At 40.4% G+C, this 70,487-nt stretch overlaps 6 protein-coding genes across 11 annotated transcripts in view; 4 read left to right on the top strand and 2 right to left on the bottom strand.

Moving 5' to 3' along the window:
• Positions 1-18,648: 18,648 nt before the first annotated feature.
• desi1b (desumoylating isopeptidase 1b) lies at positions 18,649-23,394 on the bottom strand. Its single transcript, XM_017725351.2, has 6 exons — positions 22,780-23,394; positions 22,520-22,541; positions 22,327-22,396; positions 22,038-22,147; positions 21,806-21,928; positions 18,649-20,978 (listed from the first exon to the last, which is right to left on the bottom strand). Exons 1-6 carry the CDS (start codon positions 22,868-22,870, stop codon positions 20,885-20,887), a joined length of 510 nt encoding a protein of 169 aa, XP_017580840.1. The 5' UTR covers positions 22,871-23,394; the 3' UTR covers positions 18,649-20,884.
• A 170-nt stretch (positions 23,395-23,564) lies between these two features.
• On the top strand, positions 23,565-29,219 carry xrcc6 (X-ray repair complementing defective repair in Chinese hamster cells 6). Its single transcript, XM_017725353.2, has 12 exons — positions 23,565-23,854; positions 23,986-24,098; positions 24,657-24,798; positions 24,878-25,129; positions 25,226-25,412; positions 26,971-27,157; positions 27,265-27,433; positions 27,581-27,739; positions 27,823-27,952; positions 28,178-28,278; positions 28,383-28,499; positions 28,608-29,219. The coding sequence occupies exons 1-12, from the start codon at positions 23,782-23,784 to the stop codon at positions 28,805-28,807; spliced, it is 1,830 nt and encodes a 609-aa protein (XP_017580842.1). The 5' UTR covers positions 23,565-23,781; the 3' UTR covers positions 28,808-29,219.
• A 75-nt stretch (positions 29,220-29,294) lies between these two features.
• LOC108413514 (GTPase IMAP family member 4-like) lies at positions 29,295-39,422 on the top strand. 3 transcript variants are annotated; one of them, XM_037544445.1, is made up of 8 exons: positions 29,295-29,759; positions 34,204-34,281; positions 36,271-36,309; positions 36,570-36,620; positions 36,714-36,764; positions 36,854-36,913; positions 36,999-37,061; positions 38,373-39,422. In XM_037544445.1, the coding sequence occupies exons 1-8, from the start codon at positions 29,684-29,686 to the stop codon at positions 39,122-39,124; spliced, it is 1,170 nt and encodes a 389-aa protein (XP_037400342.1). In that variant the 5' UTR covers positions 29,295-29,683; the 3' UTR covers positions 39,125-39,422. The 3 variants fall into 3 exon arrangements, with proteins under 3 accessions (XP_037400342.1, XP_037400343.1, XP_037400344.1); XM_037544446.1 differs by lacking the exon at positions 36,271-36,309; XM_037544447.1 differs by lacking the exon at positions 36,999-37,061.
• Positions 39,423-41,927: 2,505 nt separating this feature from the next.
• josd1 (Josephin domain containing 1) lies at positions 41,928-50,571 on the top strand. 2 transcript variants are annotated; one of them, XM_017686063.2, is made up of 5 exons: positions 41,928-42,010; positions 42,527-43,228; positions 44,455-44,583; positions 44,682-44,876; positions 49,016-50,571. In XM_017686063.2, the coding sequence occupies exons 2-5, from the start codon at positions 42,942-42,944 to the stop codon at positions 49,116-49,118; spliced, it is 714 nt and encodes a 237-aa protein (XP_017541552.1). In that variant the 5' UTR covers positions 41,928-42,010; positions 42,527-42,941; the 3' UTR covers positions 49,119-50,571. The 2 variants fall into 2 exon arrangements, with proteins under 2 accessions (XP_017541552.1, XP_017541550.1); XM_017686061.2 differs by having other exon boundaries at positions 41,935-42,073.
• Positions 50,572-55,792: 5,221 nt separating this feature from the next.
• cbx7b (chromobox homolog 7b) lies at positions 55,793-62,229 on the top strand. 2 transcript variants are annotated; one of them, XM_017686049.2, is made up of 6 exons: positions 55,793-56,123; positions 58,086-58,129; positions 59,090-59,155; positions 59,246-59,312; positions 59,429-59,723; positions 61,265-62,229. In XM_017686049.2, exons 1-6 carry the CDS (start codon positions 56,055-56,057, stop codon positions 61,483-61,485), a joined length of 762 nt encoding a protein of 253 aa, XP_017541538.1. In that variant the 5' UTR covers positions 55,793-56,054; the 3' UTR covers positions 61,486-62,229. The 2 variants fall into 2 exon arrangements, with proteins under 2 accessions (XP_017541538.1, XP_017541539.1); XM_017686050.2 differs by having other exon boundaries at positions 55,795-56,123; positions 61,286-62,229.
• Positions 62,230-68,207: 5,978 nt separating this feature from the next.
• Positions 68,208-70,487, bottom strand: part of ep300a (E1A binding protein p300 a) — a 23,335-nt gene continuing 21,055 nt past the window's right edge. For both annotated transcript variants that reach the window (XM_017686054.2, XM_017686055.2), the window contains exon 31: positions 68,208-70,487. This exon is cut by the window's right edge and continues 1,105 nt beyond it. In XM_017686054.2, the coding sequence (XP_017541543.1) occupies positions 68,875-70,487 (1,613 nt within the window). In that variant the 3' untranslated portion in view covers positions 68,208-68,874.

The following is a 70,487-nucleotide window of genomic DNA, read 5'->3' as shown; positions in this document are numbered from 1 at the left end:
GCTATGCAAACCAAACTCCAGCTTTGTTTGTACAGGGCCTGAATGGCTCATAGCAAAGAGCCATGTACCCCGTACTCCCGAAGCACCTCCCACAGAATACCCCGGGGAACACAGTCGAATGCCTTCTCCAGATCCACAAAGCACATGTGGACTGGTTGGGCAAACTACCATGAACCCTCCAGAATCCTGGAGAGGGTGAAGAGTTGGTCCAGTGTTCCACGACCAGGGCGGAACCCGCACTGTTCCTCCTGGATCCGAGGTTCGACTATAAGCCGGACTCTCTTCTCCAGTACCCCTGCATAGACCTTGCCAGGGAGGCTGAGGAGTGTGATTCCCCTGTAGTTGGAACACACCCTCCGGTCCCCTTTTTTAAAAAGAGGCACCACCACCCCAGTCTGCCAATCCAGTGGCACCGCCCCCGATGTCCACGCAATGTTGAAAAGGCATGTCAGCCAAGACAGCCCCACAACATCCAGAGCCTTGAGGAACTCAGGGCGGATCTCATCCACCCCTGGAGCCTTGCCACCAAGGAGCTTCTTAACTACCTTAGCGACTTCGGCCTCAGTAATGGACAAGCCTATTCCCATGTCCCCAGACTCCTCACTGGAGAACGTGTCGGTGGGATTGAGAAGGTCCTCAAAGTATTCCTTCCACCGCCCAATGACGTCTTCAGTCGAAGTCAGCAGCACACCATCTCCACTATATACAGTGCTAGTGGCACACTGCTTTCCCCTTCTGAGTCGCCTGACAGTTTGGCAGAATCTTTTCGGAGCCGACTTAAAGTCACTTTCCAAGGCCTCACCAAACTCCTCCCATACACGGGTTTTTGCCTTGGCGACAACTGAAGCCGCAGATCGCTTGGCCTGTCGATACCTGCCAGCTGCCTCTGGTGTCCCACAGGCCAACCATGCCTGGTAGGACTCCTTCTTCAGTTTGACGGCATCTCTCACCTGGGGTGTCCACCACCGGGTTCGAGGATTACCGCCCCGACAGGCACCAACTACCTTACGGCCACAGCTACAGTCAGCCGCTTCAGCAATGGAGGAACGGAACATGGCCCATTCTGAGTCAATGTCCCCCACCTCCCCCGATATCTGGTCACAGTTCTGATGGAGGTGTGAGTTGAAGATCAATCTGACAGGTTCTTCTGCTAGACGTTCCCAGCAAACCCTCACTATACGTTTGGGTTTGCCTGGTCTGACCGGCATCTTCCACCACCACCTGATCCAACTCACCACCAGGTGGTGATCAGTTGACAGCTCAGCTCCTCTCTTTACCCGAATGTCCAAAACACATGGCCGCAAGTCCGATGACACGACTACAAAGTCACTCATTGAACTGTGGCCTAGGGTGTCCTGGTGCCATGTGCACTTATGGACATCCTTGTGTTCAAACATGGTGTTCGTGATGGACAAACTGTGGTTTGCGCAGAAGTCCAAAAACTGAACACCACTCGGGTTCAGATCAGAGAGTCCATTCCTCCCAATCACACCCCTCCAGGTCTCACTGTCACTGTCACTGTCGCAGCCTAACACTGGATAAACCTAAATTGTTTGAACAAATGAAGCTTATTAAGGGAGTCACCCTGTTTTTCAAGAAAACTCAAAAGTCTTAATGTGTCATGTTGCCTTGATACTTTGAACAGTTTCTTTTTTCATAGTGATACTTCACCTTCCTGGAAATGAGAAATGTTAGATGCAGCTCTGATATGAGCCCATTGTAGCTTGAAATATCGCTGTTGAGGGATGGAAAGATGGAGCGGTACTAACAGACAGAGAGCAGCTCACTTTTAGATTTACTGATAAGGAAGGAAGATCAGAGTGACTGAGAGAGGTTAATATAGAATGAAAGAAATAATGGAATGGCACATTACACTGAGGTGAGGGACATTTGTTGGCTGTTGAAGTAGCAGGGGAGGGAATAGGACAGTTTAGCTCTATTTTGATAGCATGGAGAGCTAAAGTCGTATGCAAAACTTTGGGTACCCCTGGACAAAATACATATTTTGTTGATTTTTGAAGTGAAAAGAAATAAATACAGCCTGCACAGCAAACTACACTGCTCAAAAAAATAAAGGGAACACTCAAATAACACATCCTAGATCTGAATGAATGAAATATTCTCATTGAATACTTTGTTCTGTACAAAGTTGAATGTGCTGACAACAAAATCACACAAAAATCATCAATGGAAATCAAATTTATTAACCAATGGAGGCCTGGATTTGGAGTGACACACAAAATTAAAGTGGAAAAACACACTACAGGCTGATCCAACTTTGATGTATTGTCCTTAAAACAAGTCAAAATGAGGCTCAGTATTGTGTGTGGCCTCCACATGCCTGTATGACCTCCCTACAACGCCTGGGCATGCTCCTGATGAGGTGGCGGATGGTCTCCTGAGGGATCTCCTCCCAGACCTGGACTAAAGCATCCGCCAACTCCTGGACAATCTGTGGTGCAACGTGGCGTTGGTGGATGGAGCGAGACATGATGTCCCAGATGTGCTCAATCAGATTCAGGTCTGGGGAACGGGCGGGCCAGTCCATAGCTTCAATGCCTTCATCTTGCAGGAACTGCTGACACACTCCAGCCACATGAGGTCTAGCATTGTCCTGCATTAGGAGGAACCCAGGACCAACCGCACCAGCATATGGTCTCACAAGGGGTCTGAGGATCTCATCTCGGTACCTAATGGCAGTCAGGCTACCTCTGGTGAGCGCATGGAGGGCTGTGCAGCCCTCCAAAGAAATGCCACCCCACACCATTACTGACCCACTGCCAAACCGGTCATGCTGAAGGATGTTGCAGGCAGCAGATCACTCTCCACTGCGTCTCCAAACTCTGTCACGTCTGTCACATGTGCTCAGTGTGAACCTGTTTTCATCTGTGAAGAGCACAGGGCGCCAGTGGCGAATTTGCCAATCCTGGTGGTCTCTGGCAAATGCCAAGCATCCTGCATGGTGTTGGGCTGTGTGCACAACCCCCATCTGTGGACGTCAGTCCCTCATACCATCCTCATGGAGTCGGTTTCTAACCGTTTGTGCAGACACATGCACATTTGTGGCCTGCTGGAGATCATTTTGCAGGGCTCTGGCAGTGCTCCTCCTGTTCCTCCTTGCACAAAGGCGGAGGTAGCAGTCCTGCTACTGGGTTGCTGCCCTCCTACAGCCTCCTCCACGTCTCCTGGTGTACTGGTCTGTCTCCTGGTAGTGCCTCCAGGCTCTGGACACTACGCTGACAGACACAGCAAACTTTCTTGCCACAGCTCGCATTGATGTGCCATCCTGGATGAGCTGCACTACCTGAGCAACTTGTGTGGGTTGTAGAGTCCATCTCATGCTACCACGAGTGTGAAAGCACCACCAACATTCAAAAGTGACCAAAACATCAGCCAGAAAGCAGAAAGGTACTGAGAAGTGGTCTGTGGTCCCCACCTGCAGAACCACTCCTTTATTGAGTGTGTCTTGCTAATTGCCAATAATTTCCACCTGTTGTCTGTTCCATTTGCACAACAGCTGTGAAATTGATTGTCAATCAGTGTTGCTTCCTAAGTGGACAGTTTGATTTCACAGAAGTTTGATTTACTTGGAGTTATATTGTGTTGTTTAAGTGTTCCCTTTATTTTTTTGAGCAGTGTATTATAAAAAAATGACATTTTTCTGCAAATATCAGTGCACAGTTATTGTCATGTCTCTCCCCTCTGAGGAGACACAACTGGACTTTCCCTGGCTCTGCCCACTCGCCTTCTCTCTCACACACCTGTAGCTCATTTCTAGGACATTAAGACTTGTTTCAGTGGTTGCAAAGTCTCTGTGTTTCCTTCCTGAGTGCCAAACTTTGTGTCGGTTTTTAACCTCTGCTACGCGAGAATTGAAGTGCCTTTGTTTTTGCCTGCTCGTGTTCTGACCCCTGCCTGCTGTGATTATGAGTGTTCAACTGTCCCTAATAAAGCTACTTTGCATTTGCAACCTTCCTCTGTCTTGATGTTATAGTTACTTACCATTTGGCATTAACCCCTTAAATATTCAGGGCCTACCAGCAGACCCAAAGTTTTACTACACACTTCTGTAGCCTAAGCTCAGCCAGTTCACAATGAAATCCCTACAGTTACTGAATAAAATAAGTCTTAGTGTGTAATAAGACTGGGTTTTTAGGAGGTTATAAAATAGAAAAACAATAAAAGAGCATAACTTTGGACACCCTTCTAAGTCAGTACACAGCAGAGATGTTCAAAAGTCACTCTGTGTGAGTCCAAGTTAGAGTCAAGTATTGAGTCTTTAGTAGAGAATTTCAATCTTGTTATTAGTCAAACCTGTCAGGCTTGGCAGCGTTTAATAATGAGGCTTTCATTACAGAAAACCTTATTCTGAAGGACAGAATTGAAACAATACATTTAGCAAATGCAGTGCTTAAAATAAAGTGTCAAACAATTTGAAACAGTTGGTTAGTCTGTAGTTTGTAAGTAACTTTCAAACTGGAATTAATTTTGCTGGAGTTGTGAATGTATTGTATGTGAGGGAGTTAGAGGCCAGATCAATGGGCTAGATCAAACTTTGCTCTATGAACAAGAAAGGACGAGTAATTCTTTATCGAATGCAGTTACCATAAACAATGGTGTACTTTATAGTTTATTTGAGAACTGTTTTCTTATAGCTCTGCTTAGATGTGGCTAACCTGCTAAGTGCAAGACATGCTGCTCGATCTGTTAGTTGTGTCCAGGCATTCTGTTTTGCAATGACTATAAACAAATATTACATGTTTATTTTTTTCTTATGCTAGGTTTATCTGAGCAACTGATTAACAAAGTTGGTCATGTTGATCTGTAAAGGAGCTTCATGTAGTCTAGACCTGGCCTTATGTTTCTTCATGAGTCATCTACAAAATTACAACTAGTTCCTTAAATCCCAAGCTTATTTCATTTTAAGGCTTACTACTCATTAATTATGTGGAAAACAATTCAAATGATTTATTCTACGGTTACAAAAGTGTGTAATAAATTTTTGGACCCACAGGCATCTTCTGGTCATTTAAGGGGTTTAACACACATATTCTGTGACTCAAACATTGTGGTTAATCAGTCTAATTCACCACATAGTCATGGAAATTTCCATTTTCCTTGTAGATTAGATATCTTCATATAGAAACATCTAACATGTTTATAATTGTTGGCAAGCTTAGTAAAGGTTACAAAAAAGGTCTTTGTTATTTTTCAGTTTGATATTCCACTGAAAACATAAGAGAAGTGTATCCTTTCAGTGAAGTCAAAGTATTCAAAGAAAAAAAAGCAAAAACATTTTTGTCCTCAAAAATAATGAGTCACAATTATTGGTGCCCTGCAACATTCTTCTGAACAAGGTCTAATTGACATATACTGCCATTCAGATTTAACATTAAGTCTTTAAGAACTCTTAAGTGGTCGTCCATGCCTTCATATTTCACTGGGGCCTAAATATGAAGTGACACGCAGACCAAACATCCTTAGTCATCCAGTAACATGGGGAAGGTCAGAGAATAACAAATGAAATCAGACAAAGGTTGTTGCATTTAAAAACAAACAAATAAAGAAAGAAACAAAACAGCATCATTTGAAAATACTCATCTGCACTGTTAGTCTTCACCATTGGGGCAATAATTAAGAAGAATTGATATTATACCTATGTCCAGCGGGGAGGGTTGCTCAAGAGGAAAAACCTTCACCAATAACAGCTGGATAACTGCATCCCTCACTGTGGAAAACAAAGACTGACTTCTCCCTGTGAAAAATAAAGGCTGACTTAAGTCTGTGCATTGGTTCAACATTAATTAAATATACTTTGAGCACTTGACAAAAATTAGTAAACTGAAAGGAAAGTATAATGTTGACGTAACATCCTGTATTCATTTGGACCTGAGGTACACATTTCAATAAACTAAAGTCAGTGCGCTTTTCTCAGTGCAGGACTTCCAGGGTTATAGCCCCAGATATTCTTTAACTAGCCCTGAACCTTATTATATTAGCATATAAGACTTTTCAGCTGGGCTTGTCTGAACGTCACTCTCATTAACACAGCTCTAGATTATGACGACACTAGAGAAAAAGAGAGAAAGAAGCAGAGGGAGCATGCAGTAGAGACAAAGAGAGAAAGCAAGAGAGCGTGCAAGAGAAAAATGTGGAAGCACATGAAATGTCACCTTTTGGTGCCATCCCACACAAATTAAAACAAGCCATGGAAATGAGATAAGTAAGCCTTGACCACAGCTTAATAATAACATGATCTCATTCCCACGGCTTACTAAGTCATGGACATGACTAAATTATTTCCTTCCCATGCCTTACTTTGCTTTATTTTTACTTATAGTAGATGTCATCAGCAGGGCTGCATAAATTTCTGTTGAAAAAATGGCCAATTTCCTACCTAAAACATCTCTCATTACAAGACAAGCACAGCACAAGCTTTCAATTCATTCATAACTGGCTAATTTGTACTGTTAATTTGTACTGTTAATGACTGGATGCTTGTTTTTGTGGTTCTAATAAATTACAATTAAGATTACAGATACCCTTCTCAGGATTATCGCTCACCAGCTAATTTTAAGCTTAGTAGGACCTAACCCTGATGGTAACGGTGTTGCTGTTTTACTGTTGTAAAAGATTTACTTTCTACATGTTTCAGTAGTATGATCTTTATTTCCTTCTTTGGTGACTCTTCTTGTTTCACACGACTGTCTTAAATGTTAAACTTTCAAGTGCATGCACATGATGATTAATCACAGTGTGAGTATCTAAACATTTAGTAGAATTTTTAGAGATAACAAAGAAAGTTGTTAACTACATTTGTAAAACTGTGTTAGCTTTTGTGAAGCTGAGACATCTTCAAAAGATAGATATCAGGTTCCCCGCTATTTTTTGTTGTCCAGCTACAAGTCAGAACACATGGCATAACATTGGCATTTTACCACAGAGAACAACAAAATACTTCTATCTATAAGCTTTTTCTCCTCATCTTTTTTTTCTTGGTTTTTTCTTGTGTACATCCTTTTCTGAAATATGATTAGTCAATTGCTTCTCCCCCTCACTCGAACATCTTACACAACATAATGGTACAGTAACAACCCAAAAGTTTTTAGAGGTCCCCTGGTGGCTACAGGGCCCTATGCAGCTGCTTATGTCACTTATTAGGTAGAGCTGGCACTACCTAAAACCTCCTTATCCATGATAGTCACAGTAAAGCAAAGCCTCTCATAGCTTATTTTATTATGTATGCTGTTTTATTTTTTTGCATGTATGAAATTATTCTATTAAGATGCGAGCGCTGTACAGCTTCATAGGTTTCAAATTATGTGTATGAAGCTGTAAAGAATTAAGAGATTTTAGATGTTTGCGCAATAATAAACAGTAGTAGATGATTTTGTAATGGAAGAAAAGGGAAAAAATCTTGCAGCTCCCAAACTTACAGCATTTCCATTTACATTGTAGAAGTTATCATTGAATAAAAGAACAGCAATCATTAATATTACAAGTGATTTTAAGCTTTTGAACATCAGTACATTTGACAGTGATAGTAATAACTCCGAACTTCTTTGGGTTAAGGCCTAACATGGGTTCATACTGTGCATTTAAAAATGATGCAGCTGCATTTAGGGGAGCTGCTTTACTTCTGAAAAGTAGTTAAAAGGTCAAACTGAATGTTAATCAATGGTGTTGGAGTTGTTTTGATGGGGGAAGATCCTCTCTTTGAAATGCAGCAGTAAGCAAATTACAGGGTCAAACCCACCAAACCCACAGTGAATTCTACGTTTGTGTGTGCATAGTTCATACTGAAACCACCACAGGGAGAGGAAGGAGTGATCTTGCTGCTGACAGAAATAAGCTATACATTATTATATAAATGCAAAGGGACAGTAGCTATTCTTATTAGCAAAGACTGACCATTAAAGCATCTTCCTACTGCTGTTGGCATTAAGAGAGAGCATATATCCAGCAGCATCCCAGAGTGAAGTAAATATCCATCCATCCATCCATCCATCCATCCATCATCTTCCGCTTCTCCGGGGTTCGGGTCGCGGGGAAGTAAATATCTACAGCCATTATTAATCATTAGTATTCAAAAGTCCTCCATCTGACCACTTTACCATGTGGACAGGGTGCACTGAAAACAAATTACAGAAATGCAGCTGAACCACGTGCTTTTATTTATTTCTGGCCAAAAACAGACAGCCTGGTCTCTTCCTCCTCCATTTTATTTGCCTCATTGTATAGAATGCACCACTGAGCCCTTTTACAATAAGGATTCTAAGGTCTGTCCCTCATAACACAGAAAAATATGTTGAACTCAAGCAGAGACAGACACATTTAAATAACAAATCAGCAGCAATACACTGACTCAAAGTTGAACACTTTATATTAACCACATTTAGTGTGTCCACTCACTGTCCACTCTATTAGACACACTTACCTTGTTAGTGCACCTTATAGACGTAAAGACAGAGACAGCATCTCATCTGGTACTGCACACTTTGTATTGGTCATCCTGTAGTCCTTCATCAGTGGTCACAGGCTGCTGTTGACTGGATATTTTTGGTTGGTGGACTATTCCCTGTCTAGCAGGCACACAGAGGTGTTTATAAACTCCAGTAGCACTGGATCCACTCAAACATCAGAGCAATACACACTAACACACCACCACCACGTCAGTGTCAAAACATGACTTTACATCACTTTCATCACTTTACATCAAGTGTTTCAGGTACTGAGGAGCCGAAAGAACGTCAGTGGAACTTTTTTGTACATCCAACAACTATCAGCATAGCAAATTAATTTTGTCCATCTATTTCATTCTTCTTTTGGATTGGTCTGGTCTTAAATAAAACGCTAAAACTCCAAAGTGAGAGATATCAACAGTAAAGTAGTCCATGGGCTGAACCAACACAACAGAATGAAATTAAAAATAGCTAACCTTTATTTTGTATATGACTGCAGCTGTATTTGTGCTTTTGTTTCTTTGTTTGGTGAGCGTGGGTATCTTTAAAGACACTATTATTTCATTCTAATTTTAATTTAACTAAAATCAGCACCAACTTTCACCCTTTTTGTTACCCACCCCACTCCACCCCCATCACCCCTTTACTGTGGGAAGTGCTAATTCATTGTAGCATTGATGCAACCAGTCAGTCGTAACACATAACCTGGATTAATCTCTTCCGGGTCTTTCCCTCAGCATGCTGCTGTGTTGTAAAGCATATGAATGTGAGCCACTCTTAACCCCAGTAAAGACCTCAGAAAATAACTCAGAGAGATGACAGGAAGCAAAGAGAAGAGCATACAATGCCTCGAGAAAGTATTCACCCCTCAATTAATTATTTCTGTTTTTGCTGTGTTACATACATCAAAAGCCCTCCGATTGGATATTTAAAATACACACACAGACACACACACACAATTCACACCTTTACACAAAGATGGCTGTTCCAAGATAAAAAAGACCACACAACTGTAGTTTTTAGCAATAAATCATGTACAACTGGTACAATAAAAAGCTGTGTTTTTACAAAATAAAACAGTTGACTTGCCTGCTCAAAAATTCACGTTGGTTATCATACACAAAGTATCATGCAAATATCCACATTATTGAAGAAAAGTATTACCAGTGCTAAAATGAGGGGATCCCCTAAAACAGTTCAAACAAAAACATTTTGTGATGAGATTAAAGTTTAGTTACCAGATCTAAAGGCATAGCATTATATTTGACACAAACTAGGCAACACCATTCCCAGTAAAGCACAGTGGTAGCAGCATCATGCTCTGGAGTACTCTTCAGCTGTTCAAAAGCTTGTTGCCATTAAGCGAATTTATGAGGAGTACGTGTTCTAGTCAGTCAGAAATCTGTGTTCAGAGCAAATCATTTATTTGAAATAAATAGTTAAAAATTATTGTACACACATTTGGCATCAAACCTTGTATGTTTTCACCAAGGAGTGAGGTGGCATATTAGTCAACAATACCAGTCTGCCAGTAGAACAACACTGCCAAACTGTGAATATCAGACCAAGGCCTTTAGCTTTGGTTATAAATGTCAAAAGTTTGATGTTCATAGCCCAAAATGACATTCATAGTCATTCATTCATTCAAAAATGAAGAAAAAAACACCTTCAAAATAATGTTAATTTCTGGTAGTGTGTTAAAAATAATAAAAACAGTTTTAAAAGATATTCCATGTTTTATTTAAAGCATGTAAGATTTATAACTTGAGATTCATGAGATTAATTTTTAATAAAAAATGTTTTCATGTTGCTGCTGGAACACAGAGACTGCATTTTAGAGCAGGAAGTGAGACTGCATCCCTGTTTTTAAATAAGTCCAAAAATCAGTAGGTAACATTAAGAAGTGTCCTGGATGACTGGAATACACATTTTCAGCAGTTTTATGTTTTAGTGGAAATATTATGATTTTATGAGTGTACAGGTGTGTTTGCTAGTATGTACTGACTAGTGTTTTTGAGTCATGGGGTCAAAGCAGTCCAAGCCAGTAAAAATTTCAAAATATGTTTTGAACTCTGACTTTGAACCAACGTATCACATGTATCGTCCTTCATTTTCCAAAATTTGGATTATCAAACTTCTGACAAGACGAAATATTTAGCCAGAATCAGCAACCAGTAATTCTTCTTCTTGCTGTGTCTTCCAACAGGTGCTACAGTGCCACCAAATTCAAGCTGCTGCTTCAACGTAATCTGGATATGAAGGGCTCATTCTAAGCTAAAGAAAACTCAAGGATTCGTAGTTAGAGGTGATTTTACTGAAATGAAAACATGTTGTTTTAATACCATTTCATTTAATTCCATTTCTGCTAATACATCCCGCTCCCTTTGCACCTTTGCACCTTTAAACAAAGCTATATATAATTAGCAGCACCACCAAAACAATAAAGACTCTCTTGTCTTGGTCTGAAAGCGAGTTGAGTGATATCATTGGAGGGGATGTATTATATTTCATTATACTGCTCATTTTCATCCGTCAGTGCCTCTATTCCTACACTCTCCTTCTGTTTTCCACAACATGAATCAATAATTTTAGCCTTGTGTTTAATGACAAGAGGTAATATTTTGCTTCTTTTTGGTGTGGATCAAATTGGGAATTAAACTTTTCAATCCGCTGGCTTTGCTCATGGCTTTGTCTTAAGGGAGGGGGTGGGTGGAGCAGGGGGATATGCATCGCTGAATTGGCTAACAGTGTTTTTCGATTCCATTTTTCAGCTTTAATTTTCTTTTTCACACAAGATGGGTTTATTCAGCACTAGAGAGGATGATCCAGCTCCTATTTTTGTTTTTTTCTTAGGACATCAAACCCTCCAGTGCATCAGAGAGAAAGGCTGGCTGGTGGACAAGAAGAGATTAGGACAGAAGGGCACACGGGATAAAGGGAACCTATCGTTCAGTGAGGAGGAGAGAAGCAGAGAAAAATGAAGGGCACTGAAAAGCCACTTAAGTTTAATGAAAATATTACAAGCGGTAAAAAGAACAGAGACGAGAGAATGTGTGTAGGCTCAAAATGGCTTAGATCTATGCTGCAATGAGAAGAAAACAAAGTTAGGATGAAGAGAATGAAGAAAGAGAGTAAATATTTTGTGGGTAAATAATCTGAGTAGAATCCTTTGATAACCAGAAATACTCTGGAGAGCTGCATGTGTGCTATAAACAGGGAAATCTGACCGATGCCTCAAAGAGCTGTCAAACCTGACCTTTACTAACAGAAAAGAGGTGCAAATGACCACTCACTGAGCTCACTTTATTATTGCTGTGAATGATTTTGAATGCGCATCATTCCACCGAGAAAACTTGTCACTCTGCACAGAATTTTATTACTGTTTCATAAAAACTTTTTTCTCACTTTATTTATTCTACATTCAAGATATGGCCCATCTGGTCCAGCCCTAGAATAGCACACCTTTTTCCCCCTAAGCATTTCCACAAACAGAACGCCTTAAGGGAAAACATGCAGGCTTAGTTTGCCTCAGATGTGAGAAGAGGACTGTTTTAGTCTGGTTGAAAGAAGTTTTAAATATTTTTATTTTTGTAATAATTCCATAGATTTTTCAAAATATTTGCATTATTGAAACATTAAGATGTAAACAAAGTCATTCAGAGTGTTTTGGTGCAAAATGCTCGAGAGAAACTTACAGAGTCAGAATTGTAGGAACCAAACATATGAAGAATTGAATGCCTCTAAACGCTGCATCACAGGACACTATTATATAAAATGGTTATGAAATAGCTATGAATCTGCCTGATGCCTGAGACATTGCTTTACAATCGTTTTGCAATAAGGGTTTGGTCTAAGAAAATTTCGGATACATGCAAGTCGTTGTAAGGCAAAATAGTCTTTCTGTTCCTGACAGAGATATTTTTTCCACATTTTTCCCACATATTCATGAGCCATCTTAAATATTAAACATCATAGTCTGAGATCTACCCATAGATTTTTACTCTACTATTACTATTCAGGCCTGTGGACTGTGAAGGCCATTTTAAGTTCTGAATCTTTTGTTTCTTCAAGTAATTGAAGGCTGATTCTGATGATGTTTGTGCAATAACACTGCGTAATGGGCCAGTGCATCACTATTCCCATGCCAGCCAAATATTTCTGTAGGTCCTTGGCAGTGATGTGGGTGTTTTGCTTTGCATACCTCACATATGAGCAGTTTGTAGATCCAGTTCCAAAAACTTGTCTTGACTTCATCATTTCTCCTTCAACTTCATTCTTAAATATATTGAGTGAGAATTACAAGAGGAAGTGTATCTTTTATAGTCTTCTTCTTTTTTGTAAGAGTTAATTATCTTTATTTCCAGGTCCTCAGTCAGCTGCTTAGATTAGACCAAGGCTGTGGAGTTTAAGCACAACACAGTCACAGAATTATTCAAAAGCTCTAGAATTGTCTACATCTGACTTATGAGTCACATAAGCCTAATGAGTTGAATGAGTCAAATAAGCTCTGTGACATCACAAAAAAATAACACTAGTGGGTTGACTGACTGGGTTCACTGGTTATTTTGGACAGTAAATAAAATGCCTGCATTCGCTTTGCAGTTATTGGGACTGCTGGTTCCTGTCACCAAAAGAAGAGCAAACTGAGTCTGTGAGTTTCTTTACAATGCACAATTTCATATCAGACAATTCTGAATTACTTTTTACATTGTTAAATTATGCAGAATTTCTGAAAAAATAGTGGAATTAACATTTAATTAATTTCATTAAGCATTACTTGACATTTGTTTGGCTTTGAACTTTGCATGCTTTTAACATTGTGAAACAACATATTAGTCTCATTAGTCAACATCATCGTCCACAACTAGCAGAATCAATAAGGAAAATGTAAAATAGCTAATTTGTCATTTTTAGATGCACACAGATTACATCACATACTGGTATTTCTCTCTTTGTATCTTTTCTTCTGTGACTGAAGCTTCATGTTTTATCATGTGTATTATCTGCATTATTTTTTCCTTCTTTGACCTGGTTAATGTCAACATTTGTCTCATACATTTTACGCAATTGCAAGGTAAAACCTAAATCCTTCCAGCAACTGTTCCCTTCTCAAGTCCCTCCATCTAAAAATACTAAATCTGTGTTTTTTCCCCTGTTGTTTTGATGTCCTGGGAATAATCAGAATAACAAGCATGGAGTACATGCTGCAGCTCGCTATACCACTTCAAATGTGAGCTGTCTTGTGAAAGCATCTTCTAAAACACGCTAGCGATGCCTGTGAGAGAGCTGAGGGAAGACTGCGAGTTGACTCACTTCAGATGGAGGCAACATGGCTCACAACCGCACCTGCAGATGCACAGAGACAGAGAGAGGAGCTCGACTATCAGCAGTGAAGGAGCAGAACAAAGGGTTGCTATTTTGAAAAGTTGATATGCGAAAGGAGCTGTTGATTTGCGATGCATTTTTAAAGACCCTTCAGCAGTTTCGTTAAGCTGTGGAGAGTTTAGAGAGCTTCCAATTACTAGCATGGAGGAAGTGCACATGGGGACTAAAGAGGAGAACTGAAGCTAGAGTTTGGAGCTGAGGGAGCTGACAGTAAAAATGGGCATTCTACACAGAAAAGGGCTTAGGAGGAGAGAGAGATTACAGTTTGAATCCATATCTGAGAGAAGAACAGAAAGGCCAGTGAGAGAGGATTTAAAACTGAACTCTTTTTCAGCACACTGAGTTACCAGTAATAGTGGCTGGTGAGCATGAACCAAGTCTGGCCTGGTTTCTCCCTCCATTCCATCCATCCATTTTCTAAGCCGCTTCTCCGTCAGGGTCGTGGGGGGGGGTGCTGGAGCCTATCCCAGCAGTCTTTGGGCGGAAGGCAGGATACACCCTGGACAGGTTGCCAGTCCATCGCAGGGCAGACAGACAGACATAGACAGTCACTCACACACTCACACCTAGGGGCAATTTAGCATGTCCAATTGGCCTGACTGCATGTCTTTGGACTGTGGGAGGAAACCAGAGAACCCAGAGGAAACCCACGCAGACACAGGGAGAACATGCAAACTCCACTCAGAGAGGACCCGGTCGCCCAGCCGGGGAATCGCACCCAAGCCCTCCTTGCTGTGAGGCAACAGCGCTACCCGCCACGCTACCGTGCCGCCATTGGTTTCTCCCTCTGATACAAATCAGACATACACCACATGGTCAAAACTGTGTGGGCACCTAACCACCAAACATAGACCTTGTTGGACATCTCATTCCAAAACTATGGACGTTAATATTGAGTTGCTCCCTCTTTGCGCCTATAACAGCCTCTACTGTTCCAGGAAGTCTTTCTACACAATTTACAGTGTGTTTTTAGGAATTTGTTTTCATTTAGTCAAAAGACCATTTGGGAGGTCAGGCATTGATATTGGACGAAAAGATCTTGCTTTGTACATAGGAGTCATGCTGGAACAGAAAAGGGCCTCCCCCAAACTGTCTAAAATGTTGTAGAATTGTCTAAAATATGTAGTGTAGGATTAATATTACCCTTCACCGGAATTAAGTGGCTTAGCCCAAATCTGGAGAACAGTCACAGATCATTATCCCTCCTCCACCATCCTTCACTGTTGCCACTGTGCGTTCTGGTAGGCAGCATCTTCCTGGCATCTGCCAAACTCAGATTCATCCATCACACAGATAGTGAAGCATGTTTCATCACTCTAGAGAACATTTCTACTGCTCGTGGCTGATTGATTTGATACAAAGGGTGTGGCTAAAAACACCTGAACTCAATAATCAGAAGAGGTGTCCACATACTTCTGGCCATATAGTGTATCAACAGTGTTAGAATAGCCCTGCCCACAAACACAGCCCTACACTATTGTGTATGAAGGTCATTTATTGAGAAATTGACTAAATGTTTAGGATTGTTAATTCGGTCACACTATACATTATATACCCCCCCCCCCCCCCATGGCATAACATAACCATAAATATCATAGTTATATAGCGAATGTCATATATAGTGTATGTTACCAGTAACAGTGAGAAACCTTCACCTTCATCCACATTCTCTATGCATCTAACCTGGGGGGAAACTAAGCGTGCTTCCTGATTCAATACGAGGTTATGAGTTCATTAGCATGGCCTGTGGACTGAGAAGGAAAGGTATTCACTGCAGGTCAGCAGCTGGACCCACACATTGAAAGTGAGAAGAGCGTTCATGCGGCTGTATCCTGGTAAAGAAGGCTGTAGCCTCTGTTCATTAGAGGAGAAGAGAGAATTACACTTAAACAGGAATCATGGCCCTGACTCAAGTGTACTTGCTTTAAGCTCAAAGACAAACTAAAGTGCACCCAACGTAACAGTTGAGCAGTGGTGTTCTATGAAGAATAAAGAGGGCTGAGCTCACTGATGAACATGAAATTAAATCCTAAAGAACTATAAGATTTCCCCAAAGCTGTCTGCCTACTCTCTACTCTGTTCTTTCACAGGGTGAAAATGGTTTGAAAGCATATAAAAACAAAAGAATAATGTGATAACAAGCCCTTAATCAACTCACATTTACTCAGTTTTTGCTCACTCATAATTCTTAACAAATGTATTTAACTGAGCGAAACTAAGTCAGCTTTGTTGTTTTTGATGAAATACATTGATTTTTCAGATTTGCTTGATTGGTGTTTGTTGGTCAGTTTGATTAAAATTAAGTACCTCTCCCATTGGCTCCTTGCGTCATCTATTTGCATACCCTCTTCATGTTGTCTTTCCTCACTTTACCCCACATCTCTGTTATATTGCTTGGTTAGCCACTTAGCCTCATTTGTACTAGTAATGTATTGTTCACAAATTAGTTGTCTCTTTTAGTTGTATGTTTCACAGCCAACTCACATTGAAGAGTTAATTTCATTTTTTGTTGTTATTGTTGATTTGTAAGGCCAGATAAAACAAATGGGTAGATTTTATGATGCTGTAGCTGACCCCCTTTCTGGATCTTCTTGAAACATATGGCCACTCATTATCTCCAAACTGTTGCTTGTTATTAGTTTGGCTCTGGTTTTGTTCTTGGTGGTTTTGGCATAATTATTAGCCATGTTTCCAAGTGTGCTTTGTTAGTTTATCTGATTTTTGACTGATGGATTTGCCAGCACTTTGCTTATTTAGATTAATGTTATATTGAGATTGAAAAGATGGATAATACTGTTAACTTGGCTAAATTTGGTGAACAAAAAACTGACAATGCTATTGAATGAAAAGCCATTTTGGAGAAGGAAGTCAGCTCTTATTGGTGAGCTGGGTTGATCTGATACACTAAAAAGAGCAGGAATGCCTATCACTACCGTGCATTTTGCTTTAACTTTACAAAGTTAAAAAAAATTAAATGGACAGAAAAAGTTAAATGAAAGAGTAATATGTGAGAACGATCAGTCCTGTGGAGTAGATGTTCATCAGATCACTTTTGTTTGATTTACTTGAATTCATTAAGTATATGGTGCTCAGTCAAGTATCTTAGAAGCTACAGTTGTGTGGAACCACTGGACAACATTTTTGGGTTATTTCGTATGTGATAGCTGGAGTGTGATTAAATGTCAGGAACCAAACCTGTGCACTAACTGTAATTGTTTAACCAAGATATCAATATTATCTTATTAAAATATAAAAATCATACTACATTTTAATTTATTTCTATTTACTGTAATTTTATATAATGCACACCATCAGAACTACAAAGTGCACCAATATAGTAAGTGGAGCTGATAAAATAGACAATAAGTGTAGAAACAAGGAGGTGGTCGTAATGTTATGCCTGATCGATATGTGTGTGCAGTTCTGCAGTTACAGACTGTAGTCCATCTGTTTCTCTGCGTACTTTGTTAGCCCCCTTTTACCCTGTTCTTCAGTGGTCAGGACCCCCATGGACCCTCACAGAGCAGGTACTATTTGGATGATGGATCATTCTCACCACTGCAGTAACACTGATGTGGTGGTGGTGGTGTGTTAGTGTGTGTTGTGCTGGTATGAGCGGTATATGTGTGTGTGTGTGTGTGTGTGTGTGTGTGTGTGTGTGTGTGTGTGTGTATGTATGTATGTGTGTGTATATATATATATATATATATATACACACACACACACACACACACACACACACACACACACACACACACAAACTGGCAGTTTGGTGTTAGTTTATAAATATGCAAACATGTATATGTAAAACACATTATGTTCACATCCATGTACTCACATAGTCTCTGATCCTAACAGAAGGTGAAAGCATAGTCCTGCCAGCTTAGCTGTACACAGTTTAATTCCCTTCAAGTAGCCAGGAGTCATAGTGTTCCTCCTCACTGAGCAATTTCTTCGTCTACATTGCTATTACTATAAGAATGTGCACAAATGCGGTGCTCCCCATCCCCACTGCTCCATACAGAAGAGAACAGCTTTCAGATGGCCATCATCATCTTACGCAATTCAAACCTAACCTCTGAGAAACTATACTTTGAAAGGCATACTTGCATAACCAGTTATCAGCTGACAAATGGTGCTGGTTTTGCAAGTTACAAATGAACAGACTGATTTATTAAATTTGCCTTAGATAATGTTTCAATGTCACATACAGTTTGATTCAAAACTAAAGTCTTGTTTCTTTCAGCACACATCATTTTTATGTTTAGTTTTTTTTTTTTTTTTTTATTGGCTACAACATAATTTTTCATTTTTATTGGCTACAGCATAAGCCTTCAAAACCAACCACCAAAACATCTACCTCATTAGTCCTGGGGCAGCTGCAGGACTAATAGCAGCTTTAAGTTTCTACAATATCATCTTTAAAGATCCCAAAGCAAAATAGCTTGCACAGACTGTAGCCTTGCACGTTTGCCACATGGCACAATTTAAAGTCCTTTTTACCTCTGAGTGAAAGTACTAGAGGTCATCGTGCTGTCCACTCAAACCCCTTAGTAATGTATGTGGTTAATTAGCAGCACAAACCACATAAATCACATGAATACAGCACTTTCTGCATGAAGACATAAGAACAGCTGCCTTAAAGAAAATCTCAATGTGTATGTTTACAATACTTGATGTTTAAATGACTTACAGAATTACAACATATAATCTTACATGGTTAACAAGGCAGCTTGAGGTGCTTAAGGAAAGAATACGTGCAGTGGTGATGTGCCAATGTTTCAACAGGCTTTTACACAGGTAAAGAGCAACATATGTTTATTATAACATATTAAGTTATAAGTGCAACACAAAAGTGAAAAAGTGAATCAGTAAGAACACATTTAGAATCAAAATAGTTTTAAATATTTTGTCAGGTCCAGTTTAAAATTCCATCAGCTGCAAGATTCACATCCAAAACCTGTGTGGCTTCTGCCACTCAGTGGCCGTTTACATCATTACACAGGTTTAACAAACCATCAGAGCTTTTTACAAGGTATTAAATTTCTCCACCTTCACCCTCTCTTATTTTTAAAAATTATCTATAAATATAATCAAATAAACAGACAAAGTGACCTTAAGCCAAAAATACAAATTCCTGTTAATCAGTAAATACAGTTATACACAAAAAAGAGGTATATATTCAGCCAAAGATTCAGCAGTGTAAATGACTAAAACCTTCAAAATTATGAGGAACGAATTCAATAACGTCATTAATAAACATAAATAGATGTATGAGTAAGAATATGGAAACAAAAATCAAGCTACAAAAAGGTTCTGTGTTTAAAAGAACTGTTACCATGAAATACACCACTGCTCAAACGTTCAGAGTCAACCTTTTCCATAACATAAAACCTGTCATCATATATCGCTGCTCTCAGAACAAAACCTCGTATGTACAAAACAGTAACTTTATGGGAGAAGGAAAGAACTTACTTTACTCTTAATGCAAGTCAATGGAACCAGACTTTTTGTCCAAGTAATTTTGGGCCATTTTCTTTGGTCCAATGATTATGAAATGTACACACAATGTAAAGGGCAACAGGTCTTTCCAAATTAGGTCAAAAACTGAAAAACGACAAACATGAAGATACAAGGTCTTGTTCCAATAGCAGTGATATACCAAATCATACTAATATGTTGCTTTGCTTGCTGTAATGTAATTAAAATCCAGAATGGCTTGTGTTGCAATGCTTAAGGAGGATTATATGACATGAAACTATTAAATTAATAAATATACATAAACACATATAGTACTGTGCAAAAGACACCTAAGCACATTGTTTAAAACCTTTTACCTTGACAATTCTATACCATACGAACACTGTATGTCATTACAAGAGAATAAGTCCAAATGCACAAATAAGTTAAATGTAGCAAGAATATCTTGTTGGTATGAGTGTGAGCTAATTTGAAGAAAAGTATATGGTTCTAGAATTCTCCTGGCTGCCCTCTGATTAGCTAAACCAGGTATTAGGTGGTAACTACAAATAATACTGGGCTTTCTTGAGGAGTTGTTTGGAGTTGCACACACTGACATATGTAAAACCAAACAAATAAACTCTTACAGCCAAAAACGCCTTATAATATTGAGTTCTTAGGTGCATAAAATGTTTGCACAGTAGTGTATAATTATACACATTGTATATCTCTGTTAATAACATCATGTCATTTCCAAAATATATTGAAGAATAAAATACCTTTTGGTGTTTTATATTTCTCATTTGTAACTACATCACTGTAAGCAAATTACTATAGAATAATCTGCAATTCCAATTGTTTGAATATTTGTGTTCTTTATTGCTGACATTTTTTTTTTATTGCTACCCTCAAGTACTAAATAAATCCACCTGCAATTCAAGCTCACCCTCCTTCTTCTGAAACATTTAAAGAGAGCTGGTATTTGTCTATATTTTAATATTTAATATCCACCTGACTACTAAAGCAGAGTATTTGGACAGTAGACTCTCAAGATTAAAAATAGGTTACAAAAGCATGAGCCCTTTCAAAATTTACATGGCAAATGCAGGTGAGCCCAACACAGATGTCATATGGCAATGAAGAACAGGAGGAAATATGAATGGGGAGAGAAGTGCACTTATAACACTTGATATTCTGTGCTTTCCCAATTACCCAGGATGATATTCATTCTCATTTCCCCATCTTTCGATATTTGGTATCAGTATGAATACAGTAGCAATGTGCATGTGTCACATCCTGCAAACTTTCAGAACTACTCTAGTTTTAAACATAAATACTGCAATGAGTCCAGCAAATTCTGGACATCAGCTCTATATATGCTTTTTAACAGAATATTCAAACTAACAAAACAATTACAAGGAAAAAATTAAGAGAATCATAGAGAGGCAGTCAATCATATAAACGTATATGGTTGGATGAGTGGAAGGACAGAAATATTTCATGTTTCAGCATGGTGTCATAAACCATGTTTGTACTCAATAAAATCAAAGAGTTACAGAGATATTCTCCTGCAAAGTCTACCTCTGTCCATAGTACCCATTCATTGCATTGTTTCCAGGTGGATATATATTGATGGAATCAATAAGAGGACGCAGTGCTTGTCCAAATGGCCTGTGGAGAGCAGATTGTTTCAAAACATCATATTTCAGGCTGGTATAACTTCTTTCAGGGTTAAATGCTATACAAACAGGACACTCACTGGCCACTTTATTAGGTACACTGACCTTGTATCTACACTTGTTGTGCATTTTGTCCAGTCCACCTACAATATAGGTGCACATTCAAGTTCTATAATTACACGTCTCTACCGTATCAGTGTGGCTGTTGGGGCAAAGTGGTCCACCACTCAAATAATAGTTGCTCAGTGGTGGTCCTGTGGGGATCCTGATTACTAATGAACAGGGTAAAGGTGGGGCCTCCAAAATGCTGTGAAAGAGATGGACTACAATCTGTAATCGTAGAACTACAAAATACTGCACCTAATAAAGTGGCCAGTTAGTGTTCCAGTAATAAACGAATTCCAACTACCTAAACAATACGTTCACAGTAGGGCTGAGCAAACTGACAATATTTATCATTATCATGATAAATTATGCCACATTAGACTTTTCTGAGCATATAATGGATATACCAACCAACTGCATGTTGTGTTAAAAAGATAGTATAATTAGTCTTGTTTTATTGAAATTAGTGCAACAGAGTGTAAAAAATCTTTTGTACTCGACAGTATTTTTAAACACGACACCACCTCTTTTTTGCTGTTCTAACTTTTCAGAAGTCAGAAAAAAATAAATGCTGAGACATATTGTGTATCATGATTTTTTTTTTAAGTGTCATGGTATTATATTTTGCCAAACTGTCCTCTAGGTCACAGTGCTAATGCACTTAATTCATAAGATGACATAAATTTTATTGTATAATCAGTGTGAGAGACTTACGTGGAAAGCACCTCAGATGGCAGGTCAGTAATGTATGAAGGAATTTTTCTTCCTGTTAAAAACTGGGCCACCTCGTTGCTGAAGCTGTTACAATTGTGTTCAAAAAGCTGATAACTGTCTGCTCTGTGGAGAGATGAAGAAGGCAAAAGTGACATCAAATGCATTTCACAAATGACATCCAATATACTGAAATCTGTTTTTGAAAATATCTGCAAATGGCGAATTAATTAACCTATATGTGGACTCTCCTAGAGATGAGAGGTACTCTGTGAAAAGGTCTAGATTCACTTCTGTATTTCCTAAATCCACTATGGCGTTGGGCTCTCCCAGCAATGTACCACCCTGAAGCAATGAGAAACACAAACAACACATGACTCAGCTTTTTGAATGCAGTGCTTTTTACTTTCACCTTCCTTACATCTGCCACTATATTTCTTTAGTCTCTTACACAAAGATATATTAAATGACACAATAACATCTTGCTAAAATAATAATGCTGAAGAGTTTATAAAAAGTCTTACTGGTGGGCAGCTTGCTATGCCTTGTACCCCATAGAAGAACTCAGATCCATGCACCACTATTGCTGTGTGCCTAGAGTTATAAAAAAAAAAGACCCTTGCTCACACACTTTTTACACTTTTAACTACTTTTATTTTTCAATAAGTGGATGTGAGCAGATCGAAATGACTGGGAAAATGACTTTTAAGAGCTTACCATATTCCTTCCAGTTGTTTTCCTGTCAGTCAGCAAGGAAGTATGGATACATTTGATAAATGGTTTTAATATGTTCTTCACATGCAAGAAACATTTGATTAGCAAGACCAAAAACTGACACTGACACTGTCAACTGATAACTGAGTACATCTGAGTTATATACAAGAAACTAGTCAGGTTGTCAGTCTGTTTAGTTAGCCAGCTATTTTGCTAGCAAGCTGTCACTAAAAGTTTCCTGGACGGTAAGTTAACTTACTTACCCAACATCATGGGACTCAGCTGCCGGGCCAGTCCTTTTGACAAGTCATAAATGTACAGCTTCACACTGTATGTTGAGGCCTGATTGTCCATCACTGACTACGACTATTATCAGAACTCAGAGGATAAACTAGCGAGCTACCAAGTTAGCTACCTCCAAGCTGAATGACGAGTCAGCTAGCGTTAACAAACTGTAGCTCTGATGACTAAAGTCTTGAGGTTCGCCGGCTGAAAGAGCTCTGCTTCCAGATAAACCACTCGGTTAAAAGCAGACAGCGATAATCTCCACAGCTGAATACGAACCGTGATCTAATGGCCACCGTGTTTGTTGCTGCTGTGTCACAGTGACGCCGGAGATTAAAGACTGAGACAAAAACCGGACAGACCGAGCAAAGACACAGCAGGGACTTACTGATAACCGACAAACCGGCAGTAAAGTCTATGCCTTCATCCGCCACAACGGCAGACGGCGATATAAGACACAACATGTAGTTATATGCATTTGATTTAATTTCATTCGTATTATTACGGAGAAGGCGCTACAGTTAATTTTAGTAAGCTGTTAACTCTCACAGTCTAACTCAGTGTGTACATAAACACTTCCACAGGTTTGTTTTTATTCCCCTTAGTTACAGTTTCCGTCGTCCATGCCCAGGCATGTCCATGAACACTGGTTGGTAACGCCCTCCTGCATCCTGACTGGTTCTTGTGCCAGCAGCTCGTTCTCGTCATTGGTGTAAGACTTTCATTGGTTCGCGTTGATTGGATGCGAGCGCTGTCAAACAATCTGTGGCGGTTTGGCTCATGAGGTGAGCGGGGCTTTTGTAGGTTTGCTAACTAGCGAAGTATAGTTCTTCGTGTTTAGTGTCTTCCTCGTATCAAAGCGAGGGCTGAATTACGCTTTAGGCCTCTGACTTGGTTTTATATAAATTATTCAGTCTTCTGCGCGTCTTGCCCTTTTGTGTGGAGGCAAAGTGAAGCGGTTAGTTTGAAGAAGAAGAAGAATGGCCGACTGGGACGCTTATTACCGCAACGAAGATGATGAGGTTGAACAAGAAGAGGGCGAAGAATCTGCAGGTTTGCATTAACTCGTGCATTTTAAACATCTAGGACTTAGAGTTAAACTAGAGCTTGGGCTGTGTGAAAACCTGCTCAGTATAACGATTACATGGTTCCTGACTTGCATTATGTTCCATCAACTTTATTAGGCGATTACAAATACAGTGGGCGTGACAGCTTGGTGTTCTTAGTGGATGCGTCCAAAGAAATGTTCGTCAAGGGTGAAGATGGAGAGCCCTCCAACTTTGACATGACCATGCAGGTATGCAACCTATACGACGCTCCAGTTAGCTGCCTTCCTACCCGACAGATTCTTGTTCGACTTTTCCGTCCCACCTTAAATTGTGTGGCGTTTACACTGTGGCACCTAGAAGGTCCAGGACCGAACTGCTGCACCATTTAAGGTGGAGCTGAAAATTCGAATAAGAAACTAGCTTTTACTTTCTCCACAACTAAACTTAGAAAAAGTTGGTAGTTCTAGGGTTTTTTAGTAAAGGGTTTGGTTCTATATAAACCCAGTTCGTGCTTATAACATTGGAGAAACCCTTTTGGTGCTAAAAATTACCGTTTTTAAGAAGGTTCTTTTAAGAACCATATACAACACCTTCTCCGTCAATCTGAAGAATCATTTCACCATGCAAACAATTTAAGCATGACATTGTTCTCTAAAGAATGGAGGGTTCTATATAGAACCATTCCTTTCACTAGAGAACCTCTAAAGAAACTTTTTAAGAGAGTATGCCTCCTAAGATGTAACAAATCCAAACATCCCTGTTGTGGAAGGTACTTATTTCTGTATGTGTCTCTCTTCCTCTTTTAGTGTGTTCGCAGTGTGTACACCAGTAAAATCATCAGTAGTGACAAAGACCTGGTTGCGCTGGTGTTTTATGGAACTGAGCAGAGCAAGAACCCCAGGAACTCCTTCAAACATGTCTATGTTTATCATGATCTGGATTCACCAGGTAGGAAGACAACCTTTTGATGATGCAGACTTGTACGTTCATGTTGATATTTTGAGTTCATGACTTTCTTGTCTCTTAGGTGCCCGCCGGGTGCAAGACATCGACAGCCTTCGGGGAGAGAAAGGAGCTCAGCTGGCTGCTGAGACCATGGGCAGTGGAGAGACGTCCCTTGGAGATGCTCTGTGGTGCTGCTCCAACCTATACAGTGACATTAAACTGCGGCTCTCTCACAAACGCCTCATGATTTTTACCTGCAGAGATGACCCTCATGGAGGAGACGGTACACAAGACAGACAGGCTCGCACTAAGGCAGCAGACCTTAAAGAGACAGGTGGGCTGATTAAAACCCAAATCAAAAGGTTATGATGTGTGTAAATCTATGGATGTATTTTATCTTAATATGGGTTATGTTTTCCTTACACTACAGGGGTGGTAATAGACTTGATGCATCTTAACAAGCCTGGGGGATTTGATGTTTCCCTCTTCTTCTGTGATGTTGTAAGCCCCCCTGAGGATGACAGTGAGCTTGGGTTGCAGCTCGAGCCTTGTGGGAAACTCGAGGACCTACAGAAGAGGGTCAGGGCTAAAGAGATGAAGAAAAGAGCTCAGAGTAGGTGAGTGGAATACTGTATTTACAGGGTACAAAATGTACATGTAAAACATCACTGTGCACTGTGTAAACCTCTCAAACGGTGTTGTGGAGTACATACAGTGTTTTACAAAAGTCACCTCTGCCTTCTATGCTGTAGACTGGGGTTCAATCCCCACCTGTGCAAACACCCTACACTATAACAATAAGAGTCCTTGGGCAAGACTCCTAACACCGCCTTGGCCTACCTGTGTTAAATGATCAAATTGTAAGTTGCTCTGGATAAGAGCATCAGCCAAATGCCATGAATGTAAATGTATTTGTGTTTGTGAAAACAATGTATACAATTAGAATAAATGCAAATGAACATAAGTATATTCAAAAGTAGAGTCTGTGGCTTATTGTTCAGTAAATACCAGGACTTCAGTGCAAACAATCCTTAGGTTATAGACTAGCTATTTTCACTAGGTGAGCAGGTCAGGGTGAAACATCCCCTGCCAACACAAGAATATCTGCAGTTACTACTTATCAACAATAAGCGTGATATTTGCTGAGGAGACTGTAGTATTGGTTATCATGAGAAAACAGCATAAACAGTCAGCACAAGTGCTTGTTGACTTGGTTTGTTCAGTCTGTTGCTGACATTGCATCATTTTGTCTGTTGTCAGATTGACCACAGTTGTTTATTTTCAAGATGTAGGTTAAAATGATTTTGAGGTGATGCACATTACATATTGTACAACATTATTTGCTGTGCGATCCCCACATCCAGTTACGTTTGGCATTTATATCACTGTTCTAAATGATTAATTGACAGTAAAATACAGAGCTTTTTATGAGTGTTTTAAACCTTTGTGCTTCAATTATAGCTTATTCTCTATGGTGATTTTGCTTAGTGAAATGCTGCTGTATTGTTTTTTTTTTTGTACTGTGCTCATATGTTTGCCAAATTACTTTACAGTCCTTTTTAGTGAAATTATTTTTAGTGCTCGAATAAACAAAATATATTTTGACTGCAACCAGCAGATGGTGTAGATCTGCACATCGCTTTTCCATAGCACCTCCACTGTTTATATAAATTTTGCATGTTGTGGATGCATTTTCTGAGGACATGCATAACACCCACAACAAATGCAGGATGCACAGGGGGCACCATCCTGCGTGCACATTTGCATAGTTAAAATCATATATAAAACTATCCTTTACAGTGGCGGCTGCTCACCAGCCTATGGGTTTTGTATGAGTGCATTTTTAATCCCACAAAGTGCAAGCAAAGAGCAAATAATCCAATTGCATTTGTTGCCTAAAAAAAAGTGATTCATCAGCTAAAAATAGTGATTTGCCAATTTGGCAGTAAAGAAATCCGAATCATTGGTAAAAATGTATGTCTATCACTATTCTGAAATAGTTTCTCTATACTCTCTTTTTTTATCAAGAGAATATGTCTACATCTGCACAGCAGCGATAGGTTAGAACACAAACATTTAGACAGTGCTAATATTGTTCTTAGTCCTGTGTTCCCCTTTTAAATGTCACAAATTCTATCAAAAATAACAATATTTTCATTCCCCCTTTGTCTTCAGGTTGACTTTTTCTATGGGAGAGGGGATGAACATAGCTGTAGGTTTATATGTGCTCGCTAGGACAGCCACCAAACCTCCTGCTGTCAGACTGTACAGAGAAACCAATGAGCCTGTTCGCACTAAGACCCGTCTCTTCCACACCCAAAACGGAAGCCTGCTTCTGCCTAGCGACACCAAGAGAGCCCAGGTAACTGCACAAAACACATAATTTATTGTTTGAGCCCAAAGGTTTGTCATAGCTGTAATGATGATAATGATGATGATGATGGTGGTGTTTCTGTCTATTTTCTGAAGGTTTATGGAAACAAACAAATAGTGATGGAGAAGGATGAGGTAGATGAGATCAAAAAGTTTGATGATCCAGGTCTAGTTCTAATGGGATTTAAGCCAATGGATCGTTTGAAATTGCACCACCACATACGGCCTACATTGTTTGTATATCCCGAAGAGGATCAAGTCACAGGCAAGTGTTTATTAGCTGATCATCTGATTGTTTTTCCGATTAAGTAGTTAGGATATTTACATGGTCTCAGTGATGTAAGCTATATTATATTTCTCTCAAAACAGATCACAAATCATTTTTCACCTCTGTACTTCAATACTCTTCCAGGGAGTTCCTGTGTGTTCACAGCTCTGCTTCAGAAGTGCAGTGAAAAGAACGTGTTTGCATTGTGCAAATACACTCCACGACGCAACAGCCCACCACGTTTTGTGGCCTTAGTACCCCAGAGAGAGGTTCTGGATGGTCAGGCCCAGGCTGTCCCCCCAGGTACTTTCTGATATATATTAATTTAAAGCAATAAATATCTTAATTGACTCTCTCACTGAACATTTTATTTGTATATCATACAGGTTTTCATGCCATTTTCCTACCCTATGCTGATGATATACGCACTCTGGATGTCCATGAGTGTCCTACAGCCTCTGATGAGCAGGTTCAGAAGATGAAAGAGATTGTTCACAAACTTCGTTTCAAATACAGGTTGTGTTTTTTGTTCCTTACATTTTTGCTATGGTAATGAAAAGGACTGGGTGTGGAATTTCTGTATCTAAAAGGCCATTATAGATCAGTATAAATGTATGCAAGTGTTGATTGAGATGAATAAGTAAGACTTAAGAGATGTCAGGCTATGGGAAAGGCACTATAAATAAAGCAAAGTCTAAGCTGTAGTAGATTTTTTTTTTTTTTCTTCATTCTTGTTTTCAGGAGTGATGCATTTGAAAATCCAGTTCTGCAGCAGCACTACAGGAATCTGGAGGCCCTAGCCCTTGATATGCTGGCACCTGAAGCCATTGAAGACTTTACAAGTAAGTTTTTTGCATGCCTGAATTAGCAATTATTTATCCCAGTTACATAAATTACAAATTTATTGTCCTATGTTTTCTATATTCAATATTGTACCTATTTCCAGTGCCAAAGGTACAAATGATGGATGAGCGCCTTGGTCCTCTTGTTCAGGAATTCAAAGATTTGGTCTATCCAGCTGACTATAACCCAGAAGGCAAAACTGCAGTCAAACGTAAACCAGGTGAGGAGGAATTTTTTTTAGGGAGGGGTATGAGTAGCAATTGCATGGCTTAATGAATTGTCAGTCATTGTCTCAGATGTTTTGAAATTTCTGTTTTATTGTTCAAAGCTGAGGCTGGAGGAGGAGCTGACAAGAAGCCAAAAGTTGAAATCTCGGAAGATGAGCTGCGAACCCATATGCAGAAGGGCACCTTGGGCAAGCTGACTGTACCTGTGCTAAAAGATGCTTGCAAACAATTTGGAGTACGAACAACAGGCACCAAGAAACAGGAGCTTATAGATGCCCTGATTGCACAGCTATCTACATAACCTGGTGTGGAAGTGGTTCATGTTATTTTTTCCTTTAGCCTCAGCTTCTTTAACATGCAGTGCATTACTATGGACATTGTAATTTAATGAGCCCTTTTGCTGTTTGATGGGGGGAATTGTTATGATGCAAAATACTACTACACTTAATTTTTTACCTACTGTCATTATGGTTTGAAGGGCTTTATAATACCAAAGTAACTTTGCCTCAACACTTTAATAATGAAAAACATTTTACTTTTGCTTGCAATTATATGCACTCCATGATATACTTTGAAGTACAATGTAGATAGGTTGAGTGAATTTTGAAAAGCAGAAAGTTGCTGAAGAGTACAAAATCAAAGGAAACTGAACATGCAAGTTTGTAAAATAATGGTTACATATTGTTGCTGTAATTAAAATGTCTTAATTCAGGCACTTCTTGTACTATTATTTATATTAACTGTGTTGGATGATGACCTTCAGACTGTATAATATACTGTTATCTTTATAAAAGTTCATTGTAGTTAGAAGCAGCAATAAGAGCAAGCCATTCATTTCTTTTTAATAGATAACAATGCTTCAAACAGTACTTAGACTTGCTTATGTATATCTGAAATAAAATAACTAGGTGAGCAGTTTGCATGATGCTAATTGGTGGGCTATAAATGTTCATTACTTGTGAGCTACATAACCTTGTAGGTCCAGTACAGCTTTTGGATGGCAAGCATATCTTGGCTGATCAGTACATTTTAAGTAAAGGGAAAGTTGTGCAAATGTGATTTTTTTTTTTGGCCAGGCTTTCACTTAAAGGGTGCTGATGGAGGGTTCTGTAAGCTGTGTAAGTATTTTAAGTAGCCACATGATTCCAAGTAGTGCCAGTATTTAGCTCTCAGTAACATGGAGTGCAAACTAGACAGTCCTTGTCCTGAGACCTTACGATGTGAGTCCTCCGAAGTTGTAAAAACTGTGTCAGGTAAGAAACTTTAATTAATTTGGTGTAGAAATATATTTATTTCTGTGGCCATCTGCCCTTACAAAAAAGATTAATAAACTGTAAGATTTATGTAGGTCTCATGAACTAAAATAATCTGTTTACATCTCTTCTGATATTTCTTTAATTCTGTTTTACAGTAATCTATAAAACTTGTTCTTTAGTTAACTAAAGTAATTTAAGATTCTTACAGAAATCCTGCAGAAATGCTTGTAGTACTATGTATTTGCTATAGATCTTTTTCATAAGGGTAACAATGCATATCACCTGAATGCAGGTAACCATAGCCTGGAATCTAGAAACACCTTGAAGCTCACTTTATGGCCACGTTTACACAGCAGGTAATCTGATTTTCTCCCAAATCCGATTTATTTGTTTGGCTGTTCATATTATCTTTTAAATGTGATCTATATGCGACAATAGTCTGAACAGATCAGCTCCTAAACCGACCCGCTTGCGCAAAAAACAATGCTTCACTAGGCGGCTCGTCCAGACGGCCAGTGAACGCCTGTCACTGCTGGAGCTTCAGTGTCGTCTCTGTCAGCATCACAGGAGCGATTATGAAGTTCCAGTGGTTGACAGCTGGACTACCACCCACAGTGTGGCTACTTTGGTTCGTGTCCTCAGGTTCTTTAAAGCTGCAGCCTCGGGCTCCTCCGGCCGCGCTCGGCCGTTTCGCTCGAAACCGCTTCTGCGATCAGTCTCTTCAGGTTTTTTTTGTATCAGCCTAAATGTTTGAGCCTCAGCAGCGCGAAATAATGAGTTGTCGATTTGGACTGACGTAAAAGTCGCATGAATTCCGATCTGGCTGTTCAGATCGGATACGGATCGGATTTCAGTACCACATATGGAAGCATCTCAAATCGGAATAGAAAATATCAGATTCAGTGCGAGTTTGCTGTTCACACTGACTCACACATGACACATCTGTGTCACATATGAGGAAAAAGATCGGATTTGGACCACTTTTACCTGCTGTGTAAACGTAGCCTATGTAACTCATTTGATATGAGCTTTTGTCCACACATACTTAAACTGACCACTTGCCCTACACATTGCACTGCGCTCACTGGATTACAGTTAAAGGGGAGTTCCATCCATTTTTGAACATTTGTCCACAGTTCAATTGTTAAGATGTAACAAATCATTCAGCTGGTTTGATGAGTAATGTCATTCCAATCTATTTTAAATTAATTAAAATAGATTAATTAAGTAGTTAATAGTTAATTAATTAATTATTACTTGGTTGTTGATGTTAATTGGTTCCGAAATTCAAACATCATCTGAAGGCAGATAGGAATGTTATTTCTGTTTTATTTTCAATTATTTCAAAAATGTATGTTGTTTGGTTTGTATTCAGTTGACTTTAGACAGTGGCATCTGAATACATTTTGGAGAAGAAGAGACAAAGGTGCACTTTGTAGTTCTACAATTACAGACTGTTGTCTATCTGTTTCTCTGCATACTTTGTTAGTTATCTTTCATCCTGTTCTTCTATGGTCAGGACCCCCACAGGACCACCTCAGAGGAGGTATTATTTGGGTGGTGGATCATTCTCAGCACTGCAGTGACACTGACATGGTGGTGGCTTGTTAGTGTGTGTCATGCTTGTACAAGTGGATCAGACACAGCAGAGCTGCTGCATTGAGAATAGTCCACCAACCAAAAATATCCAGCCAACAGTGTCCTGTGGGCAGCGTCCTGTGGGCAGCGTCCTGTGACCACTGATGAAGGACTAGAGGATGACTAGCACAAACCGCAGCAACAGATGAACTACTGTCTCTGACTTTACATCTACAAGGTGGACCAACAAGGTGTCAAATAGAGCGGACAGTGAGTGTACACAGTATTTAAAAAAGCCACCCAAATAATACCTGAATAATACCATTGAAGAACAGGGTGAAAGGGGGCTAAAAAAGAGATACTGATGGTCTACTGTCTGTAACTGTTAAACTTTATCTATATGGTAAATGATTCACCCCTTACATTAACGAACTGATAGCGATCAGTGAGGTAGGACCTGAACCAGGAAAGAGCTGTTCCTGTTACCAGCTCTTTCCTGGTTCAGGTCCTACCTCACTGATCGCTATCAGTTTGTTAATGTAAGGGGTGAATCATCTGTCCTTGCAAAAGTAATATATGGTGTTCCACAAGGCTCTGTGTTAGGGCCTATATTATTCACAATATATATGCTACCATTAGGCACCATTATCAGTAAACGCGGCATAAATTTCCACTGCTAGGCCGATGACATAAAAGATTGGATGTCAAGTAACTTTCTGCTACTTAACTCAGATAAAACAGAGGTCCTGCTTCTTGGTCCAAAATCAGCTAGAAACAAACTGTCTAACTTAACACTTAACAATTTCTCAGTTGCATCAAGCTTATCTGTTAAAAATCTTGGTGTCGTGATAGACGCTGATCTGTCCTTCGATGCACATATAACCTGTATCACTAGAACAGCCTTCCTGCATCTCCACAATATCGCTAAATTCAGAAATGCATTATCCCTACAGGATGCAGAAAAGTTAATTCATGCATTCATTACTTCAAGGCTAGATTACTGTAATGCCCTGCTGTCTGGATGTCCCAGCAAAAGCCTCAACAAGTTTCAACTAGTCCAGAACGCTGCAGCCAGAGTCCTCACAAGAACCAGAAAGCTTGACCATATTAGCCCAGTTTTATCAGCCCAGCACTGGTTACCAGTTAAATTTCGCATTGATTATAAAATCCTATTACTGACCTATAAAGCTCGGACTCACCCCTCAGTGCCTGACTGAACTTCTCTCCCACTATGAACCATCACGCCTACTTAGATCACAAGGTGCTGGCTTACTACTGGTACCTAGAATTAATAAAGCTACATTAGGGGGGAGAGCCTTCTCATACAAAGCCCCCCAGCTCTGGAATAATCTTCCTGTTAATCTTTGGGAATCAGACACAGCCTAAGTTTTTAAGTCTAGGCTAAAAACTTACTTGTATAGTCAAGCCTTTGGTGATTAGTCTTCCCTGTCAGATCTAGACTTGCTGGAGTCTCTGCTGCTCTGTTATACTGTAATCTGTGGTCAGCCACTCTTTACGGAACTGACTGTGATTTTCTTTCCTTTGCTGAGCTGAATAGGTGCCCATCTTGTGCGCCTGATGCTGTTGCCTCTTCTGCCTTGATCAGGTGCCCACTGCTCGCTAGCCTTCTGAACCGGCTTGACCACCACTGAGCTTCTTGCTTTACAATGCTGTGCAATCCTTACCCTCAGATCTTTTCTTTTCCCACTTTGTACTATAGTATTTCATACTAATAATGTTTGCTATCCGGTGTCAACCATAGGAGGATGGGTTCCCCTTCTGAGTCTTGGTTCCTCTCAAGGTTTCTTCCTCTTTTAGAGAGTTTTTCCTTGCCACCGTCGCTGCTGGCTTGCTCATGGGGGCTCGGCCCTGGATTTTCTTTTCTTTTCTTTTCTTTTCTTTTTTCTCTCTGTAATACTGATTGTCCTGTAAAGCTGCTTTGTGACAACACCTGTTGTAAAAAGCGCTATATAAATAAATTTTGCTTGCTTGCTTACTAAATGGAGCAGATAAAATGGACAATTAGTGTACAAGAAGGTGGTTTTAACGTCTGATCAGTGTATATGTTATATAATGAAAATGAGTCTACAATGAATTACAAAGTTTAGGCTTTTTCCCTTTCTTCTTTTTATAATAATATTCTGACAAAAGTGAATCTGGTCTCAGTCTTGACTCAGAAACACCTTCAGTGTTCTTGGCTTAAACACCAATTAAAAGTCACAAGACATGTGTAGGTTCACTGGCCTTTTTAGATAGCAGGTAAAATGGCTATATTTGTGTTATAGACTGTGAGATCTCTGGTTCCTTTCACCACCATGGTAAAGAATTCAGACACACAATCATTACATTACCGGCATTTTGGCTGATGCTCTTATCCAGAGCGACTTACAATTTGATTATTTTTACACAATTGGCCTAACTGCATGTCTTTTTGGACTGTGGGAGGAAACCCACGCAGACACGGGGAGAACATGCAAACTCCACACAGAGAGGACCCCGGCCGGAGAATTGAACCCAGGCCCTCCTTGCTGTGAGGCGACAGCGCTACCCACCACGCCACCGTGCCGCCCATACACATCAAACCAGTTGAAGAATCGTGAGGAATTTGAAATATCAGTGCCATTACCTTTTATTAGCACATTTTTAAATATCTTAAATTACGCTGAAGAATTTGGTTAAAGCTGATTGTGCAAAGTTGTAATTTACGGCTTTTAATATCAATGTTGGGCAAAGGACAAACAGCACATGAAACCATATGTAACCATCACCTTATCTCTGTTTCTCACCACTGTGTGAGCTACATTTCTTAACATGGGTGTCCTGTACATCCCATACACCCTGTTTATACTGTTTTTTCATTCAGATTTGTGGATAGACTTCAGTACAGTAAAGACTGGCTTGCTTGCAGTGATTTGTTTCCTTCTCTACAGACTATCACAAGGTAAATTCTCTCCTTTAAAATGCACTAATAAAAATGTACATGCTGTCCATGTACTGGGACAGTTAGATAAACATACAGGTGAGTTAAGAGTCAAGTAAGAAAGATGCATTCATTGTTTTGTTCTAGGCATTAGACAGTACTGTATGTTCAGTAGATTCAGTAGAGTAGTTTTAGGTCCTTTACAGTGTCACCATGCAGTTTATTAGGAACACTGTAGTAGTACTAGGGTAGGGCCTCTTTTTGCTCTTAAAACAGCATCAATTCTTCAAATCCTTTGAGAATCTGGTCTATGTTGACATGACTGCAAAAGTGCACGTTCATGCTGTTAATATTGCATTCTTCAACATTCTGAAGGTGTTCTATTGGATTCAGATCCAGTGACTGTGGAGGCCACTGAAGAACACTGAACTAATTGTCATGTTTGAGATGACTTTTGCTTTGTGACATGGTGCGTTATCATGGTGGTATAAAGAATAAGAAGATGAGTAAATTGTGGCCGTGAAGGAATGCACATGGTTAGTAGCATTATTCAAATGGGCTGTAGCATTCAAACAATGATTGATTGGTATTAATGACCATTAATTAATAATCACCTCCACCAACCTGGAATATTGACACAAGACAGGTTGGGTCCATGGATTCGTGCTGCTGGTGCCAAATTCTGACCCTACCATCCTGTGGGCCTCAGCAGAAATCAAGATTCATCAGACCAGGCTACTTTTTTCCAGTCCTCATCTGTCCAGTTTGGGTGAACCTAATTCCATTGCAGCCTCAGCTTTCTGTTCTTGGCTGACAGAAGTGGAACTTGATATGCTCTTCTGCTGTTGTAGCCCATCCACCTCAAGGTTCAACATGTTGTGCATTCTGAGATGCCTTTCTGATTACAGCAGCTGTACAGAGTGTTCTATCGTCGCTTGACACTTGTTTAACTACTAAGCCTAGGTATTATTTAAGGTTGATAAAATAAGATGAATTTAACAGTTTGTTGAAAGAAAAAAGAATCAAATGAACTAAAAAGTACAAGAAGACTCTTCGGATTTCAGAAGTGCCAGGTAATTTATTGCCATAATTTATACCCTCAGTAAGGATGGGGTAGTGTCATCCCACCCCTTTTTTGTCATCTCCTAATCTCATGACACCACCATTATGTCCAACGTGATGTCTATACGTCTAACATATGGAATCATGTGGAAATCATGTGGAAACCATGTGGAAACCATTATCTCCAAGTCCTGTCTGTATCATTTTTTTAAAAAGGCATTGTACCAGGCACATCCTAACACACCCTAGCACAATTGCTGGTGTTTTTCCCATCTTGGCCTTTCGGCCTTGAGAAGTTCATAAGTTCACTCGCTTCCTAAACAATGTTTTTCTTTCCTCTTATGCCCTACTAAGGCAGCTTGTTTTAGGGCACTTGTTCCAATATGCTAGGCCATATTGTACTTTATTTATGTTTTATCCTGCATAATACAAAATATTTTAATTTTGAGAATCTTTAATTTACATCAGTTCTAAGTTATCATTGCCTTTATGTCAGCTAGAACCAGTCTGGGCATTCTCCATTGACATCTCTCATCGACAAGGCACTTCCATCTGCAATACTGCTGTTAACAGAATGCTTTTTCTTTATTGCATCATTCTGAGTTAACTCTAGAGAGTGTTGTGCCTTAAAATCCCAGGAGATCAGCAGTTATAGAAATACTCAAACCAGATGTCTGGCAGCAAAATCATATCACAGTCAAAATCACTGAGATCACAATTTTTTTTCCCCACTCTACTCATTGATGTGAACAGTACCTGAAGCTGCATGATTTTACTGCTGTCCTACTGCTGTTACACGATTGGCCGATTAGATAATTGCATGAATGAGTAGGTGTACAAAAGTTCTGAACAAAGTGCTCACTGAGTATATATTTTGTTATTTAAGATATAAAAACAAAATAAAAATGATTTCTGGAGTCTCATTCATTTTTCTTGCATTTCTCCCAGCATTGATAAGATGGCCACGTTTCTTATTCTCTCTCACAGGTAAGTAAATTCAAATGTCTAAATGTATATCTCATGCTTAGTTTTGCACAATATTTGGTGACTATAACAGAATACTTTCTTGCTCATTTACTAGAGATATACCAATATGACAGTTGTGGGCTGATGCAAAAGTTTTATGCATCATCATCCTGTACATGCTAAACTCATGAGCAGATATGGTGTAGCTTTAAAGGAAATAGACATTGTTCCTAATGGGGTAATATCCCCAATTTTATCCTATATTTTCCCTTTTTTCATAGGGCTGTCCTTCCTGTGGGCCCTGCTGAGTCATCTTGTGTATGTGGCCCGTGGTATGGTGCCCACTCCTTTTTCTTTATGTATTTTGAAAGTCTTTTTCGTGAATTATATTGAATGATCTCTTAGTCCCATGTTCTATGTTCCAGGTTTATTCAGAGTACTCAAATGGTCAACACACCTGTGGAGCTTTTTTGGTGGTGAGGCCCTAAATAATGTGGGGAATTCCTCTTGTGTTTAACATGTAACACCACATCTCATTTGTGCTCACTGTTCATGTCTGTTGTAGTCCTGTTGTCCCTGTTCTCCAAAATTAGCTGGGTGCCTGATGCCTTCACCACTGCCACAGGTAATTGTATCCAGTACTACAATCAAAGTGGAACACATTCCCACGTGTCATGTTCTCACTTATCTTTTCATTTGTTCATTTTAAGGGTCTTTTACAAATATAAAGCAGTACTATGAAGGTATGACCAGACTACCCAAGCATATTATGGGTAAGTGTGGTGAACCTGAATGCTAATTGTACTGCTGTGGGTATCTACAAAATCCTTCCAACAACAATCCTTTCACTGCCTGTCAAAAGGCAAAACAAGGTCATTATATCTATGAAGTTTGGCACTATTCCATAAAGTAATCATTCTAATCTGTTTGCCTGAAGTGTTTATGACAGGGGAATGGAGAGCAGGAGCTTCACTCACAAGACTGCGCAACCAATCTATGGGAAAGACATCAGTACATAGCATTATCGTGTTTGCATGCTTACTCACCATGATGCTTGTGCATTACTGTGTATATGTAAGGATAAACAAAAGACCAACTGACTAAGAACTGAGAATGTCAATAAAGGACATGATCAAATCGTCGGTCTGTCCGCAACTACATAGAGAAGGATATCATAGAAGGGTTGTAATGCATAAAGTCCTCATTACAAGGATGGATGTACCATTGAGAGCTGTGCAATTACATCATCACTAGTGGAGAAAAGTGACATATGAGTCATCCTTCACCATATTCTCCACAAGTGGGTGAGTGCAGGTGTGGTGTATGGTCAAAGAACAGTACAGGCCTGAATGCTTAACCCCTACAGTGAGGGGGGTCAAGTGTCATTGAAATGATCACTGCTACTCAGTGTAAAGTTATTTTAACCGATTACTTAATTTTGAAATACTCTGCCCTGATGAGAGTGGTCTTTTCAAGGATGATAACGGCCCTATCCACAGGGCACAAGGGGTCCCTGAATGGTTATTGGCCTATCACCAGTGAGAGATTTAGAGCCGACATGTTAGCGCGTTCTACCACCGTCATCAAAACATCAGTTGAGGGAATATCTTTTGGAGGAATGGTGTTTCAACCCTCCAGTACAGCTCCAGAGACTTGTAGAATCTGTACAAAGGCATGCTGAAGCTGTTCTGGCAGCTCATGCAGGCCCAATACTCAAGACATTTTATTTAGATTATTCCTTTAATTTGTCACTCATCAGTATGTTGTGTATTGCTTGCTTTCTCAGAAGGCATTGCTTGTGGGTGTTTGTGCAATGTGTACAACCATTTATTAGATTCATGGTTACAGTAGCATTAGTGCAAAAAATGTGTCTGTGCTGTCTTAAGACCACTGAATGAACATTTGAACAATTATGCTAATGCTAACTGTTTTGTTTCTAGATTCTCTAGAATAAACCTATTTAACTTGTCTGATTATTACAACTTGACAAGGAAACATGCTCATTTGTGTCTCCAAACTTTTGAAAGGCAGTGTATCTCATTATAACTGAATCTCCTCACTGTGTTTTATCTGTTTATTTACAGGGTTCTCTAAAACTGTTGCCTCCAGTGCAGAACATTCACGCATTTCCATGTCTTTTAGAGCTCACATCAGGGACCCAGAGCTTCGATTAGTTCTTCTGGGCCCAAGTAGGGCAGTATGCAGCTGTCTGAGAGACAGTCTGCTGGGGATCAGTGCAGGAGCCTTTATCCCTGATAAGGAGAGCACTACCTGGAGAGCAAAAGTAGATAGCAGAGAGGTGACAGTTGTTGAAACTCCCGATCTCCTTGGTCCCACTCTTGGTGTAAGACAGCGAGCCCAAGAAACGTTAAGAAGCCTCCAGTTGGCCTCACCAGGCCCTCACGCCTTTCTGCTTGTGCTTCCAACCACTTACTTGGACAAAGTTTACCAAACAAGTGCACATGACTTCTTGTCGAAGTTGCTAAGTTTAGTTGGTGAAGAGGCAGCTAGCTACGTGCTGGTGGTTTTTGCTTGTGTAAACCCACGAGGTGCCTACTCTTCTCTTGACCAGCTGTTGGAAGACGACTACTTAGGAATAAAAGCCGCTCTACCTGTGTGTGGTAAAAGAGTTGAATTGGTTAACATCAGTCCAGGCCGCTCAATGGACAGCAGAATGGTTGAAGGCCGTAGGCTGCTGGACAGGGTAGTGGATATGAGAGCCCAACAGGGTCACTACCTTCACAAGTTCCTGCAACGGGAAGATGAAGTCCGGACGCATCTGCTAAACAACATGGCTGTTCTGCTAGCTCAGAAACTGGAAGATATGAGAAAATAGTCTGGGGATGGGAACCAAATAGATTGCTGTTGTTCATTAATGATATGATGCATGTTCTGAACATATGCAGTTTTGTCTTCTAGGGCTGTATATACTATACAGTTCATTAGTCATTATCATGATATAGCCATGCAAACTTTACAATGCAAAATATTTTTATGAGATGGCTGAACGTAACATACATAAAATTTGTGAAGTGTGTGGCTATAAACTTGGTGTAGAGCTGTGGTGTGGTGCCTCTCTTTTTGTTGTTGTTAGCTGTGTAGCCTTTAGCCTACCTGCCAGAGGTGTCAAATTCAGGTCCAGAAAGTAAAAGTCCTTCCCAGGATTTTGTTCCAACAGGCTGGCTTCTCTAGTTAGATCACACCACCAGCAGAGCTGTCCAGCCTGTTGGAACAAAATCCTGGGAAGGATTTTTACTTTCTGAACCTGGATTTGACACTTCTGCTAGGAACCTAGCAAATGAAGTTGTATTAGCAAATCAAATGTCATGATTTCAAAATATCAGGCGTGTTGAAGTGTTTTACTGCTATGACATATAAACCATTTTGTCTGCCGTTATTTTTGGGGTTTAAAAGGAAGACGTATCAGGTTCTGTTCACTTCCTAACATACTTCACCTGAGCTAGTAAAGTAATGGACTGGTGCAGTCAGGGATTTCTCAGAGGGGAAACGAGAAGGACAGGTGGACGAGGGCTCGTTAGAACCAATATTGGAATGGGTAGATTATGAAGGAGCAGGAGAGAGTTCACTGGTTGAAAAATTATAAAGAAAGCTCGTAATGTTAATCTTAATGACAAAAGCCCCACCTTTCAATGACAACAGCCAGTCGGGTTGTTGATAAAGGCACGCGTGGGAAAAGCCCCAAGCATTGTGGAGATGCCTGAACAACTGAATAAACACTACAAACTGTGATTTATGTTAGAATTTACCGCTAATTCTAAGCTACTTTTGAATTATTAATGTAGCTTTCAGTTTAGTGTTTACAGGTCTCTGTACATTCAGAGAAATAGGAGTCTGCTCTTGTATGACTGCAAATAACGACCCAGGGACATTGCTGAGATGGCCGTGGGGTTGACCGATTACCCACTACACCAGACTATATCACCAGTAATATATGTAACAGTGTAATTGCAATAACCCATATTTTGTCTACACAATGCAGCAAAATTTTCTCTAAGACCCCTATGAAAATGTATTTTCTATTTGTTCCTACAGTTCTCTTCGTGTTTTTATAATCACCACTGTTTGCACTGTTGCATACCCACATTGCCTTGAGCAGGACAAACATTTGTCCACAAACACAAATCTCTGATAAAATCAAAATGCTAAGTAATAGTAAGCTAGGTTTGCTGGGTACAGTTTTTATGTATATGCATAACAGTTAATGCATATACATATATGTTTCTGTTTGCTGAGAATTTATTCAGTAATAGGTTTAATGATAATGTATGGATACAAGATTTTTTTTTCATATATGTGATTCTTTTTCATATATGTGCGCAACCAGTAAATGTTATAAAGATGTCACAGTTTACCTACTCAGTGATTGTGCATTGAGTGCTGCACAGTGACATGGGCTATTATAAAGTGTGAGTCCTGTCTTTAAAATGAATTGCTAAAGAATAAAAGTTCATTGCCTACGATGTCTACTTTCTGTTTTTGTCAGATGTTTATTTTTTTAAATGAATTGTAAACAATGTGTTCCAAATAGCATTCTGTGTACTGTATACTGCATCAGTATATACTCAGTACTGCATACTGCTTTCCACCCCTATTATACAGTACAGCAGGGTGTCCAAAGTCCAGCTCCAGGGCCAAATGCAGCCCATGTACAGATTTTAATTGGCCTATGTTTGTGTTTTACAGTGTGTTTGTTGTAAGTGGCCCGTCAGCCAGTACATTGCAGTTTTTCCTTTCACCTTAAAGGTTGCAGCAGCGCTGTAAAATTACAGTGTAACACATTGCAATGTGGTAACACATTTAGGATTTTGGTGAGATGGAAATTTGAATATCTTTAGTTCTTCATATTGGTTTGAATTATATGCTTCATTTGTAAAGAAACTTACTGACTACTACTTCCTTACAGTGATGGTGATAAGAATCAGAGGCCCCAATGTCAACAGTGCAAATATAGCCATTTTATGTACTATCCAAAACTACCAGTGAACTCACACGTGTCTTTTGAATTTATCTATGTAATGTTTATGATGGTAAAATAATAGTCAATCTAAAAAAAAGGTTTCTTTGGCGACTATTTTGCTTCATGTATCCCTCCACCATGAATGGATTAAAATAAATTGATTAAAATATGTTTTAGACCAAAACTTTATCACAACAATACCACAAAACAATGCCTGTGGCAGTGTGTAGAGGCCTTAAACTCCTCAAACGTTTGGTTCCTGTCACCACCACTGTTATATATAATATATAATATTCTGACTGGGTAAGTTTCTCTAGGACGAAGCATTTCCGAACCACTGGGAATGATTTTCTTGATATCTCAACCGTTTAATTATGGTTCCCCTTTAAAGGTACAGTAACATAAACGGCCTGTTTAATTCTAAGGGGATAAACAGACGTTGGAAAATGGTCACATAAAAATGAATTACGACTGTTTTTGGTGCATAAAACCACTGGAACGTCACAAAGTCAGACTCAAGAAAGAAAATATGCAAAAACCCCTTTAAATAAAAGTGGCTCATAAAATTCCTGTTTAATCTGAAACCGAGGGCTGAAAGGGGCGTGGCTACAATACACAAGTTGTTCATGACGTAACTGACAAGGCTGCAAAAAGCGGATGACGTCTTGCGCATGCTCATGTTGAAACAGAGAGCTACAAGGAAAAGTGAGAGAAACAAAGGAATAAACAACCCGAGGAACAGAGGTAAAGCCAGCCACTCTGTTGGAGAAGAACAGCTCAAAGTCCACAGCGTTGTGTAAGGCAGAGGTGTGTGGGGAGAAGGATTAATTCCGTGCTTCCTGTTTGCTGTTTTTTGCACTAAATAAAGCCAAACGGCAGCGCGTAGCTGGACTGATTTAACAAAATGATCTGAGAGCGATGGTTTAGATTCATATGCTGGGCAAAGTGCAACTTACCCTCTCGCAATAATGCTTAAAGGGATGAAATGAGTCGTTGGGAAACAATACATGAAGAGTGTTTTTTTCTGATTTCTTATTATGTTTGTGTATCAGGATCGCGTCCATCCAGCAGCAGGAAGTTTTGGGCCACTGCATTGACAGCTGTGTAATTTTGCTGAAGAGAATTAATGCTCATTAGTTAACCTATCACTGATCTTCAACAGAGCACTCAGTATTAACTGTGTCCTTCCTATCGTGATGGTGTGAGCTATGCCATTAAAATCCTTACCAATTATTCATCTCTGTTTCCTTTTCTTCTAAGCCTTTGGCAAGGTGATTCCTACATGAGTCTGGTTTCCTACCAAAGCCAGAACCTGCCAGAAGTTGAGGAGTTTCCACAAGTCATCTGAATGTGTTGTGCTGGACATCTTGTGTCATCTGTTCAGAGTCAAAATGGAAAGAACTGCTTTGTGCTAGTAGAGACTTTGGTCTTCAGCAGGTCTATGTGTGAGGGCCACATGGAGAACACAGAAAGGAAATACCAGCATTGATTTGAAGAAGATTCTGTGCCTTTACCATCTGCTGAAATTTTCTTCATCTTCCTTAATACACTCAACAGATACATTGAGGTGGCTTCCATTCTTTTGCCATAGCTACCTTCCCCTCCCCTTGCCGCACACTTGAAGCAACTGGCTGACTGCTGTGGAGATGACAGTGGTGTTATAGTAGCAGCAAGGATGGGGAGTACTCCATGTTCTGGTAAGGGGAGGGGGGTAGGTGGTTTTCAGGAGTTGGGTTGTATGCCATGGAAGGTGAGCAAGCAGAAAGGTGATGTCGCTGGAGGTGGATGTCGCCCCGAAGCAGACGAAGGGCAAAAGGCCAGAATACCTCTTCCATCCCCACGGCCCCCTGCCATCTACCATGAGAAGCAACGTCGAGAGTTGTGTGCTCTGCATGCGCTAAATAATGTCTTCCAGGACGGTGCTGCCTTCAGCAGAGATGCACTTCAAGATATCTACCAGAGGTCAGTCAATGCGAGCATGGTGTACAAGTACCCTTCATTCACAGCCTTGCCTTTTCAGATGATTTGAGGGAATTATAAGAATAATAATAATAATAAGTAGAACCTTTAGTCCATGTTTAAAATAGGCAGACACAGCCAACAATTGGTGTTTCCTACAGTCGTGTGTAAATCTTTGGGTGCCTTTGGGTGACAAATACATTGTCATTTGTAGCCTATGCAAAATTATAGCACATCTTATATTTTATTCTTATTTTTTCAAATATATGAAACACAGCTTATACATATTAGTTTGCTAAAAATATCATATTTAAAAAAGTTTTTCTGTAGGTCATATACTCATTTTCGCTTAGAAAAGCAAACAAAACGCCGTTTGACCAGAGGTGTTCAAACTTTTGCATATGAGTGTGTATATAAAGACAATGGCCATTTACTGAAAGTAAGTTTTAAACTAAAGCTAAACCCGATCATTGCATGAGGTTACTATGTACAGGATGATGATGAATAAACCTGGCAACAGTTAGGGGAAATACTCTTGTTCTCCAGCAAGATGACTAATAACTTGCCTAATTCTAGCTCATGATTGCTAAAGCTAGCATGTCCCACAAGTTGTTCGTCATGGCCCAGTGAGGTAAAAAAGTAATTGACTAATGTTAAAATGGTAACCGAGCACAAAGGCAGCAAAGATGTTATCCACTCCTAACACTACAAAAAAGTTGTATAAAAATTGTACTGTAGAAATATTCCGCTTAATTTTCTTCCTTTGTGTGTTCCTTGATACTTATGCATAGCTATTTAAAAAATCTCCCCGAATGAACATTTAAAGCAAAAAAGTTGAGTTTTGTTTTCCTGTGGACCTTTATGTTTTCCAATAAATAGATAGAAAAGTTGAGAACCCATGACTAAGACCATAGTCATTCAGTAAATGTGTTAAGACTAGATTTGCCCCATCATTTGATCAGGAGAGAAAGTAAAGGGAAGGGGGTTCTCACCCAGGGGAGTTTCTTCCCTAGATTTACCCTAGATGCACAGTTAATTAAAAAAAATGAATCAGCATATCTGCATATTTGGTGCATCTAACACACTTTCATTGCACATCTTCCCACCAAATAGGAGCAAAGAGTAAAAGTAGACTCTGACCAAACAGATGAAGCATACAAACCCAAATGTATCCTACATACGGTTCTGCTGTATTAGCATTTGTACATGTGTCTCTTCTTTCTTCACAGGCTCTCTCCCAGCACATTGGTAACTCCCCACAAGAAGAGCATGCTGGGAAATGGCAACTACGATGTCAATGTCATCATGGCTGCATTGCAGACTCGTGGGTTTGAAGCTGTCTGGTGGGACAAAAGAAGGTAATTACCTCTGTCAGAACTGTTTTAATGTTTAGTAATGTTTGTATGTCCTTGTGTGCTTCTTTATGCCTTTGCGTGGAATTTTTCTTTTATCGCAGGGATGTTTGCAGCATTGCCCTGCCAAACGTGACTGGCTTCATTTTGAATGTGCCATCCAACCTGCGCTGGGGGCCCCTGCGTCTGCCTCTCAAACGGCAGCACTGGATTGGAGTGAGGGAGGTGGGCGGAGTCTACTATAACTTAGACTCCAAACTGCGCAGTCCTCATGTCATCGGAACAGCTGATGAACTCAGGTACTTAAAAACGAGTCGCATTCTATGGGTTTATTGCTAAATGTAGGGAGGTACCGATATGGGTTTTGTGAGCCAATGTCAATAACCAATATTTGTGTACAAAAGTATGTGGACACCTTTACACCTATATGAACTTGTTGGCCATTTGATTATAAAACCATGGAAATTAACGTGAAGTTGGCCGCCCTTATTGTAGCTATAACGGCTTCAACTCTTCTGCAAAGGTTTGCAAGACTTTAGAGTGTGCCTGTAGGCATTTGTGCCCTTTCAGTCAAAAGAGCATTTGTGAGCTCAGACACTGCTGTTGGATAAAGAGCTTGCGATCATTGTTTGAGTTCACCTCAAAGGTGTCCAGTGGGGTTGAGGTCAGGGCTCTGTACAGGCCACTGGAGTTCTTTCACACCAAACCTGTCAAACCACGTCTTTATGGAGCTTGCTTTGTGCACTGGAGCAAAGTCTTGCTGGAGCAGGAAAGAGCCTTTCTCAAACTGTTGCCCCAAAGTTGGAAGCATATAATTGTCTAAAATGTCTTTGTATGCTGTAGCATTAACATTACCCTTCACATAAATTAAGGGGTCCAAACCCTGAAAAACACCCGAGACCGATAAGGTGACGTTCTATGACAGTGCTACCTTTAAAGTCACTGAGTACTTCCGTATGACCCATTCTACTGCCAGTACTTGTACAGTGGCAAGAAAAAGTATGTGAACCTCTTGAAATTTTATGGTTTTCTGCATTAACTTGTCATAAAATGTGATCTGATCCTCATCCAAGTCAAGCATATCGACAAATATAATGTGCCCAAAATAATAACACAAAATATTTTTTATCCTTCATATCTTCATTGAGAACAACAATGAAAACTTTATAGTGCTAGTGGATAAAGTATGTGAACCCTTGAGTTAATGATCTCAAAAAAGCTAATTGGAGTCATACCTGGAGTCTTGTTAAGAAAATGAGTTTGGAGGTGTGTACTAGAGCTACTTTGACTGATAACCACTTAGACTTTTTGAGTTTGCTCCACACAAGAAGGATATGCGCATGTAAGCCATGCCTCGCCAAAAAGAGCTTTCAGAGGATCTACGATCAAAAATTGTTGCTTTACATAAAGCTGGAAAGGGTTACAAAGCAATTTCAAAGACTTTAGAAATTCACCAGTCTACAGTAAGGCAAACAATCTACAAATGGAGACAATTTGGGACTGTGGCTACTCTGCCAAGAAGTGGGCGTCCAGTCAAAATGACCCCAAGAGCACAACGGAGACTTATCAATGAGGTAAAGAAACAACCCCGAGTGACAGCCAAAGATTTGAAGGCAGCATTGATGCAGGCTAACATCTGTGTTCATGAATCTACAGTTCGTAAAACTTTGAACAAGCAGGGTGTCTATGGCAGGACACCACGAAGGAAGCCGCTGCTTACTAAAAAGAACATTGCTGCACGCCTGAAGTTTGCGAAAGAGCACATTGACACTTCACAACGGTACTGGCAAAATGTTTTGTGGACAGATGAAACTAAGATTGAACTATTTGGAAAGAACACGCAGCGATACATCTGGCGTAAAAAAGGCACTGCACATCACCATAAAAATATCATCCCAACCGTCAAGTATGGTGGAGGGAACATCATGATTTGGGCCTGCTTTGCTGCATCAGGGCCTGGTCAGCTTACAGTCATTGAGGGGAAGATGAATTCCCAAGTGTATCAAAAAATTCTACAGGATAATGTGAGAGAGTCTGTACGCCAGCTGAAACTCTATAGAAGTTGGGTGATGCAACAGGACAATGACCCAAAACACCGGAGCAAGTCCACAACAGAATGGCTTATGAAAAACAAAATCCGCCTTTTGGAGTGGCCAAATCTCAACCCTATAGAAATGCTATGGACTGACTTGAAGAGAGCTGTACACATGAGGCATCCAAGGAACATGACAGAGCTAAAGCAGTTCTGCCAGGAAGAATGGGCTAAAATTCCTCCTGAACGATGTGCAGGTCTGATTCACAGCTACAGGAAATGCCTGGTTGAGGTTATTGCTGCCAAGGGAGGGTCAACCAGCTATTAATTCCAAGGGTTCACATACTTTTTCCACTATCACTTTAAATGTTGAATGAGTGTGTTCAATAAAGTCCTGAAAGAAAATTTATTTTTGTGCGTTATTATTTTGGGCACATTATATTTGTCGATATGCTTGACTTGGATGAGGATCAGATCACATTTTATGACAAGTTAATGCAGAAGACCATAAAATTTCAAGAGGTTCACATACTTTTTCTTGCCACTGTATATGGAGATTACATAGCTGTGTGCTTGATTTTAAACACCTTTTAGCAATGAGTGTGGCTGAAACACCCGAACTCCATAATTAGAAAGGGTGTCCACATACTTTTGTTCATATAATACACTGCTCAAAAAAATAAAGGGAACACTTAAACAACACAATATAACTCCAAGTTAATCAAACTTCTGTGAAATCAAACTGTCCACTTAGGAAGCAACACTGATTGACAAACAATTTCACAGCTGTTGTGCAAATGGAATAGACAACAGGTGGAAATTATTGGCAATTAGCAAGACGCACTCAATAAAGGAGTGGTTCTGCAGGTGGGGACCACAGACCACTTCTCAGTACCTTTCTGCTTTCTGGCTGATGTTTTGGTCACTTTTGAATGTTGGTGGTGCTTTCACACTCGTGGTAGCATGAGACGGACTCTACAACCCACACAAGTGGCTCAGGTAGTGCAGCCCCTACAGGATGGCACATCACTGCGAGCTGTGGCAAGAAGGTTTGCTGTGTCTGTCAGCGTAGTGTTCAGAGGCTGGAGGCGCTACCAGGAGACAGGCCAGTACATCAGGAGACGTGTAGGAGGGCAACAACCCAGCAGCAGGACTGCTACCTCCGCCTTTGTGCAAGGAGGAACAGGAGGAGCACTGCCAGAGCCCTGCAAAATGACCTCCAGCAGGCCACAAATGTGCATGTGTCTGCACAAACGGTTAGAAACCAACTCCATGAGGATGGTATCCTTCAGCATCCTTCAGCATGACCGGTTTGGCAGTGGGTCAGTAACGGTGTGGGGTGGCATTTCTTTGGAGGGCCGCACAGCCCTCCATGTGCTCACCAGAGGTAGCCTGACTGCCTTTAGGTACCGAGATGAGATCCTCAGACCTCTTGTGAGACCATATGCTGGTGCGGTTGGCCCTGGATTCCTCCTAATGCAGGACAATGCTAGACCTCATGTGGCTGGAGTGTGTCAGCAGTTCCTGCAAGATGAAGGCATTGAAGCTATGGACTGGCCTGCCCGTTCCCCAGACCTGAATCCGATTGAGCACATCTGGGACATCATGTCTCGCTCCATCCACCAACGTCACGTTGCACCACAGACTGTCCAGGAGTTGGTGGATGCTTTAGTCCAGGTCTGGAAGGAGATCCCTCAGGAGACCATCTGCCACCTCATCAGGAGCATGCCCAGGCGTTGTAGGGAGGTCATACAGGCACGTGGAGTCCACACACAATACTGAGCCTCATTTTGACTTGTTTTAAGGACATTAATCAAAGTTGGATCAGCCTGTAGTGTGTTTTTCCACTTTAATTTTGTGTGTGACTCCAAATCCAGGCCTCCATTGGTTAATAAATTTGATTTCCATTGATGATTTTTGTGTGATTTTGTTGTCAGCACATTCAACTTTGTACAGAACAAAGTATTCAATGAGAATATTTCATTCATTCAGATCTAGGATGTGTTATTTGAGTGTTCCCTTTATTTTTTTGAGCAGTGTATATCTGCTGTTGTCAATACATAAACATTTATAAAATGTAGAAACTGGGAGTTTCCCACCTGGATTAGCATTATAGAGAAGTATAACATTTATTTATTAAGGATTACAAATGTAGTAAAATTTTAAAAATACAGATAGTTTAACGCAATAGCCCAGCATCATCATAAATGATCTGCACTTCCAGAGTATAATAAATATATGATCAAACATTGCTTTTAAATGTTAGTCACATGTAAACATCTGTCTGATCCCTTTTATCTGACGGTGTTAAAAAGATGTTTTAACGTATTTTAAGTCCATAATAACGTATTTTAAGAGAGTTCATATAAGCTCCTGTCACAACCTTGTGTTTCGCTGACATTGCAGGAAGTTCTTGCGTCACCAGCTTCGAGGGAAGAACTGTGAACTCCTCTTGGTGGTGCCTGAGGAGGTGGAGGCCCACCAGACATGGAGGTCTGATAACGTTTGATATCTTTCTCATAGCTTTCTCGGATTCTTCAGCTCATGCTCAGCAGGGAATGTAGGGTTCAATCAGGGAACCATATAAGAGCAAACGGAGTTGCACTCAACCAGTCACGAAAGCACACTGGCAAGACTTGTTTACACACAAAAACACACACAAAGAAACACAAAATGCTGGACTACAGCAGCAACAGACATAAACACACAGGGATATCACAACATAACACTACATTGTCCTATGAGAACTGTGTTCAGTCGTTTGGGATTCTGATGCATTTTTTTATATGTTAACTGTTTTTGTTTCATACTGTTTCTGATCGTAAAAGAAATGATCAGTGATGCATTCTCTGTGTACATCACCGTTCCACTGTCACCTCTCCGTGTGATTCTCCATGTGATTGCGCAAACGTTTCGCCGTGCACCTCAACCTCTTCTCGCACATTGCAGCTCGCAGTGGAAGGCGGCAAGGAGGGTCCTTGCAATAGACCTAATGGAACTTGAAGCACCCTTGCCTGACTGTGGTTTATGCATTGTTTAATAATGTAGGGAGTGATGAATAAGAAGTATCTAAAGCAGTACAGCATGGCACAGTAATAACTGGATGTTTATGTTAGTCTCCTATAGAGTAAGATAAAACAAAATGGTCAATTTTGTTCTCACGTTTCTTCATTGCTGCCTGGTGGTTATATATATTTTTTTCTTTGAGAAGTTAGTTAGTTTATTAATGCCTTATGAAGACAGTAAATTTATCCTAATGTCCAACTGCCAAACAGTTTGTACTGTATTTGGAAGTGGTTCTAAGAATGGTTTGATTATGCTGAATTTTTAATTGAGAAAGTAAAATGAAAATGTTATAGAAGCAAAGGTCAAACTTCAAGAACGAGCTAGTAATGAAGTGAAGAGGCCTTTTGTTAGACATTTAAAAAGGTGATAACATGGTATATGAATCTTGACAGTTTATTTTATGCTGGATGATAAAGCCAACTTTACTTATTTACAACACTTCTGTAATTTAGATTATTCAAGTCTGTATATACTGTTCATTGAGGGAGCAGATAATAATGTTAATTAAAAGGGAAATCCAAACATATGCCTCAGGTTTTCTTGCAGCACTCATGTTTGATTCAGTGAACCTGCTGGATATAGATAGAAGACAACTCTTCCATTCTTGAAAAAAACAAACAAGGATAAACTCCCAAGTACATTAATGAAAAAAATCTTGATGTAAAAAAAAAAGAACATTCCACATTTACATGCACAGGGTGGTTTTTAAAATTGTAAAGTGTTTTTGATTTCTTTGCCATGACAATCTCAATCCCCACATGCCCCTTTTCAGGGGAGGTACAGTCCTGATGTGCTCACGCCATCGTTCAGTTCCCATGCAAATGCTTGTAATGGCACTTTATGTATAATCCAAGATGTGCTGTGACATCATTAAAATGTCTTTATATGTACAAAGACTGGTGGTGTTGCTCTGTCTTTTCATGTGTAATAGTCATATTAGAGACATGAAATCAGTGTAACCCACAAAAGGGTGTGTCTTTGTTTGTTTTCATATATGTTAAGAACAAAAACAAAGCTAACCTACAATGTCAGGTCCTAACCTGGTAAAGTGTGTTTTATTCTGTTTGTTTTACATACATAGTTTTTAACAGAAAAACCCAACCCATTTATTTTAGGTTGCCAAGATTAAGGTTAGAAAATTACATCTATGTAATAACATACTGTGTATATAGAATACAGTCACTCCGTCAAAAGAGTGATAATAAGTATTTTTCAAGTTTACAACCCCATTTCCAAAAAAAGGGAAATCCAAATCAGATGTGGAACCTGAGAAATTTCATTGTTTTTTGAAAAATATTTGCCCATTTTGAATTTGATGCTGACAACACGTTCCAAAGAAGTTGGGACAGGGACAACAAAAGACTGATACAGAAAGCACCTGGTGATTAATTGGCAACAGGTTGGTAACATGATTGAGTATAAAAAAGCATCTCAAAGATGCTGAATCTTTCAGAAGTGAAGTGAATCTTTCAGAAGAGGAGTTCACCACTTTGATAGACTGAGCGGGCAAATACTGCAACAATTCAAGATCATGTTTTTCTCAATATAAAATAGCAAAGAACTTGTTGCCAGCTATTTAGACATTAATGGCTGTGCGTTGAGTTCTTTTCAGAGGACAGTAAGTCTATACTGCTATACAAGCTGTACACTGACTACTTTAAGTTATATCCAAGTTTCATTTCTATAGTGTTGTCCCATGAAAAGAGTAATAAAATATTTGCAGAAATACCCTCACTTTTGTGGGATATATATATATATATATACGCCACTTGTCTTAGCAGTAATGCATGTGTGCATGTACAAACACTACATCATTAGAAAACATGGAAATAAAAATGTACTAAAATGTTACAAGAATTTCTTATTTTTGAAGTAACTGATATGTTGTAATCTGCTTAGAAGAACACAGTTTGGTTCCAGATTTGTCTTTGATAGATTTGGCCATCACATAGATTTGTTAAATTCTTTCAGAAGCTCACTAGATTTAATTTAATGAAGCACTGATTAGCCAAATACTGTATGATAGCTACAGCCATCTTTGGGTTGCTGTGAGAAGAGTTTGGGAATGGTTAAAAGGACATACTGACATACATAAAACCATTGTTTATTACTGGTATTTGCATTTATTTATACTTTAATATTATTGATTTTTATTCTGAGCACATAAATGCTTACTGCTAGGATAAATATCATTTTCTCAGGTGGCTAAAACTTACAGTACAGTACAGTGTATGATTGCTGTTTTTTTTTGCTGCTGGATAGTTCTTAGTCTAGCAGTGACAATTAGGTGCTAATAATGATTTTCTCTCTCTCTATTATATATATATATATATATATATATATATAAATAAATAAATAATCTCAAAAAAATAAAGGGAACACTCAAATAACACATCCTAGATCTGAATGAATGAAATATTCTCATTGAATACTTTGTTCTGTACAAAGTTGAATGTGCTGACAACAAAATCACACAAAGATCATCAATGGAAATCAGATTTATTAAGCAATGGAGGCCTGGATTTGGAGTCACACAAAATTAAAGTGGAAAAACACACTACAGGCTGATCCAACTTTGATTAATGTCCTTAAAACAAGTCAAAATGAGGCTCAGTATTGTGTGTGGCCTCCACGTGCCTGTATGACCTCCCTACAACGCCTGGGCATGCTCCTGATGAGGTGGCGGATGGTCTCCTGAGGGATCTCCTCCCAGACCTGGACTAAAGCATCTGCCAACTCCTGGACAGTCTGTGGTGCAACGTGGCGTTGGTGGATGGAGTGAGACATGATGTCCCAGATGTGCTCAATCGGATTCAGGTCTGGGGAACGGGCGGGCCAGTCCATAGCTTCAATGCCTCCATGTTGCAGGAACTGCTGACACACTCCAGCCACATGAGGTCTAGCATTGTCCTGCATTAGGAGGAACCCAGGGCCAACCGCACCAGCATATGGTCTCACAAGGGGTCTGAGGATCTCATCTCGGTACCTAATGGCAGTCAGGCTACCTCTGGCGAGCGCATGGAGGGCTGTGTGGCCCTCCAAAGAAATGCCACCCCACACCATTACTGACCCACTGCCAAACCGGTCATGCTGAAGGATGTTGCAGGCAGCAGATCGCTCTCCACGGCGTCTCCAGACTCTGTCATGTCTGTCACACGTGCTCAGTGTGAACCTGCTTTCATCTGTGAAGAGCACAGGGCGCCAGTGGCAAATTTGCCAATCCTGGTGTTCTCTGACAAATGTCAAGCGTCCTGCACGGTGTTGGGCTGTGAGCATAACCCCCATCTGTGGACGTCAGGCCCTCATACCATCTTCATGGAGTCGGTTTTTAACCGTTTGTGAAGACACATGCACATTTGTGGCCTGCTGGAGGTCATTTTGCAGGGCTCTGGTAGTGCTCCTCCTGTTCGTCCTTGCACAAAGGCGGTCCCAAAGCCGTAGCGGTCCTTCTGCTGAGTTGTTGCCCTCCTACGGCCTCCTCCACGTCTCCTGGTGTACTGGCCTGTCTCCTGGTAGCGCCTCCTGCGTCTGGACACTACGCTGACAGACACAGCAAACCTTCTTGCCACAGCTCGCGTTGATGTGCCATCCTGGATGAGCTGCACTACCTGAGCCACTTGTGTGGGTTGTAGAGTCCGTCTCATGCTACCACGAGTGTGAAAGCACCACCAACATTCAAAAGTGACCAAAACATCAGCCAGAAAGCAGAAAGGTACTGAGAAGTGGTCTGTGGTCCCCACCTGCAGAACCACTCCTTTATTGAGTGTGTCTTGCTAATTGCCAATAATTTCCACCTGTTGTCTATTCCATTTGCACAACAGCTGTGAAATTGATTGTCAATCAGTGTTGCTTCCTAAGTGGACAGTTTGATTTCACAGAAGTTTGATTTACTTGGAGTTATATTGTGTTGTTTAAGTGTTCCCTTTATTTTTTTGAGCAATATATATATATATATATATATATACACACACTATATTACCAGAAGTATTCACACACCCATCCAAATCATTCAATTCTGGTGTTCCAATCACTTCCATGGCATAAGTGTATAAAACCAAGCACCCAGGTCTGCAGACTGCTTCTACAAACATTTGTGAAAGAACGGGTCTCTCTCAGCAGCTCAGTGAATTCTAGCATAGTGCCGTGATAGGGTGTCATCTGTGCAGTCGTGAAATTTCCTTGCTACTAAATATTCCACAGTCAACTGTCAGTGGTATTATAACAAAGTGGAAGCGACTGGAAACGACAGCAACTCGGCCACGAAGTGGTAGGCCACATAAAATGACAGAGTGGGGTCAGGAAATGCTGAGGTGCATAGTGCGCAGAGGTCACCAACTTTCTGCAGAGCCAATCACTACAGACCTCCAAACTTCATGTGGCCTTCAGAAGAGCTCAGGAACAGTGTGTAGAGAGCTTCATGGAATGGGTTTCCATGGCCGAGCAGCTGCATCCAAGCCTTACATCACCAAGCGCAATGCAAAGCGTCGAACGCAGTGGTGCAAAGCTCCGCCACTTGTCTCTAGAACAGTGGAGACATGTTCTCTGGAGTGATGAATCACATTTCTCCATCTGGCAATCCAATGGACGAGTTTGGGTTTGGGGATTGTCAGCAGAACAGTACTTGTCTGACTGCATTGTGCCAAGTGTAAAGTTTGGTGGAGGGGGGATTATGATGTGGCAAAAATCCAATCTATTTCCTCATATGTGACACAGATGTGTCATGTGTGTGTCAGTGTGAACAGCAAAAACTGCATTAAATCTGACATTTTTGATTCCGATTTGAGACGCTTTCATATGTGGCACTGAAATCCAATCTGTATCCGATCTGAACAGCCAAATCGGAATTCATGCGACTTTTACCTAAGTCCAACTTGACATTCGTCGTAATTTCGCACTGTTGAGGCTCATAAACATATTTAGGCTGATGTTTCTGTACCAAAAAAGAAGAGGTTTCGAACAAGCCGGCCGAACGTGGTCAGAGGAGCCCGAGGTTGCAGCGCCAGAGAGCAGTTTAAAGAGAACACAAACCAAAGAAGTGGCCGTGACCGAATAACGCGCCCTTTTTTCAGGGAACTCGAACACACTCTGTTCCTGTCAGTCATTAGAACTTTAATCGCTCCTGTGATGCTGACGAAGATGAAACTGAAAGCTCCGGGAGCGACAGGCCTTCTCTGGCCATCATGACTGTTTACCTCTGGAGGAGTACGACACGCGAAGCATTCTTTTGCGCATGCGGGTCAGTTTGGGAGCTGATCTGTTCAGACTGATGTCACATACAGATCACATTTAAAAGACAGTGTGAACAGCTAAACCAAAAAAATCGGAATTGGGGAGAAAATCGGATTTGAGCCACTTTTACCTGCTGTGTAAACAGCCTTAGAGTGGAGACTGAGAGCCAGGCCTTCTCGTCCAACATCAGCGTCTGACCTCACAAATGCGCTTCTGGAAGAATGGTCAAAATTTCCCATAAACACATTCCTAAACCTTGTGGACAGCCTTCCCAGAAGAGTGGAAGCTGTTATAGCTGTAAAGGGTGAGCCGACATCATATTAAACCCTATGGATTAAGAATGGATTAAGATCCTGTCTCGTGACATCATATAAGGCTTTTTTATTGCAAAAAACACTGATAATTTGTTGTTCTCTCCAGCTTTAACAAGGTCCTTCAATCATAACATGTCCACCCTGACACACAATAGACAAGAGTGCATGATTTGTTTGAATGTTTATTTGTTTGTTTCTCGGCAATATTCGCAGAAAAGTCTTGATTTATTGCCGACCTGCTGAAAGACAACAGCGGCAGCCAGTTCAACCTAAAATATTCCACCTGTCACATTCCCTACATCTCAAATTCAGCACAATGGGGTTGTAGTTCTCTGTCTTTTTATACACACCAAAATAAAAAAATACGTTTACTGAGATGAGATCATCTGCTTTTGGTAAGCACAATATCCATTTTTCACTAAAGAGGATAAAACATTGATTTCTTGACATGAGATTTCCCATTAGCGTGTCTATTTGGCACCATCTCCCCGAATGACTCATGTATGACCCCCCGCGTCCCGAAACTGTATGAATACGAGCCCGTCTGTGTGTGTGGTGTAGAGCGCGCTTGTCACCGCATGGTGGCGCACCGCGCGCTGCAGATGTGTCGCAGATTTTAAAAGTCACTGTACTCACAGAAAGATCTAGTACGAGGAAATGGAAGGGTGAAAAAAAGAAAAAAAGCTTTTGAAACTGAAGCTAAAAACAAGCCTGCGGAGCGGAGCTGAGGAGGAGCGGAGCAGCGTCGTTCAGCCCGACCTACTGTGAGTTTAAGCGAACAGAAGCTCCGCCGCTGCGTTATTTCACACGAGCCTGGAAAGCGCCACTGAAATCTGATGGAACTGTCAGCTATCGGTGAACAAGTGTTCGCTGTGGAGTCAATCATAAAGAAGAGAGTGAGGAAGGTAAGTGAGGGGCGCAGGCGAGGCGTCGGGGTCTCTCACGGGCTGCGTGGGTAGCTCGCAAAACTGTTCAGAGACATTTGTTTGGTCTTTTTTTGGATTTGAAACGGATCCGTGTTTACATCATTGATAGGAGCTCATGCTTAAAGGGAGCGTTTTAATTTCATCCAACCAAGGGAGAGAGAGAGCGAGAGAGAGAGGGAATGTTATGAAACCAGCTGCTGATCCAAAATCACTACAGTGACCTGTAACTGAAGTTGGAGATTAAATGCACCGCCTTTAGCTGTTACATGCATTACTGAGGCAGTAGCCCACTTTCTGTGCGCAGGCAGCCTGAGCGTGACAGAAAATGACGAAGCTCCTGAAGCTGTGGATCTGCCTGCCTGCCTCTCTGTCTCTCTGTCTCTCTGCCTCTCTCTCTCTCTGCCTCTCTCTCTCTCTCTCTGAGTGAGCTGTATGACAAAAATGTCAAGTGTAAGAAAAAAGCTCATTGGCTGAAAAAGCAGCGGCTTTATGCCTGTCATGTCAGGTTGCCCCTCCCATCTGCTGCTCCCAACACCCCCCGCCCCCCGTGTTTGGGTCCACGCTTTCTTTAAACGGGGGTCGTTTTTTCTGGTTCGTCATTTCTATATTTCCTTTGACGCCAGAGGGCTCGTGGTCGTTACGTCATCGCGTAAGTGTAGTAAAGCTGAGCGCGAGACGCTCTCAGCTTAAATCATTTAACTCATTAGTGTCCATCTCTGAAATGCTCATTGCACTGTGGCTTCTCTGGAAGTCAATTCAGGCTTATATGTACAGCGTACTGAACACGCGAGGGGAACTCGGGGTGCTACAAAAATAAAAGCTCAATAAAAACAGCATAAATGTAGGACAGACTGAAGACAAAGTGCTGTAGTGTAGTTAAAATGAACATAAAACTGAATAAGAATGAAATAATAAATAATACAGTGTTACTGTAGTATTTTCTAGCAGGAAGGTCATTAATTATTAATCAATCCAGTTTTTTTATCACTTCATTTAATTTAGTCATTTGGCCACACAACTACGAAAGACCTTAAAGCTTATGGTTTCGCATGTTTTTTGTCTTCATTTTACCATGATAACAAGTTATTTTCATTTGTTTTCTTGAGACCTTGTCATTTATGTCAAGACAAAACAAACGTTGTTTTACAAAGATCTTGAGTTCTTTATATCATTACCATGATATAATGAACATTGTTTACTGGGATAACATTTGTTATGTTGTGATAATGGCATAAACACCTCGAGATGTCTAGAACAGCAGTTGGTATGTCATGATACTTATACGAATAACTCGAGAGAACATATAAAAATAACATCACAGAAAAATAGATTAAATAAACATGCAAATCTGTGGTCCTTTACGGCTTGCCTACACAACTGATATTTAACTAAACAACAGAAAATCCCATTTTAACTGTAAATGGTAATAATAAACAAATATATATTTTATTATATATATAAATTTAAAATTGTAAATTACATGTATGAAAAGCAGAGCTGATGGGCACAGTTTCCTCTCTCTGCTGTATATTCCAGGTATTCTACACATTAGGATAACCTAAATAGCAGCAAATGAAAGCTGAACATCTCAGCTAAGAAACACTGGGGATGGCTGTTGCGATGCAAAAGGGCAACCGTTTTTAAAAAATGAAGCAACAAAGAAATAATCAAAGCTTTTCATTTTTTAAAGCTAACCACACAAAAAATCATACTAAAACGTTAAATAATGTTTTTCGTGAGAGATTTTCTATTGACCCCCTAATTAACACAAGCCAACCTCTTTTTTCTCTAAAGAAAAAAATTCAAATGGGTACTGTTAGATGTTCATCGAAGTAAATTATACACAGCTTCATCACTTTAGACATATCCAAACAAAGTTGGAGCTTTTGAATTTGAATGTATTAATTACGCTTTCTCTCTCTCTCTCTCTCTCTGTTAAAGGGGCATGTGGAATATTTACTAAAGTGGAAGGGGTGGCCTCCAAAGTAAGTAAAAAATGTGAAAGTTTAGTGGTTTATTCATAGATTTATTTTACTATATGTAATTACGATTACTAATGAGTGTATTAAAAAGTCTGACATGACAAAAACATAAAAATATGATTTTCATTAGTAAATGTTTTCTGTATTAAGTGCACAGATGAGCCAAAACATTACAGATGAAGTGAATAAGGTTGCTGATCTGGTAACAGTGGCTCACTGATAGCCATCCCATTTAGTCTGAACAGAATGGAAGTCACAGAAATGTTTAATGATGGTTACAGGAAGAACATGTCACAACATGCAATATATTTCACCCTGCTGCATATGTCCATCTCTGTCCACCATTGAAAGCGCCTATTGTGGGCACTCAAGCAATGGAACTAGATCTAGAAGCAATGGAAGAAGGCTGCCTGGTCTGACGAGTTCCGTTTTCTTTCACCTTACATGGACGGGTATGTGTGCACCTGAAGAAGTGATGGCAGCAGGATGCACTGTGGGAAAATGATAAGCTGTTGGACGAAGTGTGATGCTCTGGACAGTTCTGCAGAGAAACCCTGGGTCCAGGCATTCATGTTGATGACTTGACACTTCACCTACTTAAAAATCTCTGTAGACCAGGTACATCCTTTCATGGCCGTAAATATATCCCAGTGGCAGTGGTGTCCTTCAGCATCCTGCCTCACTGCACATACTGTTTGTGAGTGATTTGAGGAACATGATGCAGAGCTCAAAATGTTGACCTGGCCTCTAAACTCCCCACATCTCAATCCGATTGAGCATCTGTGGAATGTGCTGGAACAAGAAGCCCAATCCATGGCAGCTCCACCTTGCAACTTACAGAGGTCTTGTAGAGTCCAAGCCTCAGTGAGTCAGAGCTGTTTTAGGGGCCCACAGAGAATCAACAGTATATAAGGCATAATGTTTTGGTTCGTCACTGTTTATGTGTGTATTTTTCACTCACAGGTACAGTACCTGGGAGCCTGAGGAGCATATCCTAGATCCTCGGCTTGTTCTAGCATATGAGGAGAAGTGAGTTTCACTGTAATTCAGGAATCAAATGGATTGCTCTCTTACTTAGTGATTATTACTCTCTGAATTTTCTCTTTGATTTGCAAATAGAGAGCACCGGGACAAAGCAGTGGGCTGGCGTAAGAGGGGACCCAAGCCAAAGCGTCTTTTTGTGCAGGTACTGTCTGCTGCAGCCTCTTTTGACCTTTCACTCTGTTCCTACCAGCTCTCCGCTAACTGCATTGATGAAAATTTTTGCTGTATAGTTTCTCTCCATCTCTCTCTACCTTATAGAACATTTACACCATGGACCTCCGCAGTGCACAGAAAGCTGCAGACAAGTCTCCTGCACGTCTGCACCTTTCTCTCACTCGCTCACTCGACCCACAGATCGACCACATGGACCAGAAGTTCCAGGCCAAGGGAGGCACCATATATCGGCAACTAGTCCAGCACAAGAGGAAAAAGAGAAGCTCCAGAGACCCATCGGTAGAGGACTGGGGGGGGAGAGAGGAGGAGGAGGAGGATGAGGAGGAAGATGAGAGCACTAGAGAGGAAGAGTTGGAGACTGACAGAGCCACTCCAAACAGTAAGTATGTTAGTTGGTCAGAGGTCAAGCAGAAACACCTTGTTGACCCAGTTTTACTGCTGCAGTACAGTTTGTCAACCCTCATTTAGACAGCTGCACAGGGCAAAGTACCAAAACAGTAAGCCTCTCGATGTGGTGTAAAGTCAATGTTAAAAAAAAAGAAAGAAAGAAACCTGCAAACCTGCAGATGCATACACGTTTAGCTTTATAACTTAACTGCAAATATGAATGAAATACCTTTTTGCATTTATATGGCTTATGATGGCATATGATGATTACTATACACCTTACAGCATATAAAAGCATACTGGACAGCCCTTGATATACAGCCATATGCAAAGGTTTGGTCAAATTACATGTTTTGTTGACTTTCTTAGTGAAAAACATCCTCTACAGAAAACACACTTTTAACAATTACAATAATAAACAATTACTGTTTATTAGCTGCATGTTCTCCCCTTGTCTGCGTGGGTTTCATCCGGGTTCTCCGGGTTTCCTCCCACAGTCCAAAGACATGCAGTCAGGCCAATTGGACGTGCTAAATTACCCCTAGGTGTGAGTGTGTGAGTGACTGTCTGTGTGTGTCTGTCTGCCCTGCGATGGACTGGCGACCTGTCCAGGGTGTATCCTGCCTTCCGCCCGAAGACTGCTGGGATAGGCTCCAGCATCCCCCCGCGACCCTTACGGAGAAGCGGCTTAGAAAATGGATGGATGGATGGATGGATGTTTATTAGCTGAATTTAGCATATTGAAAAAATATATAAAATGTGACCAATGCACAGGCTGTGGTGCACATTTTATTTTCAATATGTTAAATCCACCTAATAAACCTTTAAGAAAATTATATATTTAAGTTTGTTCTCTGTAAAGGATGTGTACTTATTTCGGCTTGGAAAATCGACAAAATGTGTAATTGTTCAAACTTTTGCATATGACTGTAATATGGTTCTCAGGATGCTCTCACTGAAAGTGAAAAATTAACAAACTGGGATTTGGGTATAGGACTCATTTGCCTTTTGTAGCCATTTGAGATATTAGTATCACAAAATCCAATATTGCTATTACAATTCGAAATTATACATTGTGCAGCCAGACCTTATAAAGTTAGACATGGCTGCATCAGTGCTAACCTCTAGAGCAGAATTGAAGTTCTTTCTAGTTTCTTATTTCTCTGTGATTTATTGCATTTTTCATTTTTGTCCTGCACTATATCTGTATATTTTATTATAGCCTTGAAATAAATCACAATTTAGTGTCACAGAAAGTTTTAGAGGAATGGTTTGATGAAAAGTCAAATTAGCATAGTTTTCCACTTAACCCAGATGTAGTCGATTAGCCAAGACAGGTTTGGTATCCACATTTTGCTGTTTTAGTTTAGTGGAGATTTGAGGCTAATGCTGCTAACAAACACTAGAGGTCCATATTCACCCAGATCTTTGCTGTAAATACATTTGTAAAACTTTTGTTCATTTTTATAGGTGACAGTGATTGAACCCACAATTAACCCTCTCACATCTGTATGCTTGGTGTTTGCCTCACAGGCTCCTGCTTCTCTTTCTCAGGTAATGTGGCGACAGAGGGTTGGAGTTCAATAATTGGATCCAAGGAAGTGACAGTGTCTCCAATGCATGAAGAATGGAGGCCGGTCATGGGTCCAGAGGAGGTAACAGTGACAGATGTCACCATAAATTCACTGACAGTTACTTTTAGGGAGGCGCTGGTTGCAAAGGGCTTCTTCAGAAGCTGGGAACTGGAGTTCTAATATTGAGACTTGAGAAAGAGTGAAGTGAAGAGAGAGAGACAAAGAGAAGTGGTATGTGAGACTTTAATCAAGTGCACTATGTTGGGACATTTTGACAGTTCATTCTATTGCATGATATTCATTAACATTTCAAGGTAAATTTATGATTAGTACAGCCGACATCCTCAGCGTGGAAAGAAATTGCCATTAATGCTGCATCTACTTGCACATGTTGGTTGAGGAGGGCCTCCCTATAAGCCAGTGAGCTTTTTAGCTTTTCACAGTGATTCCATAAACTATCATTTAAGTAATTAAAAAGGTACTGAAAAGCTACACGCATGTAGTACTGTAAATAAAGTACTAGTTTATTCAAGTTGTATTAATTACAATTGTGGGATTGTAGTATATAATATGTATCTACACTAGTGTTCAAAAGTTTGGATTCACTTGTCACATTAATAACTTATGTTATTTCAGTCAATCATGACTTACAGTATGGATTGAAGTAATTAGATTTCAAGATGTTATATTCAATATTTCAAGTTGGGAACTCTACAGTAATTAATTATTCATAGTCATTTCATTATAAGTTATCTGCCAGGGAATTAGTCATCCCTTCTCAAGGCAATGCAAGGCATTCTGAATAATGATTTAAATAAATAATAATAATAATAATCCATCATCCATCATCTTCCGCTTCTCCGGGGTTCGGGTCGCGGGGGCAGCATCCTAAGCGATGAGGCCCAGACCTCCCTTTCCCCAGCCACTTCCACTAGCACTCCGGGGGGGATTCCGAGGCGCTCCCAGGCCAGCTGGGCAATATAGTCACGCCAGCGTGTCCTAGGTCTTCCCCAGGGTCTCCTCCCGGGTGGACTTGCCTGTGACACCTCATGAGGGAGGCATCCAGGAGGCATCCTACCCAGATGCCCGAACCACCTCAACTGGCTCCTCTCGACGTGGAGAAGCAGCGGCTCTACTCCGAGTCCCTCCCGGATGACCGAACTTCTCACCCTATCTCTAAGGGAGAGTCCAGACACCCTGACGAGGAAACTCATTTCGGCCGCTTGTATTCGCGATCTTATTCTTTCGGTCATTACCCAAAGCTCATGACCATAGGTGAGGGTGGGAACGTAGATTGACCGGTAAATCGAGAGCTTTGCCTTGTGGCTCAGCTCTTTCTTTACCACAACAGACCGGTAAAGAGCCCCCGGTTACATGAGTCCCCCCTCCCATCGACCCACCACTAATGGGAAGGGCAGTAGATAGGGGTTCTGTGCTTTGTGGATCGGGCAGCATCCAAAGGCGTGGGCCTTGGCATTCTGATCCTCGGTTGCTAATAATAATAATTTAAATAATAATAATAATAATAATACTTTAAATTATAAATAATAAATAACTTAGTTTTCGGTGTAATCCAGCTTTTTCGAACATCAAATGTCTGTTAATCCCTAAAATTGTCATTTTTATTTACAGCCTCCTACTAATGTGAAGCTGTAGTGTAATAGCTCCATACTAATAAATCATTTCATGTGTCTGCAACATTTTTTATCATTATCATTTTATTGCCAATAGTGATCCCAAACCTTTCAGTTGTGATTTCAAACTTTTGAAAACTAGTGTAACTTCAGGAGACTAAACTGACTGAAGATCTAAAATGATTCAGGGTGTTTAATTAACTGATTAATCTGAAATGGTCAGCGGATACAGGTCTGCCATTATACACTCTATGCGCCCAATAAAATATTAAGTCTAATAATTAATCATCTCCAGGGCAGTAGCGAAGTCACACATTTCATTCAAAGTTTAAAACTACTGTCATTTTAGATATGACTTTGACTTTGAAACACTACCAAAAATAGTACAGATGTGAAGCACCTGTAATCCATTGATTGACACTTTAGTTTGACTTTCAGTTAAACAAATTCTAACATGTATTAGAAAAACGTTATTCAACAATTTATTCCACTCTAAAGCTTAGGTCACTCCAGCTGTACTTTTCTTCTTCCTTTTGTTCTTGGTGGAAGACGTCAGAATACTTAAAGGGGAATTCCACCGATTTTTCTAATTTTTTGCATAATGGTTCAAATGTAAGCCAAGTCATTCACAGTGGTTTGATGTGTAATGCTCTGTTCTGGAGAAACTTGCTGAGTCAAAATTTTTACAGTGGTCATGAGAGGAACCTGAAGTCTGAAGAGTTTAATGCGTCTGTCTCACAGAAAGTTATTGAATAAAATTGTTATCAATATGTGGTCAAGTGCCTGTTTTATGATAGTTCTGGGATAAGGTTTTGGACTGAATCTATATTTAACTAATTCACGACAGAGAGGCACATGTAGGGTACTGTAAGGCAAAACAGTCCCAACAAAAAACATTTTTTCAGATTTACCACAATTTCACAATTTCCAAAATGCGGAAGACGCATGTAGGTTCCCTCATCATTTTGGACAGTTAATAAAATAGTTCTATTTGTGTTGGTAAACACTGTGACCATCATGACCACTGTAAAAACATTAGAATTATTACCATTTCACATCAGACCACTCTGGATGACTGTTTACATCTCAACAACTGAATTGCGCAGAATATTTTGAAAAGCTCTTTCCACACCAAGACCCAAAATGTTTTAAAATACACTTTGGCTGAAACTAATTAGCCTAACTAATTAATTGGCAGTCATTTTTACCCTAAGCTGGTACAGAAAGGTGAGAGGCACCTGTGTGGACAATAAAACACGTGCGCTTATGTAGTCTTAGCATCCCACAGATAGTGCAGACCCATTATATTTGGAATAGCACACTTTTATGGGAGATTAGTGTCAGTGTTGTTCGATGATTGTCTTAAAATGTTTGGCAAACTTTGTCCTTACTCCGTATGTCATGCGTACTTTTAGACTAACATTCCACTGATCAGTGTGATGGTGTCAGAGATCAAAACATTGAAAAAGTGATGAAATCTAAGAACAGTATTCTTCCATTGTTTTTCACTTGTTGCTGTATTGACAATACATATCATACATTGATGTTTCTACCAACCATGTAAATATATACAAAGTAATACAGCACTTTGTAGCATCTCTGTTTTGTTGTTCGAATTTAAATTGTGTCCCACTTTATCCAGCCATTGCACTTGAGTTGCAATGTGTGCCTATTATCAAACTTTGTAATTCCGTTGAAACTGAATATAATGTATATTCATACCTATAGGTAATTGCATCAAACTACACTGCAGCAACCTATGTCTGACTTGTTTGCCTGTTGACAGCTGAAGAGAACTGAAGACAATTTTGTCTGTATTTTTCTATGCTGATTTGAATGTATATTCAAGCAAATCCTCTGGGGACTGACCTGACTATTTTGTACTTTTCTTATAATTGGTGGTAACTGAGTAATGAGACGTGTACATAATATATTACCAAGTTATCTGTGGTTGCATTTGCTTCTCTGAAAAACTGCACTTTAAAACAGATAATCTGGTAGTGTGATGCTTTAAGAGTAAATGGCAGTATTTGTATTATAATTATCTATTAGACGTGCTTTTATATTGTAATAAAGCTAAATGTGAGAACTTGATGGCTCTGTACAGTTTTTTTTTTCACTTAAGGATGCAGAAAGGGTCAAGAAAAGCTAACTGAAATCCAGTTATTTAGTAGTATTTTGATATGGGTACTTTGATAAGGAAAAGTACTTATGTGGGCATCCTGGGCTAATGCAGGCATGTTATATTTTCCATGTACGTATCTGCCAACGCCAATACTTCAACATTTCTAAAACGTCAAAATTGATGCTGTATCTGCCTAGTTTAGCACTCCCGAGCAATGTAATATTTACTTGTGGAGGGATAGAAATACAGCAAAATGAATGAACTGCAGACATTTAGTACAGCGGCCCATCACCACCTCAGTGTTCACAGTGTGATACACAATCAAACATCAGTTTGAAATATCAGTCAAATCCAATCTTTTAAAGATAACATACCACTGCACTTCGGGTACCATTGTGCATGCCTGGTCTTTTCTATGTTCATGTTACAAAGCCTCAGTGCTCAAAGGTTCACATTCCTATAGGTAAGTACTCCTTCCCCTAATCGAAAAGGTCACGTGACAACCACCTTGGTAATCAAACTAACCAACAAACTAACCAGCAGGACAGGCCTGAATTGCTGTGAACAGCGCTCAGCTGTTTATTATTTAGAGCAACATGAAGGCAAAAAAAGGTCAGACCTGTGCTTTTGTAGTACTTGTTGCCACCATCTTCAATATAGACACTGATAATGACACGCAGGGGCAGCGTGAGCTTGGGTGGTAAGGCGGTTTTACGGTACACTGCGGTATGTTTAAAAAACAAAACAAAACACAACAATGACTATATCTCAACATAACGATGTGTCCAGTTTCTATTCCACAAACGAACTAAACACATTTCACCTATTTACATTTTGACTGGTGGTGTTTAAGCTCACCGATAAAAGAAAGAGGGGGGCGGGGTCGGCGGAGCCAGGAAAAAACATGACTGCAGCTCAGCTACGGCCAAGAACTACAGGTACCAGCACCGCCCGTTCTCTGCACACCGTAGAACAGGCCGGAGTCCAGCTTTCACTGCTGCCGCGCGAACCTGTGCGCCGCTATGAGCCCCCAGGTAAGATCGTGAAAGTAGAGAACAGAAAAACGAGCGAAACCGGAATCGGCTTCTTCGAATTTTTCCGGTCCACCTTAAAGGGCGCAGCAGCAGCGAAATTCAGCGCCGCAGGTTTCAGAATAAGTTTAAGTTAATTGCTGCACCAGTTCAGGTGAAACGGGCAAATTCAAAGCAGCAGCTGGTGACTAGGCAAGTATCATTTTAAGGCCATATGACCGTTTATTGAATGACTTGCAAATCTTGCACGGTGTTCACTTATTTGGTGACAATGTAAAGTGAACTATTTATCCATTTTGAAATAACGCTATAAAAGCGACAGTTAAAACCGTTGTCAGCGCCTTCCATCACCAGCCCCCTCATCTCAGCTTTTGTTTTTTGATAACCACAAATGCCGTCTTATATTGGGTACCCAATGCCAGGAAGGTGAAATAATTAAAAATATATACTGCCCAAGCCTACACTGAATGACTGCAGGCGTAGCGATGGGGGACCCACACACAAACCGACCGCTCTTAAGGTTGCACATACATGAAAGTGGCTCAGATCCGAGTAGAAAACAGACTTATGTCACGGTAAGGCGAGGTTTTCCTGGGAAAGTCCTGGAGTCATCGGCACAGTGACTATATACAGTATATTAACCTTGAATTAAACCAAATTAGAAGCCAGCTGATTACCATTGGTACAAACATACTTTAATGTACAATTAAATAATTGGCAAAAATCTGACCACCAGAATAACTTAAACAAAAGAAAGAAAGAAAAAAAAAGAGCATCAAATATTTTTGCTCCTCTCAGCAAGCACCAAAAAGTGTTAGCATGAGAAAAGTGGTCAAAACGTCAACAAATCACATGGTCTTTTTCCAGTCTGTATGTTTTTAAAAAGAAGAAGGGAAAAAAAAATCTGTTCAGTTACCATGGTTTGTACAGTGAATCATTATGTATATATTCATATATGCATGTATAAGACATTTCATCAAAACGGCATGATACTTCTCAGCAGTCCCCAAGTGGGATGTATAAGGTATGACAGCAGTGTCATTTTGCATCACCATTACATCTTTGAAAAGGAAAGAAAAAAAAAAAAAAAAAAAAAAAGTGTCATTTATCAGCTCCTGTTGCTTCAAGTTTTTTATTTTTCCAAAAATTAAATTAAATAATATATCTTTATATAAAAGACAAGTATCTCATTTTTATAAAATAAGTCTCAAGCCATATTGCCACTGTTTAGGTCACGTGGTTATTTCCCACCCCCTTTACCAGTCAACCTTATGAAAGGAAGAAAAAAAAAAAACTGAATAGGGATGTTGCTGTCTTTTTCCCCATTCATTCAGAAACTGTCCTCTTCAATTTAATCCAAAATGCACAGTACATGCCCTCCACAGTGTGTTTGTGTGCAACATGGAGACAAAGACAGTCGGCACTGTCTTGTTAGTACACACCCACCATGTTCAAGTGAAAACCCCGAAATTTAGTACACAACTGCAATAGTACTGACCAGCACCCCATTCAAACAACCTCATGGCAAAATGTCTCACATTGAGCTTGCGTGCTCTAAGCTGCCCTAAATTTATACAACTCCTAAGAGCTTAAATCAACAGGAAACAGCAGTAGAAAATTCTCACAAGTCTATGCCTGTCTGCCCATTATTACAAAAAAGTCCAAACTTTTCTTTATACAGTAGGAAAGAAAAAAAAAAAAAAAAAAAAAAAAAAAAAAGTGAAATCCCAAAGTTCTGAGCATTAAAGTCATAGGGAAGAGTCAGGGGAATAGTTCCTTCCTGGGCAAAGAATAGTGAGCGCATAGAGTCAGCGAGATGGAAAAAGAGCATTAAAAGGTTGCTTCTTCGAGAAATCCACATTCCCTCATCAGTTTAGTCTTTGTGGAACAAATCACTGCACTGTGTCCTATGAGCATAGCACACCTGTAGTGTCAGCAGTTCTACTACCGTTCCAACGTAAAGGGACAGAATCGACGAATGGAGCACACATTCACAGAAGAGGGTTCATGGAAGTGGGAGAACTGTGACATGCATAGGACAGACATTTCCCATGCAATCTGCCATCAGAAAACACACGAACACTCAAAACTTCACATAATCCCCACCCCCCCTCCCCACAAAACTTTACAAAAAAAGAAAAATACGAAATATAAATGTATTAATTTCTTGCCTGATTCTGTTAACAAAAATATACTCTTTGTGAATTGTAGCTGTCTCAAACAGAATATACCATTACGTGTCTGAAAAAAGGAAAAAACATGAACACTGTTAAGGATAGAAGATGACCAAGAGAATGATGGTAGTAAACAGTAGTAACTATTAACCACCACCAGCAATTTCTGAATCAAATTTAACACTTTCAAAATGGGTACAATCTTGACTGTGTATGGAAGAAAAACAAAACAAAAAAAAAAAAATCTATTGTGTTAACATGTTCTTCTCTTTAATTTTTATGCTTTTAAAATCTTAAAAAATATCTATAAAAAAAGGCAGACGTCCCCAAAAATATTACTCATCATATACCAAGGAGAATTTTCCCCATCCTTTAACCCCAAAACCCTTTGAACGCAACTGGCTAAAAAATATATATGTATATATTAACAGCAATAACTTACCATTTATTTAATTTATTAATTTGCGCATTTAATGTAGTATCTCCCATAGGAAGTTGTATTTTTTTCCATTTACTTCAAAAAATATTAAATAACACTAATAACGACAGCAATAAAACAGCAACCCAATCCTGGAAATCAGACCAGTTCTCTGAGGACTGTAGTGCTACATTAGATCTAATGAGCTGTGATTAATATTTGTCCCCATGTCTTGGTTGTTGCCAGCCAGCATGTCATTAGCCCCCTGCCCATGCAGATTCCCCATTCCACCAAGCTGTGAAAGCATAGTGTTCTGGTCTGACCCAAACTGAGCTTGGTCCAAAGAGTTATTCTGCTGCTGCTGAGATGGCTGCGGAGGTTGTTGTGGAGGTGGTGGAGCCACCATACCAGCGTGGTGCTGGGGAAGATGACCGGGATGTGGAGAGCCTGTCTGGGTCTGGGGAGAGATGCGATGGGGAGAAGGTTGGGGCTGCATGCGAGGAGATGGACTAGAATTGGGTGGCTGAGACTGGGGCCGCGGTGATGGCTGGGGTGACCGCACCTGGTTGCTAAGGGAAGTGGGCAGCTGCTGACCCTGCAAATGGGGAGACTGGGACATCTGCTGCTGAGGACTCATGGGACTGTTGTGCTGAGCAGGAGACCCACCACCTAGGTGCTGCTGCTGAAGGAGCCTTTGGTGCAGTGCTTGCTGGAGCATGGCCTGGGGAGGCTGAGGCTGGGAACCACCTTGAGGGGGCGGTAGCTGTTGCTGCTGGAGCGGACCACCACCGCCACCTCCTCCAGGACCTAAATCACCACCTTGGAGCCCACTCATAGCATTCTGCTGCTGCTGCTGCTGCATCTGGTGCACCCTCTGTTGCAAAGCTGCTGCCACCTGCTGAGACATGGATCCCGAGTAGTTCTGCATTCCAGGCTGGGGTCCTCCTTGCTGCTGCTGGAGTCCAGCAGCTTGAGGTTGACCAGGCTGCTGAGGAGGCATGCCAGGCTGGCCAAGATAACCATGCTGCTGCTGCTGTGGGGGATGCTGGAACTGACTATGGTTTCCCATCTGTTGCTGCTGCTGCTGTTGTTGTTGTTGTTGTTGTTGTTGTTGTTGTTGCTGCTGCAAATGTTTCCTCATCAATTCTCTGAACTGGGGAGAGATATTAGACATGTTGCCTTGACCTGGCATAACTCCTTGCTGCTGTTGCTGCTGCTGCTGCTGCTGCAAAGCAGCCATTTGCTGCTGCTGTTGCATATTCACACCCATCATAGAACGCTGTTGAATCTGCTGCTGCTGCTGTTGAAGTGGATTCATTGGGGGCATGCCTGCCCCTTGGCCCATGTGCATACCTGGCTGAGGAGTCCCAGCATTTACCTGCTGCCCATCCATGACTGTTGGGCCTGCCCCTCCAGCTCCAGGACCACCTCTCCCAAGGTATCTGGGTGCACGCTGTTTGATGAAGGTGGCCATAAGCTGAGGATTTGAGCGCAGTATATTTAGGACCTGTTGCTGCTGGAGAGGGGAACTAGGGGACCGAAGAGTCCTCAGAAGGTCTTGCAAGGCACTCTGTGAGAGACCTCCAGTGCCAGTCCCTGCACCTGTAGCCCCACCTGGGTTACCCATCATGCCCATCACTCCCGGATGCCCTTGTTGCTGCTGCTGTAGAGGAAGCTGCAGCTGCTGTTGAACAACCTGCTGCTGAGCAACCTGCTGCTGTTGTTGAGCTGGAACCATTCCTGGATGAGCCATTTGGCCCATCATTCGTTGCTGAGGGGGCATGCTGGGTGACCCCCACT

This window comes from Pygocentrus nattereri, chromosome 13 (assembly GCF_015220715.1).
Source record: "Pygocentrus nattereri isolate fPygNat1 chromosome 13, fPygNat1.pri, whole genome shotgun sequence".
In the NCBI taxonomy this organism is placed as follows: Eukaryota; Metazoa; Chordata; class Actinopteri; order Characiformes; family Serrasalmidae; genus Pygocentrus; species Pygocentrus nattereri.
Note: the sequence above shows the minus strand (reverse complement) of the source record. Positions and strands in the feature narration are given on the sequence as shown.

Coding starts and splice junctions, on each gene's coding strand:
- josd1 (XM_017686063.2), top strand. CDS start 42,942: ATGGGGAGTACTCCATGTTCTGGTAAGGGGAGGGGGGTAGGTGGTTTT. Junction 43,229..44,454: donor CTTCAAGATATCTACCAGAG/GTCAGTCAATGC, acceptor CTTTCTTCACAG/GCTCTCTCCCAGCACATTGG. Junction 44,877..49,015: donor GGAACAGCTGATGAACTCAG/GTACTTAAAAAC, acceptor CTGACATTGCAG/GAAGTTCTTGCGTCACCAGC.
- cbx7b (XM_017686049.2), top strand. CDS start 56,055: ATGGAACTGTCAGCTATCGGTGAACAAGTGTTCGCTGTGGAGTCAATC. Junction 59,313..59,428: donor CAAAGCGTCTTTTTGTGCAG/GTACTGTCTGCT, acceptor TCTACCTTATAG/AACATTTACACCATGGACCT. Junction 59,724..61,264: donor TGACAGAGCCACTCCAAACA/GTAAGTATGTTA, acceptor TTTGCCTCACAG/GCTCCTGCTTCTCTTTCTCA.
- desi1b (XM_017725351.2), bottom strand. CDS start 22,870: ATGGACAATCAGGCCTCAACATACAGTGTGAAGCTGTACATTTATGAC. Junction 22,542..22,779: donor GCTGAGTCCCATGATGTTGG/GTAAGTAAGTTA, acceptor GCTGACTGACAG/GAAAACAACTGGAAGGAATA. Junction 21,929..22,037: donor CTAGGAGAGTCCACATATAG/GTTAATTAATTC, acceptor ATCTCTCCACAG/AGCAGACAGTTATCAGCTTT.
- xrcc6 (XM_017725353.2), top strand. CDS start 23,782: ATGGCCGACTGGGACGCTTATTACCGCAACGAAGATGATGAGGTTGAA. Junction 25,130..25,225: donor AGCAGACCTTAAAGAGACAG/GTGGGCTGATTA, acceptor CTTACACTACAG/GGGTGGTAATAGACTTGATG. Junction 28,500..28,607: donor TGCAGTCAAACGTAAACCAG/GTGAGGAGGAAT, acceptor TATTGTTCAAAG/CTGAGGCTGGAGGAGGAGCT.
- LOC108413514 (XM_037544445.1), top strand. CDS start 29,684: ATGGAGTGCAAACTAGACAGTCCTTGTCCTGAGACCTTACGATGTGAG. Junction 34,282..36,270: donor TCTCTACAGACTATCACAAG/GTAAATTCTCTC, acceptor CATTTCTCCCAG/CATTGATAAGATGGCCACGT. Junction 36,914..36,998: donor TGCCTTCACCACTGCCACAG/GTAATTGTATCC, acceptor GTTCATTTTAAG/GGTCTTTTACAAATATAAAG.